At 35.1% G+C, this 72,089-nt stretch overlaps 2 protein-coding genes across 7 annotated transcripts in view; one reads left to right on the forward strand and one right to left on the reverse strand.

The window, feature by feature from the left end:
• Positions 1-2,639: 2,639 nt before the first annotated feature.
• On the forward strand, positions 2,640-52,241 carry LOC128243807 (uncharacterized). 6 transcript variants are annotated; one of them, XM_052961764.1, is made up of 14 exons: positions 2,640-2,770; positions 32,477-33,659; positions 34,537-34,719; positions 37,194-37,263; positions 37,877-37,964; positions 38,185-38,392; positions 38,823-38,939; positions 39,148-39,196; positions 39,483-39,612; positions 40,491-40,688; positions 41,193-41,274; positions 43,079-43,173; positions 47,806-47,934; positions 48,249-52,241. In XM_052961764.1, the coding sequence occupies exons 2-14, from the start codon at positions 32,477-32,479 to the stop codon at positions 50,697-50,699; spliced, it is 4,983 nt and encodes a 1,660-aa protein (XP_052817724.1). In that variant the 5' UTR covers positions 2,640-2,770; the 3' UTR covers positions 50,700-52,241. The 6 variants fall into 6 exon arrangements, with proteins under 6 accessions (XP_052817724.1, XP_052817721.1, XP_052817720.1 ...); XM_052961761.1 differs by lacking the exon at positions 2,640-2,770 and adding an exon at positions 12,057-12,881; XM_052961760.1 differs by lacking the exon at positions 2,640-2,770 and adding an exon at positions 17,558-17,865.
• Positions 52,242-57,335: 5,094 nt separating this feature from the next.
• LOC128244953 (uncharacterized) overlaps positions 57,336-72,089 on the reverse strand; it is a 16,130-nt gene continuing 1,376 nt past the window's right edge. Inside the window, exon 2 of the mRNA XM_052963125.1 lies at positions 57,336-58,293. Within this exon, the coding sequence (XP_052819085.1) occupies positions 57,390-58,293 (904 nt within the window). The 3' untranslated portion in view covers positions 57,336-57,389. The remainder of the gene's footprint in view (positions 58,294-72,089) is intronic.

Raw genomic sequence — 72,089 nt, forward strand, 5'->3', positions numbered from 1 at the left:
TCGTCTCAGAAGGTAGAAATACTGTGTTTTTTGCACTTTTCTGTCAAATTAAACACGGTTTCCTTTATCCGAGCTATTGTTTTCAATATTTATTCATCCTTTTCGGTAAATTAAAGCAATTGCATTAATTGTGATACATCTTCTTTGGTAGTAAGAGTGCATCTTTAAGACTTCATTCGTTTCTTCGTCATTTACCTGTGGAATTTAAATTATTGTTACTGCAAAACCTTATTATATAGTTATTTTTTTTTAAATATTGCACATCAAGTGAACACATTTTGATTAATTGTATTTAAAAAGGGTATTTACCTCTCATTTTGTACCGGTACCTAGCTGTATAATTATCAACGAATGTTTAGGACAATCTTTATCACTTAGGCCACTACTTTTATATAAATTGGTTTACAAAACCGGCGGGTCTAATTTTCCGAAAAGTACAAAAAAAATAAAAAAATGAATTTCACTATTTTTTTCAAAATTATTTTCCCGACCGTATTGATTTTGGTGCGAAACGAAAGAAAAACGCACAGATAAGAGTACGAATGCAGTAGATCTCGACTGGTTTGTTGTTCCGTGGCCGTATTTGCCAATTTATAGTGATAGCATGTGAGCCAGTCAACTGTTATGGCAGCGCTGATGGCAATGGCGGAATTGACGATAGCAGTCATTCTTTGTGTGAAATAATTAATTAAAATATGCGGGAGTTGTTAAAATAACAATAGCAATTAACATTGGCAAATTTAACAGCCGACACAAACAATAACTGTCACGTGGTTGTTGTTATTCCCCGCCAATTTAGGTCATGAAAATATTGTTGTTTATAGATAAAAAATAAAATTGTCAGCGGCTGCCATCGAATTAGTAGACACAAATATCTGTAAATTATGTGTGAGAAAAACATTTTATAACATTTTATGGTTAAATATCAAATAACAGTGCACTAAGTGTGAGTGGTGAAATCGAAAGTAAACTTTCTACGTTGACACCGGTGACCTAGTTTCACAAGTTCGGTCGATGGTGTTTATGGATTTGAAATCACAAAATGGTTTGGAAATACTTGTTATTGAGTCAATGTTAAGCTTGTGTTTATTCTAGATTACATGTTTATTCATGTTTGGGTTAATAGTAGAGTAAAAACAATGAAAGAGTTGAACACATGTCTCAATGACATTTTAATACTAATGCCAAGAGTTGTGTGCAAAACATTTAGATAAAATAACACGGAAAACTATTTTGAATAAGTCCATTTCAATTTGTAATGAACTTGACATTTCTCTATAAATGAGATTTGTTGTTGTAACCAAGGAATACTCTTAAAAATGAAAAATAAACAAGCATGAAGTATAGATGCTCTGTGAACTCGTGTAGACACAAAATGGCGGAGTTGGAAGAAGATGAAAATATCCGATACATAATTATGGATTTCTCTGTTACTATCATTGGTACATAAAGTTAAGTCACATACTAGATTTATTATTTTGTTATGTGATTTTTATGTACTGATGTGGTAATTTGCTGCAAGATTTGAATTTGAAATGGATTTGGTGAACATCCCATGGTAAATATCCCGGTCCGAAAATATCCGAACTTAGCATGGATCGAGTTACACACAACTAGGACCCACCATGGTAAAGGTTATTAAAACTCAAATCTAGGTCTAGTTTGGTTTTTAGTTTTTCAGGAATTGCTTTCACAAAGTTAAAACTCAAATGTCTTCATAAAATGTTACTTCCTTATTTACAAAATTGGTAATTATTTCACTTTATTGGCATTTTCCAATATTGAAATAACTGAAACAATGTTTAGAAAATAGTATGTATTGTTTTAATACAGTGCAATTTTTTGTATTTTAATGCGTAAAATTGCCTTCTCTTTTTTTCAATTTAATATTGTTCAGTTTAGTGTTCTGCATTCACTTTTGCTTTAACATACCCTTGAAGCTCAACAAATGTCTTGCTGAGTGATATTCAATGTATCTTTGATAAAAAGTGTAGTTTATACATGTAAACATGTTTTATAGTCAATTTCATTGATGTTTTATATGCACAGTATGTAAGATTTAAACTGTGTGTTTAATTAGAACTTTGAAACTTTGAGTGTATTAAAACATGCATTAATAGCAGTTTAAAAATTTAAAATGTCATGTAAATGATATAAATTTTCAATGTTTTTATGTTGTTCTCTGATTTTTACCCTTCAAGAGTATGTTTTGTGACTTTTTTCCTTTTTTTTTCTTTTTTTTTTTTCGACCGCCCGGTGGACATTTTTCCCAAAAATTCTTGTAAACCAAAAAATAAAAAAGGAGTGGCCTTAGTCATAATATGCAATATGGTGCAACCTTTTCTATTTCCCTTCTCATTAAAGTCCATAGAATTTCTTTTAAAAAGATAAGTATATCAGTTCGTCCCATTCTTATTTTTAGAAAAGATTCTCATTAATTCCACATGCCACATTTTCAAAGGATAATATCGGAAGTATTTAAATGCAATTAAAGTTTGACAGATATCGCTTAGGGAAAATTATCGTTAATAATATGTTCAATAATGTGTTAAGCTTTTTCAATTATTTCTGAACCGAACGAAAAGTCGTCTATATTTCGGCGACAGAGGACTACAATCGGCTGGATATGTCCTTACATTCCGGGGTAGAATGAGCGATAGGATCATGCATTTGCTACTTTTTGTATCTTAGCTAGATTTGATCAGTGCATGGTTTAAATTTAAATGATGAAAATCAGACCTGGATTTCGTCGGATGTGCGAATCTATTTGGTATGTCATTTCATCGTTTTACATTTATTTTTGAATCATAAAACTTAAAAAAGAACATGATCTTTTTTGCTGTTATTTGTTCTGATCTTTTTGGCTATTATAACTAATTTATGTTTAACAAATTCCATTACACATTATAATGATAATTCATTAACATAACAGGTTATATTCTGATAATCAATAGTGTGTTTCTGTATTGTTCTCTCTTATATTCGCCGATTATAGAATACATACTACTATAACATATACACTTATAGATATGCGTTAATATGCTGTTCCTCTTAAAGCTGTTTTGTTATATACAGATGTCAAAATTATTGTATTTGTTACGACGGAACAAAGGCGTCTTAATGTATTGAATACGATGTGTAACTTTGTTAATAGCCGTTTATTCACAAAACAGAACAAAAACACAAATTTGAGTCCGTGGGGTCAAGTGAGGTCAAGTGAACGTTTTAAATGGTCTTTCAACCCCGATGTCACCTATTTTAGGGTTATAAGACACGGATGGGGGCTTCATAATACCTAGGGGCGGTGCGCTGGGCTCCAACAAATCACCTACTATGACTCCTAGCTTGCAAACGACACCCAAAACTTTTAACAGCGTCTCGAGTTTTTTTGGGTTAACTTTTAAAACCTTTGTGACTGTGTTTTGTTAGTTTTTGTTTGTGTTCTCCCGTGAAAAGTTCTTTGTTGGATAGCTTGCATAATTGGACTACAATGGGTATGTTATTGCTTTAATACATTAAGCAAATTCGATCAAACTTTACGTTTTTAGAAAGGTATAGAAGCAAATATGTTCTAACAGTTATGTTAAACCAAACTTCGAGTCAGTATTAATTGTTACAGTGTAAGCTAAATTGGACATTGTAGAATTTGAAATTTGCTTAAATACCTGATATCATCCTGCTTGAAACCCAAATCTACTGAGTTATATTATGGAATAGCGGATATATGGAGAGGAACCTGCCATGCCCCACCTACTAATATCCAAAGAATGTTTTCTACCGATATCGGTTGGCAATATCATACACAAAAATTCACCATTTCAAACTTAAATTAGTCGCGGAGGGGGAGGGACCGAATCCCTCCACCCTCATATAAACCATATATATTTCGGTTCTGGGTAGGGTGAGGGGATGGCAAATGCTCTCTCTCTCTAAAACTGAAATGTGAACAGCTCTTGTAAGATACAAAGAACTTCTATTTATCCATCAACCCGTTAAAACTGTAGCCACTGTACGCAAGCAACCTGTTAAGGACGTGTGTATCACCGCCCAATGTTTAGGGTGATACCTCGTAAGTTTGTCAAATTTGTGCATATTTGCTACATTAAGCAAAGCTTAGATAAGACTGGTCACAGTATCACCCATTCTTTACTAATGACGGGCTACATTTCACACCCGTTATCGGCGGTATCCGTCGCATTCCTTTCATATGGGCGCTAGTGTTTTGATGGGCTATCTCAGCAAGGGTCTATCGGGGCTGATTAAAGGATATACTTTGGGCCCACAATGGAACAATTAAATGTAACCGTGATATTTATAGAGCCCCTGCGACCTTTGTTGCGTCGTCAACTATGGGGATCAATTGAACTCGCCGCAAACGCTTCGAAGTTCTTGTAATATGTCGGTAATACTCTTAACTTATCCTAAGATGCCTTCTTTTCTTCATCAATTCAGTAACACGAACATTCATGAAAAAAAATACTACCTCTTTAGCAAGACAAATGCATGCAAGAGTTCTCGTACCGAAACGGCTATTCTAAAATACACAACCTCGTTATTTTGAAGAGGGTTTTTTTTTTTTTTTTTTGGGGGGGGGGGGGGTCCGGTAAATTCGAGGTTAAAGGCCACTTAATAAATGTCCTATATTTTTTTTTATAGTGATTTGACCAATTTGCACGCGAAATTAAACTGATGTTAGTGAGTGCAAGTGTTTCCAACCACAAACTATTTAGCTTCAAAATCGACAAGAATGGAAAAAGCCAGTGGTCTGATATAATAACCGGGCTTTCATTCATTGTCATGTGTAAATAATTGAAAAAACAACGCATGTTACACTGAGTAGTCACTTCCTAAATGGTAATATTTGTCTTCTAGGCAACGGATTTAGACTGCACTTCATTTTTACCAAAATCGAATATAATCCATCCATATCTGATTAATTTTGATTGACCCTGCTGTATTCTTTAAATCTTATCGCGTTAGATGTGTTATGGTTCCGCTCAGTGGTAATAATATCAGGGTGGCGGTCTCTGACCAAGACATAATGAAGACCCGACTTATCACTGATGAGGTCACCATATCTTCCATAGTAGACAATAGGCGTATCTCCGAAATCTGTCAAACTGTAGCCGCTCTAGTTGCCACATCTAGCACTAGTTGAGATTAATCGGCTTATCGTTTCATAAGGTTATATCATAACTACAATCATGAAGAGATAGCGTCGATTAAGGTTTTAGGATTTTTTTATTATTCGTCTGCGTTTTAGAAATTGAAATATTCATTCTCTTCTATTTTGAGCAGTTGTATTGTTTGTTTGAAACAGGCAAAAACGGACGGTTTGTCTTCCAGATCAATGTTTCTACGGGTTCCTCATTTCTATGAATATGGATATAATTTACTACTTCACTGATTCAAGATTTGGTATGTGAACTAATTGCATTATATTTTGTTAGAATTGTTCTATTCTTTTCTGAATAGGTAACTGCTTAAAAGCCCTCGTGGAATCCCAACTAACGTTGGTCGTCTTTATAGATAATTCTGCATTGCACATTATAAACCTACATGCAAATGGGTCAACATTCAACTGATCACATTTAAAAGCAAATATATATGTGCTGACCATCTCGATGATTGCTGATTTTTTTTCTGTTTCTTTCATATACTTATATTTTCATAATAATACAGGTGATTAATTATATTCAGTTTGTCGTTTGCAACATATCATTGTTTATTCAACTGTTCCTTGAAATGGAATGGTCCCTCATGATCTTCTTATTTTAAACGTAATACATAACTTCACCTGTGTCACCCAAGCCTGCCATTATGTCACCTAATAATATGAGAATTACTCTTGATATGTATCAAAAGATTCATAACTATTTACTAACAAGCTCATGTTTTGAATGTTTATAGTCTGTGTGAAGAAGTTAACAAGTAGCTATACAATAGTTTTGTCGTGTGCCTTGAAAATACCACAACATCCCCTTCAATAGCATTCTGGTAAAGTCAGTTATGTTTCTTAAGAATACGTCCATTATCTCTTTTTAAAGATATGTCTTGCTTTTAATTCTTATATTTCATGTTTACAAGAGTTGAAAATACAGTCACGCATTAAGAAAATACCCATATAAGCACAACGCTATTTGAAGAATGCATTCTCATACATTTATAAGATGTACATTTATGTAACGATGTATGTCCGTCTTTATCCATCCATTCGTCGGTCCGTCTGTTTGTTCATATTCATTTTATTTTTATTTCATATATACACGTATATATATAGTATAAATGATTGTCACTAATTTTAGCAAACTTAATCTTTAAATTTAATTTGAACGATCTTAAATATAAAAAAAATATATGAAATATCCGTCCGTCTGTTCGTTCGTATACAAACTTAATCGTTTAATTTAATTTGAATGGTTGTAGATAGAACAAATATGTATGTAATAACCGTCCGTCTGGTCCGTTCATATGCATTATTTCACTTCAGAAATATATCATTAAAATGACCTTAACTGATAAGTACTTGTAATACCGATTTTATGTTCATTAATAGGACCAGTACTAATCACGTTAATTCCCTAATCTAATCGTATTAACTTAAAATTGTAACCAATTAATTTAAACGGACAATTAGACCTGGTAATCTGTGAATGTACTGCAATTGATTACTTTGATTCTAAATCTGATATTTACAACGACGCCTGTAAATCATGTTTTCCAGACTTGTATAGCTTTGTGGTCAGAAAATTTTGCATTTAAGTTCCCTTAAAAACTTTTGTTTCGATTTTCTAATGGGTTAAGTCTGGGACGATTATAGGGTTTTACGGAATACGGGCTAATTTCTGTGTGACAATGTTGTTTTCCGATCGTTATTCTGAACGCATTGGAAAGTTGGATTATGACAGAGGATGCAAGGATAGATTTGAACATAAGGTAATTAAAAGTACCGTTGTTGCTTATTAATAGATTCAACAAATATTTTGTTCAATATTTATTCATCTTCCACGTTATACATTTGATAACATACCATATCGTGGCTGGCTCAGGGTTTGATGCTCTGGTGAGTTTTATTTTAGAATATGCACCCCTCCATATCGGAAACCGAAAACAACCCGTATTATGCCGAGAAATAATTCCTTAAAATGTAATAGCTAGATAACATGAATTCAAATCTTAATGATTAAGAATAGGCGGAGTGAGCGTAGCGCAATAGCCCTTCTTAATCGTTCAGATTTTAATTCATGTTATCTTAATGACTGACGCATTGGCAATGTAAACTCTGACGCAGGCATTGTATATTGGATGAGTGGCAGTAGGCGGACCTTTAAACACCCGCGGAAGTTGAGGTTGAAATTCTTAATGATTAAGCCAAATACTTAATGATTGCCTATCTGCAATTTCATTGGCTGAAAATGTAGGTTTTATTCTAAGGACTTTTTTTGCCTTCCAGATGATATATGTAACAAGATGAGATAAAGGGTGGCTTAAAAAAAAATAGGTGTGTGTGTGGTGGTGGGGGGGGGGGGGGGGGCGTATTTTTAAATGCAAAAAGAGATAAGTGACGTTATCAAGAATAGCAAAACAACATCAGCAAAGATACAAGTAATCATTACTTGCAGTAGATTTTATGTGCAACAAAGATACCGAAACAACTCTTTTTTTAAGTTTCAATAACTTTAAATTTTGAAAAGATATACATCGCAAATATATAAATAATAATAAATCAGCGTCATGTCTAACGCATTTTATGTAATCTGAATACGTAACAAAATCCACCGAGTCCGTTGTTCATTCCGCAACATGTTACAGTTTCTTATTCAACTCAATCGCTTCAAAAACAATTAGTGCAATTATACTTGTAATAGTGTGGTCACATATTGAACCTCAGTGCAATAGGGGGACGCGGGGGCGGCTCCAGGATTTGACGAAGGAGTGAGCGTAGCTTAGGGGCGTATCCTTTTATCTAGTGCCCCTCCCTCCGAACCTAAATCTATTTTGCTGAAAGTGTTGGCAGGGTGTTTAGGGATTTTTTTTAACATTTTTGAGTTAAAAATGGCTTTTTAGGGAACTCCCCCGATTTTGTTTAACAATTTTTAGTCCAAAAAAAGTGCATTTGGGGTAGATTTTATAACTTTGTTCAACTATATTGAATTAAAAAGTAAACGTGGACTGTTTTTTTTTTTGGGGGGGGGGGCGGGTTGCGCCACCCCCACACTGGATCCGCTAGTGGGACGAAATGCAAAATCACTCAAATGATTCATTTTTTAGACCGCTTTAGAATCATGTATTCGTCACATTAAATAATCATTAAAGAGTAAAATTAGTAAATAGAATAATTGATTGATACTATATATAACTAAAGCTACATATGTTTTTTTACATAATGAAGTGTTTTGTTATTTTTACACAGGGACGATATGTGTAATCACTCCCATAACCGATAAGAAAGTAGCATCTTATCAATTAACAATATCGTTAAATAATAATGTGCATTCATATTAATGAAACATATTTTTGAATATGCACTGAGTACATCAGTTACAATTTATTTTATTATTTCGAAGCCATATGACAATGTTTGAACTGCTATTGATTCTGTCATACAATCGGGCTATCTTCATTGTCACCGCAAGGAACTCACAACCATAGGTTCATATTGTGGAATTGATTAACGTTTGCGTCTTAATATTTTGTGGCATTTCTTACAATTGATGTTTATGAAATGAGTAAAAGTCCGGCTTCATGTGAGAAGAACGTTCAAGGTAAGCTAATTTGTTAACTTTGTTAAAAATCAAATTGAAGCAATATTTAGAACTCATTTTTACGGCATTTGTTAGAAGTTTTTTGCACTAGTTCAACTGAAATTGTGGGTTTGATTCGAGCTAAACTGAATCACACTGGTTAATGCTGAAACATCGAGGTATTGATTGGACCTTGTGGCTTAAGGTGGAGTTGCACTTAGTGGCATAAGTTAGAGCTTAGCATGGTGACATTGGTTTAAGCGTAACTTTGTGACAATGGAAGACCTGAACAGTGTGGCATTGGTCATAGTTAAAACGTGGGACATTGTTTATTGGTCACGGACAAAAATGTACCACTGGTCATTTGGTCAGAGTTTAACTGTATGCCAATTGTGTTGAACTAATGTGTGACATTGGTCAGGGTTTAAATGTATGACATTGTTTAGAGTTTTAATGTGTGACTTTGGTCAGAGTTTAGCTATATGATATTGGTCAGAGTTTAACTATATGACATTAGTCAGAGTTTAACAGTGTTACATTGGTCAGAGTTGAACTGTGTTACAATGGTCAGAGTTTAACTGTGTTACATTGGTCAGCGTTTCAATGTGTGACATTGGTCAGAGTTTAAATGTATGACATTGCAGAGTTTTGAAATTCGCTAGAGTTGAATTGTGTCGCAATGGTTGAATTTAAACTGTGTGACATTGGTAGAGTTAAAATTAGTTCAAGTTCAATATTATGGCATTAGTAAGAGCATAACAATGTGACAATTGTTAGAGCTCAACTAAATTTAGAGGCTTAGGTATGTATAAACATTATGATATAACTTAGAGCTTAGGAATGTGGCAATGGTCGATGATTGTTTAAAATTGACTTAAAATGAACCGTGTGCCATCTATAAGAGCTAAACTTTGTGTCGATAGTAAAAGCTCAACATTGTATCAATAGTAAGAGCTCAAAAATGGGTCAATAGTAAGAGCTCAAAAATGGGTCAATAGTAAGAGCTCAACATTGTATCAATAGTAAGAGCTCAACATTGTATCAATAATAAAAGCTCAACAATGTGTCAATGGTGACAGCTAAACCATCATTGTGTCAATAGTGAGAGCTCAACAATGGGTCAATAGTAAGAGCTCAACAATGTGTTAAAGGGAAGAGGTCAACATTTTATTAATAATAAGAGCTCAACAATGGGTCAATAGTAACAGCTCAACATTATGTCAATAGTATAAACTCAACATTGTGTCAATAGTAAGAGCTCAGCAGTTTGTCAATAGTAAGAGGTCAACATTGTGTCAATAGTAAGAGGTCAACATTGTGTCAAAGGTAAGAGATCAACATTGTGTCAATAGTTAGAGCTCAACATTGTGTCAATAGTAATAGCTCAATAATGTGTAAATAGTAAGAGCTCAACCTTGTGCCAATAGTAAGCGCTCAACAAAGTGTCAATAGTAAGAGGTCATTAATGTGTCAATAGTAATAGCTCAACAATGTGTCAAAAGTAAGAGCTCAACATTGTGGCAACAGTTAGAGCTCAACATTGTGCCAATAGTAAAAGCTCAATAATGTGTCAATAGTAGGAGCTCAACATAATGCCAATAGTAAGATCTCATTAACGTGTTAATAATTAGAGCTCAACATTATGTCAATAGTAAGAGCTCAACATTGTATCAATAATTATAGCTCAACATTTTGTCAATTGGAAAAGCTCAACATTGTGTCAATAGTTAGAGCTCAACATTGTGCCAATAGTAAGCGCTCAGCAATGTGTCAATAGTAAGAGGTCATTGATGCGTCAATAGTAAGAGCTCAAGAATGTGTCAATAGTAAGAGCTCAACATTGTGCCAATAGTAAGAGCAAAATAATGTGTCAATTGTAAGAGCTCAACATTGTATCAATAGTAAGATCTGAGTATTGTGTCAATAGTAAGAGCTGGAGAGTGTTTTAATCTCATCGATATGACATTGGTAGAAATAAATCAGTTTGACATTAGATAAAGCTCAGTTAGAGGTCAAATGCATTGGTTGGAACTGAACTTATTTACTTTTCAATACCGATAGATTCAGCTTTAAAGTTGATGTTTTATGGAATTAGCTAGTTTAAGGCTAAAGTAACTCGCTCATGGTTTGTAAATGCACTTTTTTTAATAACGAAATAAAGTGTGGCAGATCACAAGGAGTGTTAAAACAGGAATATAAAAGCTGGAACCCTTCAGCAAATGTTGATATTTGCTCAAATATCGTCTTTGAAGGCCAAAATTTTTATAAGCGTTAATAACGCGATTGAAAATTAATTACAGCTGTGCTGTTGCGTGATTGGTTGATTGACAATATCACGTGATGTTATCAATGTATCCTTAACAGGTCAACATAACACATTCAATAAAGTATCGGTGGTCGTGTGGATAAGCAGGCTGTTTTCTTTTTTTTCTTGACTAAACCGGCGTGGGTTCGAACCCCACTAAAACCATAATATTTTTTATGCGAAAACTGTAGTTTTTTCTGCAATTTCGATATCATAGAGTAAAATAATGGTAACACCAAGTGTTTTAGATGCATTACCGGAAAAACTAATTTTGGTCCAAAAACATGAGCGAGTTACTTTAAGCCTTTGACAGCAATTTGTTTTTGCCTTGAATATTTAAGTGGTTATCAGTACGTTACTGCTTTGATCAATGATTATAGTGTAGCATGCAATCCTTTTTAAGTTTCTTTGTTTCAAAAGGATAATACTTGCGAACCTTATATTGATATCTTAAGCGTTGTCAGGGAGTTCAAAAGAATTTGAGACGTCTAGTTATGATTTAGATCGGTAATTCAAATCAAGGATGAATTTTGCACATAAGCTTTGATTTATTAGGGCTGAAAGCAGCTCACACACAAAGAAGTGCAGTACTCATTGTGTGTGGTTCGATTTTCTGGATTGTGCAAAAATGACGCTAATTAACATTGTACAATACGGAGGTTAATACGAGAATGTTATTCTAAAATCGTTAAGAACATCTTTGACATTTTCTGTGTGAGCATTAAAAAATATAATGTATATTGAAATGTAGCAGTTCGCATAAGTCACTGTGTGTATGTGTAGGCTAATGTGGATTGAGGATTATTAAAATGTTCACTTTCTGTTTTCTGTATAACGTTTAAATATACACTAATATAAATATACTTATACTTCAACTCCGCAAAACAGGACACACTTGTCGGAGTTTTAATGACCAGTGCCTTAATAGTCTTGAAGTACAGCTAGTTATTGAGGAACGTATTATATTTCTTTGTGCAAACAATTAAAACAAGACTGGAAGTGTTTAGCTCTAATACTCGATATTTCAACAAGAAAGTCAAATCACAGATTTAAGGTTGATAACCACTACCAAGGTAGAACTGTACACATTGGTATAAAACTGCTTACAAATGCAAACAAATTAAGGACACATTTTGCGGTTTCACGAGCTGTAGTAACCTTATCAGGTGAACATGTTCCCCAAAAGAAGAAAAACACATGAGTTTAAACAACTTTAAACGGCAGATCATTTTATACGTAACGATGGTTTTATTATGAATTCACTTCACAGTCTAATAGCGATTACATATTGATGGTTAATGCTGTTAGGATGTGGTTGGATCAATAGTGTGGACTCAAAATTCTATTTGTGGAGGAAATGCATCATAAAAGGAGTTAATACCATCTGAAAAGAAACACCGAAAATATCTAACAAAGTGCATGTTAAAGATATTTCAGCTTTGTGAACACATGAGATACATACATTATATTGCAACAATAGAAATAATAACAGAGGATAGAAAACTTGACAACTAAATACAGGGAAAAAAACTTATCGTGCATAATGGAATAAGAGAAGACCGTGAATAGAAAATTACTTTAACCAGGATGACTTTCTGAACGCTCGGGTGAACGGTAATACGGCTGTATGTTTCTAAATGATATACCGTACCAAACGATCTGCCAAGTGAGATGAACGAGCTGATTGCAAGATGTCTGGCAAACCCTTTAACGAATATAGCTATTATTGCAAACAAAATGAAACTGACTTGAAAACAAAAGTTGAAAACGAAACTACGAAACAGACACTGGCCAGTGTATAAGGGATCCGATTGACTTCATCAACCATAAAGGTGAGCTAGTACATTTATGCTTTGAGTATTTAAAACGTAACACATGTTACATGTTAAGTGTAAACAGAATAACAAAACATGATATTGATCATGGACGAGCCTTCCTGTCGTATTAATCAAAGTTTATGATGCATTGGAGACCATGTTAACCCTCATTGGCCCTGATGTCTGTTAAAGGGAGTCGTTCACAGGTTTTATGTTAGCAACGATTTTTTTAAATGATTTTTTTTTAATTTATGCACCAGTCAATTGTAACAACACCCCCCCCCCGATCCCCCGCACCCCAGGGACCATAGGTAAGGCCCATTCCCCGCTGTTTTTTACGTGCGAAGACACAAACCCTGCATTCACCCGGCACTGCGGGGCCACATCGAATGTACAATCACGGCCCATTTCCCCGGGTCTCTCCGGTATACCCCCGGGCCTTGGAGGGGCGTGGTTACATATGACTGGTGCATTAATGTTATGACCTAACACAAACAGCAACTGGAAAACACCACAGTAGTTTGAAGGAAATGAACTTATGCTTTGGTGTCATATGACCTGTCAAAGGTTTAGTGACATTTAACCTAAAATATTTATGTTTTTCATCAGATTTTTCAAAGGGGTCACTCGTATACCAACGATCTTGCACAGCATGACTATGAATTTCTGCAGTTTAACTATGTCAGAAAATCTCGACCCCTTGTGACCCTTTTGATAAATTTGAAAAAATGTATTAGGTTAAATGTCACTAAAACAATACACGACATAGGACACCAAAGGAGGAGTTAATTCCCATCAAACTACTGTGAAAATAACACTCGCTTGAACGGAATTGTGTAAATGCAAGCCTTAAATTATTTGACTTTCAATATCGTTACTAAAGCTTTTCGGCAAAAATATCATTTTCTGTCACATTTTTTCAATAAATATTGGCCATAGAGATCCACTTTGAGTTATTATATTTTTTATATGTTTTCATAATTGAATCAAACAGTTTTCTTACAACGATAGCACTAAGCATTCACGATATGAGTAGATGTGAATTCGACATTGAAAATCATTCAGCATTAAACTATATGTGCCTTTGCCAGCATTAGGCATCCAGCAAACATTATATGTGAGTTTGGCAATATTAGGCATTCATACTATAATTATATGTTACCATGACTGTATATGGCATTCAGCATAGAATTATATGTGGCTATGATCTATATAAGGCATTTAACATATATTTGTATTTGTATATGCCAATACAAGCAATTCAGCACAGAATTTTATGTGGATTTGACAGTGAAAGGCATTCAGCATAAATTCATATGTGTATATGCCAACAGAAGGCATTGTGCATAGACCTAAATGTGTATATACCTATATAAGCTATTCAGCATAGCATTATATGTGGATATGACAGTGAAAGGCGTTCAGCATAAATTCGTATGTGTATTTGCCAACATAAGGCATTGAGCATAGACCTAAATGTGAATATACCTATATAAGCTATTCAGAGTAGAATTGTAATTGTGTGGATATGACAGTGAAAGGCATTCAGCATAAATTCATATGTGTATATGCCAACATAAGGCATTGAGCATAGACCTAAATGTGTATATACCTATATAAGCAATTCAGCATAGAATTATATGTGGATATGACAGTGAAAGGCGTTCAGCATAAATTCGTATGTGTATATGCCAACATAAGGCATTGAGCATAGACCTAAATGTGAATATACCTATATAAGCAATTCAGCATAGAATTATATGTGGATATGACAGTGAAAGGCGTTCAGCATAAATTCGTATGTGTATATGCCAACATAAGGCATTGAGCATAGACCTAAATGTGAATATACCTATATAAGCAATTCAGCATAGAATTATATGTGGATATGACAGTGAAAGGCGTTCAGCATAAATTCGTATGTGTATATGCCAACATAAGGCATTGAGCATAGACCTAAATGTGTATATACCTATATAAGCTATTCAGCATAGAATTATATGTGGATATGACAGTGAAAGGCATTCAGCATAAATTCGTATGTGTATATGCCAACATAAGGCATTGAGCATAGACCTAAATGTGAATATACCTATATAAGCTATTCAGAGTAGAATTGTAATTATGTGGATATGACAGTGAAAGGCATTCAGCATAAATTCGTATGTGTATATGCCAACATAAGGCATTGAGCATAGATCTAAATGTGAATATACCTATATAAGCTATTCAGAATAGAATTGTAATTATGTGGATATGACAGTGAAAGGCATTCAGCATAAATTCGTATGTGTATATGCCAACATAAGGCATTGAGCATAGACCTAAATGTGTATATACCTATATAAGCTATTCAGAATAGAATTATATGTGGATATGACAGTGAAAGGCGTTCAGCATAAATTCATATGTGTATATGCCAACATAAGGCATTGAGCATAGATCTAAATGTGAATATACCTATATAAGCTATTCAGAGTAGAATTGTAATTATGTGGATATGACAGTGAAAGGCGTTCAGCATAAATTCGTATGTGTATATGCCAACATAAGGCATTGAGCATAGACCTAAATGTGAATATACCTATATAAGCTATTCAGAGTAGAATTATATGTGGATATGACAGTGAAAGGCATTCAGCATAAATTCGTATGTGTATATGCCAACATAAGGCATTGAGCATAGACCTAAATGTGAATATACCTATATAAGCTATTCAGAGTAGAATTATATGTGGATATGACAGTGAAAGGCGTTCAGCATAAATTCGTATGTGTATATGCCAACATAAGGCTTTGCGCATAGACCTAAATGTGAATATACCTATATAAGCTATTCAGAGTAGAATTGTAATTATGTGGATATGACAGTGAAAGGCATTCAGCATAAAGACATATTTCACTACGCCAATATAAGGCTTTGCGCATAAAATTATATGTGAAAATGCCAAAATAAGCCATTCAGAATATAATTATTTATGAAAATGACGTTATAGGCCATTCATCATAGTATTATATGTGATCGTGGAAGTACAAAAGGTATTCGCAATATAAATAAAAATGAAATATAAGTGGCAATGTTAGAATAAGGAAATTTGACATATAAATATAATCGAAGTTTCAAGTATATCAAATCATTCACTATATATTTATATGTGACTGTCGTATTCATATACACACCTGTGCATTAATTATTCTTAAAACTGCTTAAGATAAGAGGGTTACGTACTGTATTTCTTTTAAGTTTTCTTTTAAGTGTTCAACAAGCACTTGGCAAAAAAAGCTTGTGAAGAGATTTGTTTTCAAATATCTAAAGTTAACATTACTACCATACATATTCAATGCTGTTCGTGAATTTCAATTTCTTGTGGACTCCTCTGAAACAACCAAGTATTATTAATTAAAGTGACACTCTTATTCAAAATCAATAAATATATACACATGTATAACAAACATACATTTTGAGTGATAAACCTTTAACTACTTACTAAATAATGCTTTTATGGAAAACATCCGTTACTGATAACAAGATTGTAACCGTGTATTTAAAAGCTGAAAACGTAAAAATATTAAATGATTGGTGAGTGCTAAAATGTTTACTGTGATATACTATCGTCTACTATGGTATATTGAAACAACTGTATTAAGTGTGGTAAATCTTATTTGGGAGTTGAAGTGCATCTTTAAGTTTTCCAATTTTCGTATAGAAAACAATTTATACCGAAATAGGTATATACGTAAGCTAGAATTACATAATGTGAAAGCTTAACAAAAAACTACTGAGTACAGATATTTGCTTAAGATCACAGGTATTTATATTGATGACTTAACTTGTGCTTGAGTCACTCTGACACTCGTCAATAACTTTGGTTAAAATTTGAAATCCGAAAAGTGGGGGAATACCAATATCATAATTGCAGAAAAGAGTAAGATTTTCAATTCAGATTAATAAGAAAAAGCTATAATTGACTGCAATATATCAATTTATAGAAATATGTAGTTTTAAAAAGGAGTAAATTCATGTCTTTTTAACTCTAGAAACAACTGCAATAAACCAAACAACCCTTTACATTAATTTCATACTTTAATATGTTTTAGTTTTATATAGCATAAATAGCATTGCCAGGGGCATATCCAAGATTCGACGTTAGAGGGGGTGTAACTTAGGGTCGTATCCATTTGACTTGCGCCCCTCCCTCAGAACCGAAATTTAATTGGTTGAAAGTGTTGGCAGGGTTTTTGAGGATACTCCCCCGATTTTTAAAATTTCTACTCCGAAATAGTGCATTTGGGGCAGATTTTATTACTTGTTTTCTCTTTTATTGAAATAGAAAGTAAACTTGCAATATTTAAGGGGTGGGGACGCGCCGGGTACATCCCCTCCCCTCCCCCGATCCTCTAATGTTATTGAATAATATGCCACTGATATGCATAACCATTTTCAATGCTAAACGGTGCAATGTATGGACTAAATGGCTTTTCCGGACCAAAGAAAACTCTAAGCCTCATGAAACTGTATCTCTGTACTCAAATGTGTCATGGTTTCAATTTCCCATCTCCTGAGTGTATTAATCTTTGTGGTTACTTAACTGCTTTTTACAAAAAGCAGATACCATGCATAAATACTTGAAAGATGATGAATACGTCTATGTTATGATATATTATAGTCCGTGTCTATATAAACCATCTAAGCTTCAGTTGTGACGGATTAAGTGTTTTCTTTTTCGTAAAAAAATCATCCAACTGTACTCAAAATATGTTAATGTTAACTTTAAAAATGTGTACAATATGGACAGGCATTCAAATTGATAAAGACGTGTATTTTAAATTAAGTATCATACGTGATGTGTCCTTGTATGTTTTACAAACTGTTTGACATCGGCTAAACTATATCATTACATTAGACTAAACTACATGTTCTTTATGATTCGAATAAGAGGATATGGATGTAAGAAGTCAAATGGATATTTCAATCAAGAATAAAGAAAAGTTCATCAAGGTAATGCTATTTCATTGTCGTATCTATAAATATATATTTATTAATGCTTAAAGGTGGTTTATAAAGAAATGTCAGTGAAATGAAAATGATATTTCATTGTTTCAAACAGTGAAAACAGCACATTGAGATTTTTCACTGAATGAAATGTTTAGCTAGTTCTGCTATCCAAATCAAACATCAACGTCATTTCCAAAGTTACGTTACGTGCGCAGACAAATTAGCACGTTTTTTAAATAAAATGTTAGAAAATGCATTACCAGGTTTAGTCATATGATTAAAAGAAAAAAATGTTTCTTTCAGTGTAAGATGCAATTTATTTTTCCTCGTGGACACCAAAAGAAAATATTTGCCTCATGGCTACGTCACTCGTGAAATAACTTTCGAAGCTCACTCTGTGAAATATTTTGCAATCTTACACTGAAATCTTACTGAAACAAACAATTATATTCTATATATGATTTGTTCACGTTCTTTGTACACGAGGATCTACTACATACGATTGATGCATTATGAGAGATGATATTGACGCCAATTGACGCCAAAGTTTACACTTGTATTAATACTACTGCCAGCTAAAATAGTTCCACTTTTTTCAAAATGTGTCCGTTTTGTTCGATAATATAACCAATGTTTTGAAATAAGTCGATTCAAAAACATGTGAAAGGAAAAAACAAAACAATAATCGGTTTCTTCACAAGGCTCCATTAAATAACATTATAGACAACACTGTTAAAAAGTGAGTTACATTCATGCATTTAAAACAAAACAACATCAGCACTGTATTGTGTGTATAACAAACTAAAATGGAAATTTGAGTACAAAAGAATTAAGTTCAGTTCTTAATTCAGAGATTATTCAATTATATAATATATAAAACTTATTTTAGTTTTCTTTGATTAAACGCACATTTCTATTTACGTTACTTAATAAATATGTTTGAATCTTGAATCTAAGCCTAGCGTTTTACATTTTTACGCATTTGGTCCTTGCTAGGAGATTCAAAATAAAACAAAACCTAAGGTGTGATTAATCATATTACCCAGACAAACAATTATCCTCACGCGAATTGCTTTGGGCAAAGTGTTGATAATTGCATGGTGTTGGTTGCCTAAGTACTTTCAAAGTCAGTTCACGTGAGCATAATGAATTAATTATGATATGAGCATTAAACATTCATGTAGAGCTATCAAATGACAGTGTTTCGGAAAGCTCGTGGCATGTGGAAAGATGTTTATACTCACTGGAACGCAAAAGTTTAAATACGCGGTCTATTTATTCAAAGGCCTTAACAAAAATCAATAAATACAATTTTTTAAGTTCACAAAACTGTTCCGGAACGCTCTCGGCATGTGAAAAAATGTTTGAACTCATCGGAAAGCCAAAGTTTTATGACACGATCTATGTTGTCAAAGGCCTTTCAAAAATCAATAAACAGATGTTTATTAAATGCAACGTTCTGAGAGCTTACAAAACGGTTTCGATTATTATTTTTTGCATTTGTTTATAGACTCTTAATGTTTATAGATACTTCAGGCAGCAGTTATGTACATAGTTTAAACTTAAACGACCCTTAATCAGAATGATATATTTATGTCATTTTACCCCCCTGTGGAAACATTTCCTTCAATTGATGTTGACTCTTATCAGAGAAATTTACCGCAATGTTTGCTTTACATGTTTCAAAATTCTTTTTTCTACTTTATATCTAACACAGTTTGGACAAAATAGTTCCTACACTAAGGAAGTTGAGCCCTTTAATCATATCTTGTCTATGTATTGTCAACCCTTGCTACCGGAGTTAATCGGTTTTAATTTGATTGAGTGAGATTTTATACGAAATTGAGGCTAATTTGCATTCATTTTGCAGTTGAATCTAAATGGGTGTTGTAAACAGTTAAGTCAATTCAGTCTATTATCTTTATATGTTTATTAGCTTCTTTGTAATCAAGATGGTTAAATGGCCTTTTTAGTTTATATTTATAGTTTAGATTTTTAAAAACCGTGCATTACCTTCATTTGCAATCTCAAAACCTTGCTTGTATGCCTATACTTATCAAAATCTGCTTAGGATCACCTAAGGCGTATATTAAACCTGCCTTATATAGGCCTTCAATTTTGGAGAATACAATGTTTATTTGCCCATTCAAAAGAAGTTTTAGTCAGTAAACTGATGTCACTATGGAAGGTTATCGTATATACAGATAATGTGATTATGTTAACAAGTTTTAACTCGTCATGTCGCAATACTTAATGTCGACAAGTTCAGTTATTAACTAGATACGCCAATATTGTTATTGCGACATATCGCGTTCTAACTCCCAAATCGACATAACACAAGTTATAATTCACAACATCCACAACATTCTCTTCATTAGAAAAAATCGCGACATTCGCAATGTCCATGACATTCTCCGCATTTATCGTCAATGTTATGAATGTCGTGAATGTCGTTAATGATTTTCACGACATTTTACAACATTCGCGACATTCTCAATATTCATGACATTCGCGACAATGGTGACATTTAATTGACATGCCTATGCATATTAACCAAGAGATAACCTGTGGTTAAGTTATTCAGCTCCATGCAAACGATCCCTGGACGTTATTTTTTTATTTGATACTAACATGTTGACAATTTTCTAAGTACTGTAAATAACGTATAGATTAACTGCTTGTTTTTCATCTTAAAGCTGCACTCTCACAGATTGACCATTTTTACAACTTTTTTTATTTATTTTTTTGTCTTGGAAAGAGCCAAATTTTGCGAAAATCCTTGGAAACCAGTGATATAAGACTGCTTACAAAAAGTCAGACCACAGATTTTAAAAATTGATGTTTTATGCATTTTTCTTAAACCGTTACTGAGGGTTTAAGGCATAAAACATTAATTTTTAAACGAAAATATGAAAATCTACGATCCGATTTTTTGTCAATAATATTATTACGCAAAAATTTACTCTTTCCAAGACAAACAATAAAAAAAGTTGTATAAATGGTCAATATGTGAGAGTGCAGCTTTAAAGCTGCATTATTTAAATCCACAAGGACAGGTAATCCTTATTATACTATGGTATTTTACATTATTTTTATTCTCATAGTTGATACTTCAAGAATATTTTAGCGTTAAAATATCGACTGTTCGTGTTACAACACTTTAGACATTCTTATAGGAAATAAATATGAAATGTAATAAATTGCGCCATTGGAGCAATATGTCTGGCTTTTAATCTTTTTTTAAAAAAACCTGTGACGTGATTTACGACAATTAGGTGAACAAAATGGCCATTGTTGAGAAAAACATTATTGCAGATAAGAATTCAAAGGGTTTTTCATAAATTTGTGGGTAAAGAATTTAGATGGGCAATTCGGATATCTAATTTCTCATGGGTTTGTTATGTAACCAAATTGTTTTGGGCTCGGACGGGAAGTAGGCAATGTGACTGAGACTTAGGTCTCCTTTTGTAGGTGTTTTAATTACAAGGATGTTTTTGCGTGGGATAAAACTTCAGACAAAACCCGACGATTTTTTGTTTGTGTATCATCAAAGAACACGCTAATTTAGCCCTGAATTTGTAATATATGTTTTCTGTCCGGTTAGCGCACTCGCTTCTCACCAAAGCGTCCAAGGATCGATTCCCGGCCTGGGCGTTAGAAAGTTTTGCTCGGAGGTCACCAAGCTGGACAGGTGGGATTTCTCCGGGCACTCCAGTCCCCCCCCCCCCCCACACACGCAAAACAAGATCACACTCTCGCACAACATCGTGCCAACGAGAGTGTCTTAGCATACGATTATAACACTTCCATCATAATCATAATAGTGTATATTAAATAAAGATTAAAGGTACTCACTCATTTTTTGGACCAATATAAATAACGCATCTGAAAACACTCGTTTTATCATAATTGAACTCTATGATGTCGAAATTGCAGCAAAAATACTGCTATTGTATTAAAAAAGTGTTTTGATTTTGGTGGGTTGGATATTTTAAGCTCTTAACAATACATTGATAACATTACGTGATAATGTCAAACAATCACGTACCAACAAAGCCGTAATTAAGCGATCAATCGCGTTTTTAACGCTAATGAAAATTGTGTTCTTTTAAACGATATTTGAGCAAATATCATCAATTGCTGAAGGGTCACACTTTACTTCGTCATACCCCCCAAAAAGTGCATTTTACCAGAATCCTGAGCGGGTACCTTTAAATGAACGTATAAATTTCATGCAAAACACTACATACATTTCTTTAAATCTTTTAAAGGATTGAACATCAACTGTGTTTCAAGTGCCTTTTACATCATTTGTTATCTTTTTTATTAATTATCATCACTCATGATAATAAACCTTTAAATTTCTAATTTCCATGATAATAAACCATTTAAATTTCTAATTAATTTCCTTTTATCTTCTGACAAGATGACAAATGTCAATTATCTACAATTACCTACATTAAGTAAACAGATAAATGCTGACTGCATATTTACGTGTTATTTAAGATAAGAGATAGCTATCATATTCTCTGATTGTCTGCGAAGATAGAGAGACACAAAACACACAATAAGCAGTATTTAAGCGGTATTTGTGCCTTTTTCTTGAAATTCTATGTCTGATCGGTTATGACTCTTCACCCGATATTAGATAATGTTACCTGTTTTTAAATCGTTGAAAATGTTGGTCCATATATATGATATCGTTTTCGCATTTTGATACGGTAACGATTACATGTACAAACGACTTATTCGGTGACTATTAATACCTGGGGTTTCAATGAAATGTTTACATTAGTGAAAATCTTCCTGGATAAGAAAGATTATCTGAAGAAAAAATCGAGTTTAACGTAAATACAGACACCTCAGTTGAACAAATTGGATTTAGATATATCTGGAAAATATTAGCGTAAGTCGTGTGTTTTTGTTATTTTACCATAATATTTAAATGCTCAAAATAATGTTATAGCATGACTTACAATTATACTTTATTGAAATTAATTTTATTCAAAAATGCAAATGGTTTACGCGGTTCAATGCTTCAGTCAATAGATCAGCTGATTCATCGAATTACAAACGACGTGAACATTGAAAACAGTTTATGTCAATTTTCAATCATGAAATGGTCTATCATGTCTGAAGTCAGTTAATCATATCATATTAGCATTCATATAAAAGTAATGTCAAAACTTCAATCCACAGGTCCCGTTTGATTAGATCTGAATATTTAAGTTATGACAGAATGTTGACAGGAAACAAAAGTCAATTTTGAGTCCGACTTCTCAGGGCTATTACTTAAGCGAGTCAAAATTAATAAACCATATGATTTATAGTCCCATTTTTGTTTAATAAAATTTCTGCTTATTTGACTTTGCGGTATTTACTGGCTCAATTTGTCAATAATTCCACGTTATCTTTTAAATCTTATAAGCCATACACTTTATACAAGTGATTTAAAGATACACTCTTACTCCTAAATAAGATTTACCCCATTGTGACAATTAATACAATTGTTCAAATATACCAAAAAGAATGAATAAACGTCAAAAACAATGATTCTTATGAAGGATACAGAGTTTAATTTGAAAGAAAGGTACAGAAAACTCGGTATTTCTACCTTATGAGACGATAGTAGATCACAGAAATTTATATTTAGCACTCACCAGTCATTTAATAGTTTTGCATTTTAGCTATTAAATACACGGTTACAATCTTGTTATCAGTAGTTAATATTTTCCATAAATGCATTATAGTAAGTAGTTAAAGGTTTATTACCCAAAATGTATGTTTGTTATACATATGTATTATTGATTTTGAATAAGAGTCACTTTAAATAATGCTGCCTTTTTTAAACATGTACAAATGAGGTACAATGTATATAACGTTGGTTTTGACGATCACGTGATCGACGTAAGACCGACTACACCGTCATCAGAATCCGAGCTTTTCTTGACAAAAATGTAAATCGTAAATCGATGGATTTTCTGTTTTCTTTGGATACTTAATTGCAGGAATAATCAGGTATGTTCGCGGTAGATTCCAAACAGGCAAATTGATAGCATAATCGATATTCTTTTGGATAATTATACTTTTTGTCGATTTCAAACTCGTCGATTGCATGTGCTACAGTTTTTATCAGAAAATATTTTTTTTTTTATAAAAAATGAATTGTTTTGAATTGAATTAGCTATTGGTCTCTAATAGAAAACAAAAAAAAATATTTCTGTGAATTATACATTATATACATTATGCTCTACTGTTCATGGTAAATATAAATTATTTAGAATTCATATATTCTTATCTTAAGCAAGTAAATGATAGTCTGGCTGCCTGGCACTTGAAAAATAAAATATGTCTGCTTACATTGTACTATATTTTGGTACAGTTAGTTCCCTTCGAAGTTAAGTTGTCATGAAAATATGTTCTTCACTGAGGCGTGGAATTTTGGACGAAACAATTTCAATATCGACATTTCACACATTTAAAACTGTTTGAAGGCCTTGATAGATCAGACTTTTATTAATGTTGTTTTCAGTAAAAGAAAATGATAATGAAACATATATTCCTAAAAATGCGCTGGTCAGTTTAAACAACTCGGCCATCTCCGGCAAGCTTCGAGATAGTCAATTCTGTATGATACTGGCCGAGGACTGTTCCGATTGAAAAATGCCTTTTGAAGGCATTCGATATAAGGTTACACTGTACTGAATTTATTGCAACAAAAACTGTATCTTTTTATGGTGATTTATTTAAAGTCTTCGCAACTGTGTTTTATGGCCATATTGATAACACCCTAGCGACTTATTGCACCCATAAACAGTTTATCTTACTTTTTTTTCAAAGTGTAATTACACGTAAAGTTTCGATTTATTACCTCTTACGATAGGATTTTAACATATTGGAATAACTTGATAGACATATTTGTATTTAAATATTGGGGTATTTGCTCATGTTTTAATGGTTGAAGATTGTTATGTACTTTTAAAAATAAATGATTACATACTGACAATCTTTAAGCGATGTACAAAATATTGTGTTAACAACGCACTAACTAGGCCAGCCACAGTTTAAATCTACCGCTTTACCTGATAAATCAATAACGGTTGACTGCCGATTTACCGAAGTAAATGTATTGGATGACTTAAGAAATACTATGTTCCCTTTGGAAAAAATATGTTGTTGACCACGTATGTTATCTAAAAAAAAATATTTGACATTGCATTATCCTTCTTTTTGATTTCACCAAGTTAAAACGGTTCTTAAACAAAAAAAAAATCAAATTGTAATGCGAGCATATAAAGTTGAGGGAACATTTCCTTCGTTAATGCGTTTGACATAAGAATCTACTGTTTTCAAGCAAATATGTTGTTTGCACTAACTAGCGGTTAATTTGACCCCTTTTTCAAACATACAAAATGATCTAGCACGAAATGTCACGTTTCATCTTAAATTAACCGTATTGATGGTTAGAGATTGCAGAATGTCAACTTTTAAGACTCAAAAGAACGCTATTTTTGAAATCCATTCAGTCGTCTTTATAAATTATGTGCTTGATGAAATAATGTTATATCGATTGGTTTAAGATTATCCACGAACAAGGGAATATACATAAATATCAGTTTTATTAACTTCTTTATCAACTTTGTCTTCGGACGACCTTCTAGCGGTGGTAATGTGGTTAAATCAAACCAGGACAGACGGTTAGGCCTGAAAATAAATACATTTGGTTCGGGTTACCCGACCTTACGTACGAAATAGGCGCCGAACCTACCGTTTTAATAGTCAGTTGGTTAAAAATAAAGTAAGAAATAAAAATAAGTGTGAAAAAAATAAATGTGTGTTTCCAAATGTAGTTCAAAACCTTTCAAGCTTTATTCAGAATATAACTTTAACTCCATTCCAAAAAGATGACAATTACCTCCTTATATAAAGGCTTATAAATTAAAAGCCTTCCTACCTTACCTGTTTTTGAAATGGAGGTAACCCTAACCAAACCAATTGTTTGGCCTTAATATAAACCTGCTCGCCGCTTTAATATATTTGACATTCTTTTCCGATGAGGCCATCCAGCTAGATATTTACTCGTTTACCATTCAGGTAGTGTTTTTGCAATTGGAAAGTTCATTCCTTGTCATGGGAGCTTGGCTTTTTAAATTTACGCCGCTAAAAGGGCATCGCGGGGATAGTTTTAATGTTTAAATGGGGTTGTGACCCTCCAGTAAACTACTGCTACTTGAAATACTGCTGCAACTGAATATGTCTGCACAGGAATGCTTTTAAATGCACATTTATTGGAGATTGGATATTTGACGCGTGTGGTTTATGTGTGCATTATAAACCGTTCATCAAGTTGACCACTTTGACAAGTACGGCCACAATTACAGTGAATGGACGTTATAGTATTTACATAAATATTTATATTTGTTTGCATTCCTAGGGCACTTTAAACCGAAAAGCAAAAACAACCAACAATGCCCGAATGTGTCAATTTCTATAAAGACCTTATTAGTGTATGACTTGTCTGAAAAAGGGCAAATATACTTTTGATTCTGTGAAAGAAAGGACTACTTTAAATGTTCCCATTGTACATCTTACGAGTACGTAGACTCTTAAGTTGTTGTCTAACGTTATCAGTCTTTCAAGTGTTTGGATTCTCACTCAAGGATTACTTATTTAGGAAATTATTCTGGTTTTGACTACAAAGTCTTGTCTAGCATGGGTAAGTGATGATTTTATCTGGCTTTTTATCTTTTATCTTAATTTTCTCGTCTCTAATGACCATAGAACATGCGATTGAGATACCTTCAGGTGATAGGAGTTGATTATCTAATGTAGAACTGGCTGAATTTAAGCCATTCTGTTCAAGTGTTGCATGTAAACTTGTACGTAAATGTTCTCTTTTCATTTCTGTACAGTGTAATTTTGTTATATTTGGAGTTAAAAAGGACTGTATTAAAATTAGTTACTAGGTAGGTTTTTCATACCTTAATGTTAAATTATTTATCTAAATTTTTGAAAAATGATATGTATTTTATCAGCAAACTTATTTTATGGAAAGGATTTGTTTTCATAAAATAATAGTGTAAATAATTTTCCATAGCACAATGGTTTCATTATATGAGAAAAAAGCATCAACACATCAGCAACGGCAGCAACAACACCACTTACAAAAAAAACCCCAGCAAAACAAGCGTCAGTTAGCTGATTATATAATATCCAGCTATTACAGTTTTGAATGCTCATATTTCTGAAACGAATTCATGCTAAGTAAGGACTTTCTTTGTTACCAACTAACAACTCATTCAGCTTAAATAACATGCTCAAATAACATTCCATTCAAATCCTGTTTAAGCCTTTGTTAACTATTCAGCTTCAATTATCTTGTTCTCCCTGTTATATAACATATACAATGAAATGATTAACTCGACGATGTCTCTTATTGAGATATAACATGGCATGCTATAATCATTATTTTTTTCTCACGGTCGGGCTCGTTCTTGGTGCTTGTGTTGCATCTCTGTCATCTTTGTTTTGTTTTACCTACTTAATACTTGTATAGACTGTATTCAGACAGAGGTTACTAAATTCAGACAGAGATTGAATACTCGTATACCAAATTCAAACTCAGACCTGAACACTCGTAAACCAAATTCAGACTCAAAGGCTGAGTACACGTATACCAAATTCAGGCTCAGAGGCTAAATATTCGTACACTAAATTCAGACTCAGGGGCTGAATACTCGTATACCAAATTCAGGCTCAGAGGCTAAATATTCGTACACTAAATTCAGACACAAGCAGAATACTCGCATACTTAATTAAATTATTATATGTGACTGCCTCTGTTTCAGCGAAAAATAATTAAAACAACTTTGTCCGCTTGTTATTTGCATTTTTATTTTTATTTTTGGCTGCCAAATATACGAAATTCAACCATCGGTTTTATTGCAGAATAAAATAACATCAAATAACAGACGTTGCAAATTGGAGCCATTTGTGCTAAGGTCAAACTATTTTGCCATTCGTTTAGCATAAGCAAACGTTTGAATGAAACTTGAATTTTATTTGCAGACTTTGAACGGCTTTAACTATTTATAAATTGCACCATAACGTGCACGCTTTCTGCACATCAAAAGAAACATTTTGAACAGTTTAAAAAGTCATTAAAAAGCAATAAAGTATATTTTTTGCTTAATTTATGTTTTCTCAGATCCTAATCTCTTTGTTGAATAACTTTTTATTGGAAACCCCAGGATTGTATGAATTTAATGGCAGCCTCTTTAGTGAAATCAAATTTGAAATGCAATTTATGACAATATTGATCAATAATGGCTTAGGTATAATCAATAAAAGCGTTTAAATGGGTATACTTTAAACATTTTGCTCACGCTGAGCTGCGGTTGTCAAGTGTTTGCATTTTCAGGAGACTGTAATTTTCTTTTGTCGTGAGAATTGCTATCATGCAGTGGCACATTGCCCCCAGACCTTCACAAAATGGGACAGAGAACGCATTAAAGACAAATTCTAGTTTTTATCTATGAGGTAGGAGAGGATTGTGCAAACAGTAAATATATTTTAAATTGGTTGTTGCTAAATCATGATTACAGCTACCACTTACAAGTGGATGTCATTATTCATCACGAGTTGACTTGCATAAGCAAACTTGTTCAAAATGTAAATAAAGTCATAAAATGTTTTGAAAGACGGTTGAAAATTTGCCTTTAACCATTTAATTAAGCGACTGTCTATCTAGAAGGAAATTGCGTCAATGTTTAAAGTTGATACTGATGATGATGATGATGATGATGATGATGATGATGATGATGATGATGATGATGATGATGATGAGATGATGATGATGATGATGATGATGATGATGATGATGATGATGATGTTGATGATGATGATGATGATGATGATGATGATGATGATCATGTTGGTGATGGTGCTGCTGGTTGTGGTAGTGATAGTAGTAGTGGTGGCGGCGGTGATGATAATGAGTTGTAAAACGCCTAATTGAAAAATCAACATATTCACTTAATTTAGCATAACTCATCAATCATACCTACCATACACATGGCTAGCCTGAGCTATGAACGTCTCGGCCGTTGTAGGGAAAGGTGGTGACATTTGTGACTTTAACGTCCTAATATGACCGTGTTGATTAGAAATCTACATTTGCATATTTAAGCCCACTTTCTTTAATTATTGTATAGTAGCAACATGTACACAATTGATACATTTACTCTATACTAGTAATTGAATACATATTGTTAAAACTTCCAGTACGCCTAGAATCATGGAAATTACCTCGATATAGAAAACGATACATGAAATACAGTTAAAAATTATTTCACGAATTGATTATTGATATTGGACATGGATAAGCTGTTTTAAGTTCATAAGTTTCTCATAATTAGAAAATGGTTCGTATTTATGTCATCATTTATTCACACAAAAATCGTTTCCCTACAATATAAAATGTTAATATCTTTATACACAGTCTATTCTTATGATTTTTTTCCATTCCTTTATTGGATCTGAGAGCAATGTTTATCATTCATAATTCATAATAACATTCCTATAGCATACTTGTCGTTCATTATCTTCCCTAAGCGTGGGGTTATGTATATGGGCATGCATATTTTATCAATTTTTCCTGCCTTTGTAATGCTGTCATGCTTCTTTTCAAGGCGCTCGTTCTCCGTTCTCCTGTATGTCGGCAGGGAATAATTTTAAAACTTTGTTAAAACTTAGTTATTTTACTTATTTTTTATGAACAAACCGGCAGATTCTTATTTGAACATAATTTGCAATTTTCAAAAAAATCCAATTTTCAATCGCGTTGATTTAACCAGTTTTTATTTTAATAATATAATAAATTCAATACATATGTTATATCAAATAGACAGATAATCACAAAATAATCATAATAGTCAATATTTGTAAGTATAAGAAAGCAAGAATAATTCCTACTAACAAGTAAAGTACACATTTACAAAATTGAAAAGTCAGCATGAATGCTTTTTCTAAGTCTCTGATCTTCTGTACATCATCAAAAGAATTAACATGTGGTTTGAAGTACAAAAATTGACAATAGCGTTATTAAAGCGTTTCGGCAAAAATTCAATTTTTGTCACAGTTTTTTTATAATTATTAACAAAATAGATCCTTTGATTCTGTTTTATTACTGTTACAAGCATTTTGTTGACATTTCAAACGAGATTATTGTTTACAATGTTTGACCTAAACAAACGTGAAATAGTTCCTTTGACATAAGTTCTAAGATTGGTTTGTTTATGAACGAATATTCATAAAAAAATGTACTCACACCGTTAATGAGAGGGCATTTTTCATGAAATTTCTTTTTTGGGAGTCACTTATTTTCAATTATTACATTTTAATTTGGTACATTGGCTAGTGTAATTACAGGTAGGCTGTCGACACAGTAAACCACAAGGACTCGTAACGAGCACGGTGCACGAAATACCGAGCATTCAAACCCACATTTAACCATTATTTGATTGTATACCTTATAATGCATGGCACGTGTCAATTGCTCAGTGTTCATCACGTATCTGATAAGTCTTGAATGTGAGTTTTTTCCTCTAATATAAGACACGCACCTTGCGAACTTGTGCAGCGACAATTTAGTACACAATGTGTCATTTTTGTCTTTTGATTTATTTTCTCCACTAGAACACAAATCAATGAGAATCATTGTTAAATAACTCTAATATTTGCGATAGGGATATGTTTAATATTTGCCTGTCAAAAATACTAATTTCATATCACTTATGGCACCAATTAGTATGATGTTTATCTGTGACCAAAATCTCCAATATCTTCATACATCACCTCTTGTACACGCACGCGACACTGCGACCAGTTGTCGGATATAATCTGAGATTAAGGCCGCCCGCGGGTCTCCGATACCACTGCCGGTAAATTACAAAACCAAGCCGTGTGCTCCAAAGGATTTACGGTTGCCCACGACAGGTGCGCCATCAGCTTGACCGGGCCCGGACAAAACATTGTTACCGGTGTCTTAACACGATCACTGCTTCTTATGAGCAACGCGATATGCGGTGTCTAATGTTGATGTTCATATTGTTAATATCTTTATTATTAAAACTTTTGTTGATTCCCTGTTTTAGGAAGGGTTTAAAGCTGCACTCTCACATATTTTCCGTTTTTATAACTTTAAAAAAAATAATCTTCGAATGAGCAAACTTTTGCGTAAATATCTGCAATCCAGTGATAAAAGACTGCTGACAAAATATTAGATCGCAGATTTTCATATTACAGTTCGAAAACTAATATTTTATGGCTTAAAGCGTTACTAACGGTTTAAGAAAAAAAATGAACTTAAAAAGAAATTATGTGTATATGTTTTTGCCAGCTGTGTTACATGAATGGTTTACGTGCATTTTCACATAAACTGGCTCGTTCCATGACCAAAAAATAAAAGTTGTCAAAACGTTCAATCTGTGAGAGTCAGCTTTAAAATAGAGTATCGGGTTTCAGTTTTCATTTAGTTTTACCAGGTCATTTTCAAAGCTCGCTATACAGTCGTACAGATCTTGGTAAACTGTTTTAAGTCACGGTATCATTTCTATTAAAACACTTTTTTGTCTTAAATCTATACATGTCCCACGCTGTGAGAAAGATAAAATGGATGATAGTTTGAACAAAACAATGTTCAGTGGCTGTAAAGATGTGTTGAAATGATTTATGTAAATTGCAGTAAATGATAAAACCAATTTGCAAATGGAACGTTTTGAAGCTACCGGTAAATACAAGTAATCTGGCCATTTTATCTTGTTTGGTCATGGAAATTGACTCCGTTTAGTACGTTGTGTATCTAATGGATTCTCACATTCGGTGCAAAATAATACAAAAATATTGTTATTTCCATTGCTACGGTTATTCTTAACAGATGGTGACCTTTTCATTAAGATTTCAATTCGATAAATGACCATGAATCATTCATTCAGAAAGAGTCTCGGTCAGTAGTAGGTCTTATGACCATATATAAGCAGTTACACGGTCATCGAAAACTACTTGTACAAATAAAGAGCAATTTTTAATACAAATTATAAACAAACATGACTCGATCAACTCTTGCTGACAGTTTAAAACATGGTATTCAATGAATGTCAATATTACAACTCGGTAAACTGTGTATGTATTGCATTATGCAAGTAAAGACTCATCTTATTATCAATAGCCCCTAAAGCGGCAATTTTTATCAACTATCATGCTCGATCGTAAGATAAAGGTCGGGGTAAATGAACATTAATAAGTTCATATTTTGATAAATGGGCCTGGAGAACCACCTGAAGTATGTTCGTACAGTCAAAATATTGAAATTACATTGGCATACATATCAGTGCAAATATAAGTGATTTTCAATCTTTAAAATGCTGACAGTGCAAAAAATTAGATGTATCAGGTAGGAGGACGTTATTGCAGTGATATTAATGGACGAGTGTGTGTTTCATATATAGAACATTAAAAGCAAAATCGTGTAGGTCGGTACATTGTGCAATATATTTAATGGTCGTCGTCATTTAAAATACCAATTAATCACAACATAAACACTTTTTATCTTCAGATGAACTGGAGCCGATTGCGCACTAGCGGAACTGAGAACGTGTTTAAGGGATCCCAGCTGGTAACCAGCGTCCTCGAACGCCACAACCAACACTTCCGTAGCAGAGCAGCGGCGCTGAAATTCTGCCGACAGCTCTTTAACGACGGAGTTATACGCGGAGTATTTGGTGCTGGCAAATTTGAGGACTCCGTACAGCTTTACACCTGGTCGGCTCAACATGGTCCAAATATGACGTCACAACATGGTCCAAATATCACGTCACAACATGGTCCAAATATGACGTCACAACATGGTCTGAATATGACGTCACAGCATGGTCAAAATATGACGTCTCAACATGGTCCAAACATGACGTCACAACATGGTCAAAATATGACATCATTTCACTCCGATCTGACCACTAGCCCGTCGAAATCCTACGGTTATTCTAGTGCGGATATAACTCTGACTAAGCGTGAACTATATCAACAAAAGGAAACCATACGACCCATAGACCATTCAGTAGCTCGCGATTCGAGTAGAAATGTACCTTATACACATGACGTGAACAATTACTTTCGAGAAATGCAAAACGGTGTGGGAGAGAACCATGGTCATCGTGTCATGACGTCACATTCTCAAATACCAAGCTACCAAACATCCTGGAATTTACAGCGAGCAAGCACGGCATCTAGCGAAAGTTCAGTGGACATTTTGTCTCATGCATACGGAAAACACAAAGATAAGCCAACCGTGAAAACTTCATATACGTCACCCTCTAATTCGCATTCGCATTCGCATTCACGTGACCATGACGTCATACCGGAAGAAGGCCCAGAAGACCCACTTCCGGTCATGGAGAGAACTCAAACGAGCACAGAATATGATGGAACGTCGAGTTTTCCACGGAGCGTTAACACAGATACATCCGCAACTAATGACGTAGAAACTATGACGTCACCGAGACGGTGGCAGCAAGACTATCAGAGTTCATACTCAGATAATGAAAAACAATTAATAGAACAAATGCGTCGTATGAAAAAGGAACATTCGCATATTTTGAGAACCTATGAGGAAAGGATTAATAAATTAATGGCAAAAATGCACGAATTGCGAAGTATTGCTGAAATGCTCGAGAACTCGAGTACAAAGTCTTCGCCATATGCCATGATCAACAACAAAACTGGGGTCCTTAACTTCTTAAGTGAGTATGCTTTAACGTACTGTTTTGGCCAAAGAAAAAAGGGTACAGATTTCGATTTCAAATTTAAAAAGAAATTGTGCCCGATGCATCAATTTCGTTTTGTTTTTTTGCAAAACAAATTAACAAACAACAATTGGCTGGGATTTCAGACAGGGGCGGTGGGAATCACAATTTAAATATTTTCTTCGGCCTTAAAGGTTAAGTTCAAATGTGTCTGATAGCCTAGGCTGAATCCATTAAATACGGGGAGGTCAACATTTTCCACTTTTAACGAAAGGGCATTATCATTTTGTGATCTATTAATTACTCTAAGAGGCGGAGCCGTTATCTTCATAAAAGCCATAGCACGTGCGACAGATGCTGGTACCGGAAAACAATCAGCAGACTGGTCTTAGATAAATACCTGGGGTAGAATACGAATTATTACTATTGTCCGCTGTGAACCAGTCAAAATATTAATTTTACGGATTTTAGCATCCTTTTATTGGCTATCTTTAAAAGTCATAAATCAATATTTCAATATAATGGAAATTATATGGCGGTTAATAGGGTCGGCGACTGCAAAGCTGTTTATTAATTGAACTTAATTATTTTTCTAAGCTATCTTTCATTCCATTTTGATTGCAACTTGTACCAATATAAAATATTGACAAAATAACATTTTCAATAGAATAGTGCTCTTGGAGTCAGATGCTGTGAATTTAAGACGGAAAATCGGACAAGCGGTCAAAGACCCTATGACTATTAGAGACAACACATGCATACATAAAAAATATGTTTCTACTCATGTTAGCTATTTTGTTTTGAGTCCGGAATAATATTATCACAAATTATTTGCTGACGATGTTGAAATGTTGTCTTTACGTTCTGTGTCAAGGTTCTAAGACGGATCATGACCGGAAGTCGATTGGACCTGCGACCGGAAGTGACGGTGAGGCACCCCCGCCGCTTCCGCCCCGACCCGGCCGCGGGAGCCGACTTTATCCGAATAAGCCATATTTACAGACGGACGCCAAGATGACTTCTTTACCATGGACACGGATTATCCTGAAGGACGAAAGTAAGTAGTTAACTACCGAGAGGCAGTTTTTGAGTATGTGTTTCACCGACGGTTCGCAGAACCAAGATTTTTGATGACACATAAAAAAGGTATACTTTACGTCAACATTAGCGTCTGCGAAATTGTCTTCCTTTCTTGCGGTAGTCTTTACATTGAAGGGCATCTAACGCAATACACCATACAATTATACTTAAACTACTTAAGATATCAAGAATATTTCTATGTATCATGTTAAAGCTGCACTCTCTCAGATTGAACGTTTTTTACAACTTTTTTGTCTTGGAACGAGCCAATTTATGCGAAAATGCATGAAAGCCAGTGATATAAGACTGCTGAAAAAATGAGGATCGCAGATTTTCATATCTAAGTTAAAAAAAGAAGATGTTTTATGCATTTAACTTAAACCGTTAGTAACGCTTTTACCTACAAAATATTAATTTTCGAACGGAAATATGAAAATCTGCGATCTGATCGTTCGTCAGCAGTCTTATATCACTGGTTTGCAGATATTTACGCATAAATTGGTTCATTCCATGACAAAAAAATAAAAACGTTCTCAAAACGGTCAATCTGTGAGAGTGCAGCTTTAACGTTCTTAAAATTCTTACGGAATGCTTTACAACGTAGACATTGGCGTCCGCAAATTCATTAAAAGAAACATAACTGCAATTTACTTTAAAAAAACAACTGACAAGACATTTAATGTGACCTGACATGACAAACTCTTGCGTAAAATCTGTGATCATATTGCAATGAACACATGCTATCTGGCTGCACCCTAGACTCCATGTGAATAGAGCGACACGCAATACCCTTGTTTTTGACAGATAGAACAATCAAAATTAGATCGTTTTGACAAGCTTTGAAATAAGGAATGCCGTGATGAGTAGTAGGTCATGAAAAACACAGACAATTGCCATATAGAGCCCATTTTGAGGTTGCTTCATCTTCCTTAGGCCAAGGGAAAATTGGTTGGGGTTAAATTCTTTTAAAAAACAGGTAGGGTAGGTCGACTTTTTATTTTTTATTTTATTATTAAGCTTATGTAAGAACTCTATTGTCATCATTGGAGGATTGTGGTAATCTTCTGTATAAAGCTTTAAAGATTTTAAACTATTTTTTGACACACACAAAATGTACTAATACATACAAAAATAAAGAATTTTTTTACCAACAGACTATAAAAATGATAGGGTTGGCGCCTATTTTCGTAGGTAGAGTCGGGTAACCCGAACCAAATGTATTTTTAGGCCTTATAATAGTTATGTTATAAAGTTATGTTTTCAGTGCTACTGTACTTGAAGCTAGAATCATAACTAAGAGTTTAAGGGCGTTGCAATACACATGCAGTTTAACGTCAGTGATACATCATCTCCAGAATCTGTTTTATTCAAATGAGCGCAATCATTTTTTTTTCGTATTCTTTTAAATTGCGTATATCTGTCTTATTTGATATTTAAATAAAAAGAGCCATTTTTCTTTAATTACTAGGACATTTCCTTGTTAAAATGTGTTGCAAGATGTTCCTTGTTTTTCATGGGTGGCTTCTGAAATTACTGCTAGAAGAAAAGCGAAACTAATGTATTCCGAATTATTGTCAACGATAGTGTATTGTTGAGCAACTGAATGATACAATTCAAAATATTTTACGGCAAAAACTACAGAAATATGTCATGTTCTGGTTTCAATGCTTTCGACTGCGTATGCATACCCATGTCCGTTGCCTTTTTGTCATTAACTATTTTTGAAAGATTTAAGACAGTTATTTACTTCATAACAAGTTAACCAAATGTATATTTTGGAAAGTATGTGTTTGTTGTAGTAATTTATACGGTTAACGGTTTATGCGTTCATAATTTGTGAATTCTTTTTCGAAATTTGGCTTCTTCGAATTGCATGTAGACTATGTATGGGATACCGTTAGTTAATTCATTATTTGTAAGTAAATAATTTAAGGTATCACATACACAATATGGTAGGGAATTTTGGATGCCAGGCGACCCCATATTATTTGGTTTCCACATGCATGGTTAGTTTCTAACGAGAAAGAATATATGTTAACATTATACTAAAAAAATGTTCAAAGGGCACCTTTTTATGTACATGAATGCAAAGGATATTTCTGTTTCGACTTCATTTGTAATAATGAGCAAAATACAAGATAAAATAACTGCAAAAAATATTTCCGGCCATTTTTAACATATTAGTAGTATCAGCAAGTTATACCCATAATAATAATACCCAAATAATATGGGGCATTTAACATTTCGATCGTATTAGATACTTAGCTTATTTGTGGCTCTTACTGTTGTCATCCTGACATTAAACATGGTAGCTCGATACCTTAATTAACCGGAACTACGTGAGCAATAGTTGTGATGTCACTTCCTTTCGTTTACTGTTTCTGACGAAGAGTAAACCGGAAACTATTCATTTGGCAATATAAGAAAGGTGTATTATGTTTTCTCCGCAAGGTGGCGAGGAGCAGGCGACAATCTGGCACACGATGATCGAACCTAAACTGGACTCGGAGGAAATCGAACGGTCAGTTTATATAAAATTTATTCATATAAAATTGATGTAAATAAAGTAAAATCAGGGGCGGATCCAGCAATTGACGTTTAAGGGGGTGTAATTAGGCGTGCTTCCTCTTGATATACGCCCCTACATCATAACCGAAAGTATATGGCGCAAACTATTTGCATGGGAGTTTGAGGTTACTCCCCGGTCAAGGAAATTTTGATAATTTGTAGTCTGAAATGGTGATTTTGTAGCGTATTTTAATACCTTTTTCTCCCATATTGAAATAAAAAGTAAATTTGGACAATTTTTTTTTGGGTGTGGGGGGGCGTGAAAATGAATTGATATAATACGTTGTATTATAATTCGAGTGGCCATAACGCTGGTGTTGTAGTAATAACTACAATTTTATGGTTGTTGCTAGGTTTAGTACGCGAGTCAACTGTCAAGAGTCAACATGTTTCTGTGTAATTGTAATGACGTAGTTATACATCAGCAAAAACGGGGCATGGCTATTCTTTTGTAAAGAAAAGGTTCTATTTTGCTTCATCATTAACATCTCTCAACTATACATTTTTGCATGTGATTCTCTCCCCTGAACATACAGAAGTCTTCAACATTTACCTCCCTTGTTCAGGTTGTTCAGTGTACCGGTGGCCTCACAAACGGACGGGGCGACACTCTATGACGATCTCATCATACGTAGAGGGCGCTCAAGACAACAGGTATTAGACAGGACGATGTTTGCTAACTTGCCGAATTGTTCATAAAATAGCTTTAAGTTAGATAAATTGCCTAAATGGTTTTGCATAATCTGCTCAACAAGTTTTATAGCCACTCGAAAATCACATTCTTTAAACCACCATAAAATAGTGTGTTATGTGGAAAGTATTTTCAATAAAGATAAAAAGATCGTAAAAATGCATGTTTTTTTTTCCTTATTAGCTCGTCAGTATTTACGACACCGAACGCTCTCAACGGATTGTCGTCTGCATGAAGTGCTTGCGCGCGACCCTGAATGACGTCATTTCTTCTGTGTCGACGCTGGATACGTCACAGGTGAACCACGACGGACTTGCAGAGTTAATGGAGCTACTGTCTCCATCACAAGACATTGACAGAATCCTGTATCACGTGAGGAAGAAGGGCGCAGGTAAAATTGAAATTCATGTGTGTGTGTTTTTACTTGGTTAAATCCTCTCCTTAGACTTCCAAAAACCGTTTACATCGCATGGTCAAGCCATAATACAGCAAAAGGGCGCGGACTTGCCTTATATACTTTATTAATTTGTTTAATCAAGAAAACATTTTACTCGCTTTCGATACGAATCCTAGATCAAGTACTTTTTAAGTAACTATCTGACGCTAGGCTTGTTTGTGACGACACAACGTATCATCGGCATCCACGGTACACATTCTGTTTACACTGTTCAAGTATCCGACATTGGTCAAACCAGGACTTCAAAACTATTCACCAGAGGACATTGTAAAGAGTTATTGTATACATTGAAGTAAACAATCGTTTTTGTTTAGTCAAAAAATAAAATAAAAAAGCAACAATACCAAATTGCTTTCCCCTTCAGGCCATCTAGATCACCCCGAGTACCTTGTGTTCGAGCTATCCAAGGTTGACCACTTCCGGGACAGACTCGAGTTTATCCGCTTCCGGTTCCGGCTCCTCCTACACCTGTTCGAGATTGGTGAGACGTTTAAACCGATAGCTAAGCGTATATAGTCTTTTTAACCTTTTATATGATGTTTAGGTTGTCACATTTACCAAAAGTACAACAACAGTAAAACATAGCAAAAACAACTCCAGACTCAATGTTTGTTTATCGTTTGCACTTTTAAAAGTATGTGGTCGTAATTTCGCCTCTTTTACTTTGTTTTTTTATGTATGTTTTCCAGACCAACAGATGAGGGAATTAAATACTGCCTGTGATGAGATCACAAGCAGGTACAGTTACTGTTTCTGACAACATAACACAATGTGGCAAAACCGATTCCACCACTTACTTCTACACCATTTGCTAGACATGTATCACTACCAATACAAGTTGTTTTCTCATGAATGTTTTAAAACTGAAGATTGTTTAAATTATGCAAGGTTCTTTGTTAATAATTTCTTGTTTTGCGACGATTTCTGACCTAACATTTACCACGGATTTGATTAATTTGTGATATTAAAACATCGTAACCCTTTCAATGACCCTCTAACCACCTATGTTTCCGGTCATGCGCAGTACGCCCCTCAAACAGCTACTTGAGACGGTTCTTGCGGTGGGGAATTACCTGAACGGCGGCACGGAATGCGGACAGGCGGACGGTTATGGATTGGACGTTCTTAACAAAGTAAAGGAATTGTCGGACAGGGTACGTTGTCTAGTGTTTGGCACGTCGAAACGGTCACTGATGCATTTAGAGCTGCACTCTCACAGATTAAACGTTTTAACAACTTTTATATATTTTTGTCTTGGAAAGAGCCAATTTCTGCGAAAAGACATGAACACCAGTAATATGAGACTGCTGACAAAAAAATAGATAGCAGGTTTTCATATTTATGATATTTTTTATGTGTTATGCATTTTTCTTAAAGCGTTAATAACGCTATTACCCATAACTCATTTATTTTCGAACGTAAATAAGAAAAACAGCGATCTGATATATTGTCAGCAGTCGTATATCACTAGATATCAGATATTTACAAAAGATGTCTTATTCCAAGACACGAAAGAAAACAAGTTTTCAAAACGGTAAATCTGCCAGCGTGCAGTTTTAAAGTATTCATTGTACAATAACCCGGGGCAGTGATTACTAACAGTCTCTAGTCTGAGTTCAGACTCAAGACTCATTATGGCAAAAATTCATTTTATTGTAATTTTCCTTCTGTCAGAGCATTGATTGTAAACTTTGCGGAAATATATTACTATTTGAATGTTTTACTTGTATTTACATATTTTGTTAAAGAAATGGAATAAACATGTGCTTTTCTGAGTCTGGACTTGGACTTGAGACTGTTTGTCCCGTATCTTGAGACTGTTTGTCCCGTATCTTGAGACTGTTTGTCCCGTATCTTGAGACTAAGTTTGAGACTCGGACTCATAAAAGCAAAATCTATAATAATAATAATAATAAATATAAATAATAACAAGAAGGGGACAAAACTGGATTCTTTAACTGAAAATAAAAGGAACATAACATATCATATTTAACAGCATCTTTTATCCTTGTTCGTTTCCTTTATCGTACAGGACGGCAAGGGGACGTTACTCGAATTCGTCTTAAAGACGTACTGTGCCGTGTATGAGAGTGAGGTGGACATTGGCTGCCCGACGCGCTTCCGGTTACCGGAGCCGTCCAACATGCGGCACGCGGCTTCCGTCTCCTTTGAGGGGATCCAGGACGCCCTGTCCAACATACACGCCGATCTGAAACACGTGCGAGAAAAGGTGAGGGGAAGACACAAGGGCTATTAAAAGAAAATGGGGGCGTTTAAAATAAGGGCCTGTTCAATCATTTGCCCCCTATTAAACTAAGGAGCTGTTCGATACAGAGCGTATTGAATAGAAAGCTTACTGGATACGGTGCTCAATCATAGCTGCAGATATAATATACACTCAATGAATTAGCAAAATATTACGTATTGAGCGTATTAAATGAACGGAAATAAACATAAAAAATAAATCTCGAAAAAAATACATACATAAATATTTACTTGTCTTGAGTCCTCAGGTGAAACACAAGAAGATGATTTTTATCGTATTTGTAATAACGTTGGCTAGACTTGAAATCCGACTCGCATAATTTAAGCAAATGTATTAATAAAATGCCTTCATAACAAAGTTTTTCGTAAAACATGCTAAACCTCCCATGAAAACAAATTGTTGTACTAAGGCGGTGGTTTTCATAATATGGGTAATGGTGTGTGTGTTCAAACGTACTTTTTTTTCCAGCTGTTGGACCCAGCCATTAACAAGGATACCACCCGCCCCATGGATAGCTTCCGGGTCACTGCCGAGAATTTCTTCGCAGCAGGTACAGTAACAGCGCTATATTCCTATACTTACTTCATACAAGGGTAATGCTCCATCGTCCTCCATGATTGGCAGTTAAAATGTATATGGTGATCTGCTTGTCCTCCCGACCCATTGCGCGAGTATCGATAAGTCGTTTTTCTTACATATATCTTGCAGCCAAACTGTTTGAAGCATCACTTCCGAGTTCTTTAACAGTCTCCGCATGAACCGCAACTCGGTGCTTACTCTGTCCGTAATCTATGCGGCGGTATTTTCCCTTACAGTAATATGTAAGGTGCAGGTTCTACCACTCTGTAAGCACTTTGTCCGAAATGTTTGCAATGGTTATTCCCCTTACAGGAAATTCTACCATTGACTATAGACTACAACCAATTCATACACCGTCCTTTTATTTGAGCGACTTACTACATGTGTCTGTATGTATGTAATGGACATATTGTTTGGTTAAAATTAGACAGTTCAAAATGAAAATAGACAGATGAAGTAATGTATGTAAATAATGCTGGTATCCCGAACATGGGATAGAAGGGTAGAAAACATGGCCAAAAAAGATAATTGTTCAATATATTGGAATGAATATGTATTTAGTTTACAGAATGTGGGTTCGAGGAGACAATATTGCTGTAAATCAGGATCAGGTATCTGGTTATTGCAGTAGGCCACGTGACTTGGTCGGTTCATTTATTAGATCGTAAAATTCATAAATTCAAAAATGAACTATGGATATGTATGGTTCTTGTATTAACTATTAAACGAAATATTATTTCTGTTGTCGCTATAGCTCCCTTGGAATAAATGCGATTAATTTGTCTCACACAAATCTTACATTTGCCAGCGACATTGAGCACGAACGCGGTCCAAGGAAATGAGAACTCTAGCTGTCAACGTAATTTGTCCCATCTCTACATCTTGTCAAACATCAGCGGTTTTATTTCCCGGGAGAAAGTTACGGACGTGATCTATGGTGCAGATATTTGTCCCATTCGTTCAAGGTCTTTTCACAGGTCCTAGTCTCCAATTTAAGAGCTCATTCCAGTCCGTATTTCATATAAAGATTGTTTTGTGCACATTCTGATTGAGATTGTTTTGTGCACATTCTGATTGCGGCGATTCTGATTGTAGTTACGGTAAACAGGCTTTATCAGTTACGTCCCTGGCTTTATAAGTTAAGCCTCATGATTTTATTAGTTACGCCTCTGGTTACACTGCTTTGATATGAATATGAGTTATGCCCCCTCGGTATGTGAGTTATGCCCCCTCGGTGTGAGAGTAATGCCCTCTAGGTATGTGAGTTTCGCCCCCTTCGTATTCTGTTATGCCCCCTCGGCATGTGAATTATGCCCCCTCGGTATGTGAGTTATTCCCCCTCGGCATTTGAGTTATGCCTCCTCGGTATGTGAGTTATGCCCCCTCGGTATGTGAGTTATGCCCCTATGTATGTGAGTAATGCTCCCTCGGCATGTGAGTAACACCCCCTCGACATGTGAGTTACGCCCCCTCCGTATGTGAGTTTCGCCTCATATGTTTGTGAGCTACATCTCCTCGGTATGTGAGTTACGCCCCTTCATTATGTGAGTTACGACCCTCTCGGTATGTGAGGTACGCCTCTTATGTTTGTGAGCTACATTTCCTCGGTATATATGTGAGGTACGCCTCTTCGCTATGTAAGGTACGACCTCTCGGTGTTTGAGTTGCCCCCCCCCCCCCCCCCCCCCTGTGTCTGTATGGTAATTATTTCCCCTATTTATATGAAGAACGCCCACTGGGTAAATATGTAACGGTCATCGGTGTCTATTTTTCAGCTCTGGAAGTGATCGGTGAGCAAGAAAAGGTGCTACAGGACACTCGAGACGCATTCGACCGAACAACCACCTTCTTCTACGTCGACAAACAGCACGTGAGTACCAAACTTTAGCAAAACGTTGGAAGTGCCTTAACTACTCGGCCATCTCCTGCGAGCTTGGAAAGTGATGTTCCGATTGGCAATTTTATGTCACCTGTCCCATCCCAGTAGACTTACAACATGTACACGAAGTTATAAAAATAATGTGTTGTGTTATTTGCACATGTGCCTGCTAGTAAGAAGGTTAAAAGTACTGAATAATTCATAACAAAAAAGTGATAAATAAGGCAATTAAAAAATAAATTAGATGAACACGGCGTTTGCTTCTTTTCGTTTTGAAAAAAATAAATTGACTGGTCAACCAAGTAGTCTACTGACCATGATTATTAATAGTTTATAGTCAAACATGGCGTTGTTGTTAGTTTAAACATATTTTTTTCATTTCAAAGAAATATAAAGTATTATCCACAATGTACAAATGAATAACATATCAAATGTGTCTGATGTATTGGGAGACATTTGCTCAATTTAATGCTCAAATAACGTCCTTTTCATGTTGATTTATTCTGGATTGCAACAAGATCGATAATATAGCTTATAAGGTTATAAATTATATTGCATTAAGAAGTTACTAGCTAAGACTATAAAGTAACTTAACCGTGTTTAAATGATGCAATTAGGTTGAAGTCAATGTTATGCATATTTGTTGATTTGATTTAAAATGCTTAACTGAAGGAACATAACAAAAGAAAGGAGGTCAAACCGACCGATTGTTCAGAATTTTTGTTAAAGTTAACAACGTGATTGGCGACATGGTTGTTAACTTTTAAACGTGAACTATTTAATGATGTGCTTACATGTATAAATATAATAAAATAAAGGTGGAGCAATGGTCTTAAATCTTTTTAGAAATACAGTTGATCCTTAAGTTTCCAGAGCAGTAAAGATTTGAATGTTGACAATGATGACGATAACAGCGTTGTTAACTTTTACAAAGTTCTCAATCGACCCATTTGTTGTGAACATTGGTCAATGAAGCAACTTAAAGGGGCATAGTATAGTTTGATGCATTTTTATTGTTTTACCTTAATGCATTACCATTAGACTTAACTGATACCCCCCCCCACCTCCCTCCCCAAAGTAAACATGATTTAGGTATAAAGTGGCTTCTATAAATGGATTTTTTAAACTATTAGCCACGTGGTCATACATTCCCAATTTGAATAAGCTCCAAAAACATTTCTAATATCTTTTATATGTAGGTTAATGTACATTTTTTGTTTCGATCATTCAATCGAAATGAGTTAAACTGCCTTAAAATATTATTTCACATGAACCTATAGTGTGCGCCTTTAACACCACGCCGTCATGACAACATGAAATCAAATCAAGTGGTGTTCGATATTTTTCAGGAAATGTTATACAGCACTTTACATGTATGTGTCTCCGAATGTCCCTTTGTAATTCAATAAGCCTCTCGGAATTTCTGAGACAATACAGAGAATGATGTTAAAAAATAAATCAAGCCCTAGAAAGTCAATACAAGAACAGAGTCTGGTACCGGGGAAATGTCATTCTGTTGTTCTTTTCGACAATAGCATGAAATACAATATTTGTTATGCAAATACAATGTTAATGCATAATATATTGGAACATTGATTATATGGCTTGCCGATTAGGCATAGGAATCTCACCATATGTAAATAATGAATTAGTTATGAGCATCATTGGATCGTCTGAGAGCAACATTATGTTCATTTTGCTATTTGTATAATTGTTATACGTGAACGAAAAATCATATATATGAAACCGTCTTTCATATACACTATTTCCTACCATGTAACCTTGACCCTTCTTTCATATACACTATTTCCTACCATGTAACCTTGACCCTTCTTTCATATACACTATTTCCTACCATGTAACCTTGACCATTCTTTCATATACACTATTTCCTACCATGTAACCTTGACCATTCTTTCATATACACTATTTCCTACCATGTAACCTTGACCCTTCTTTCATATACACTATTTCCTACCATGTAACCTTGACCCTTCTTTCATATACACTATTTCCTACAATGAAACCTTGACCCTTCTTTCATATACACTATTTCCTACCATGTAACCTTGACCATTCTTTCATATACACTATTTCCTACCATGTAACCTTGACCCTTCTTTCATATACACTATTTCCTACCATGAAACCTTGACCCTTCTTTCATATACACTATTTCCTACCATGAAACCTTGACCCTTCTTTCATATACACTATGTCCTACCATGAAACCTTGACCCTTCTTTCATATACACTATTTCCTACCATGTAACCTTGACCATTCTTTCATATACACTATTTCCTACCATGTAACCTTGACCCTTCCTTCATATACCCTATTTCCTACCATGAAACCTTGATCCTTCTTTCATATACACTATTTCCTACAATGAAACCTTGACCCTTCTTTCATATACACTATTTCCTACCATGTAACCTTGACCCTTCTTTCATATACACTATTTCCTACCATGAAACCTTGACCCTTCTTTCATATACACTATTTCCTACCATGAAACCTTGACCCTTCTTTCATATACACTATTTCCTACAATGATACCTTGACCCTTCTTTTATATACACTATTTCCTACACTATAACTTTGACCCTTCTTTCCAATACACTATTTCCTACCATTTAACTTTGACCATTCATTCAAATACACTATTTCCTACCACGTAACCATGATCATTCTTTCATATACCATATTTCCTTCCATGTAACCTTGACACTTCTTTCAAATACACTATTTCCTACCATGTAACCTTGACCATTCTTTCATATACCATATTTCCTTCAATGTAACCTTGACCCTTCTTTCAAATACACTATTTCCTACCATGTAACCTTGACCATTCATTCAAATACACTATTTCCTACCACGTAACCATGACCATTCTTTCATATACCATATTTCCTTCAATGTAACCTTGACCCTTCTTTCAAATACACTATTTCCTACCATGTAACCTTGACCATTCTTTCAAATACACTATTTCCTACCATGTAACCTTGACCATTCATTCAAATACACTATTTCCTACCACGTAACCATGACCATTCTTTCATATACCATATTTCCTACCATGTAACCTTGACCATTCATTCAAATACACTATTTCCTACCATGTAACCTTGACCATTCATTCAAATACACTATTTCCTACCACGTAACCATGACCATTCTTTCATATACCATATTTCCTTCAATGTAACCTTGACCCTTCTTTCAAATACACTATTTCCTACCATGAAACCTTGACCATTCATTCAAATACACTATTTCCTACCATGTAACCTTGACCATTCATTCAAATACACTATTTCCTACCATGTAACCTTGACCATTCATTCAAATACACTATTTCCTACCATGTAACCTTGACCATTCTTTCATATACCATATTTTCTTCAATGTAACCTTGACCCTTCTTTCAAATACACTATTTCCTACCATGTAACCTTGACCATTCATTCAAATACACTATTTCCTACCATGTAACCTTGACCCTTCTTTCAAATACACTATTTCCTACCATGTAACCTTGACCATTCATTCAAATACACTATTTCCTAACACGTAACCATGACCATTCTTTCATATACCATATTTCCTTCAATGTAACCTTGACCCTTCTTTCAAATACACTATTTCCTACCATGTAACCTTGACCCTTCTTTCAAATACACTATTTCCTACCATGTAACCTTGACCATTCATTCAAATACACTATTTCCTACCATGTAACCTTGACCATTCTTTCAAATACACTATTTCCTACCATGTAACCTTGACCATTCATTCAAATACACTATTTCCTACCATGTAACCTTGACCATTCTTTCATATACACTATTTCCTACCATGTAACCTTGACCATTCTTTCAAATACACTATTTCCTACCATGTAACCTTGACCATTCTTTCATATACACTATTTCCTACCATGTAACCTTGACCATTCATTCAAATACACTATTTCCTACCATGGAACCTTGACCATTCTTTCATATACACTATTTCCTACCATGTAACCTTGACCATTCATTCAAATACACTATTTCCTACCATGTAACCTTGACCATTCTTTCATATACACTATTTCCTACCATGTAACCTTGACCCTTCTTTCATATACACTATTTCCTACCATGTAACCTTGACCATTCTTTCATATACACTATTTCCTTCAATGAAACCTTGACACTTCTTTTATATACACTATTTCCTACCACGTAACCTTGACCATTCTTTCATATACCATATTTCCTTCAATGTAACCTTGACACTTCTTTCATATACACTATTTCCTACCATGTAACCTTGACCATTCTTTCATATACACTATTTCCTACAATGTAACCTTGACCCTTCTTTCATATACACTATTTCCTTCAACGTAACCTTCACACTTATTTCATATACACTATTTCCTACAATGTAACCTTGACCCTTCTTTCATTTTCACTTTTTCCTACAATGTAACCTTGACCCATTTTCATTAAACACTATTTCATACAATGTAACCTTGACCATTCTTTCATTTACACTATTTCCTCCATTATAACCTTTGCCCTTTTTTCATTTACACTATTTCCTACAATATAACCTTGACCTTTCAGGTTACTCCCCAGCAGTTTTTCCACGTGTGGGCGGTGTTCCTGCACGACTGCAAGTACGTTTGGAAGCTGGCCCATAGACGACTCGCCCGCGAGAGGTTCGAGCTCGAGTTCAAATACAAAGGGCAACTGGTGAGCGATGTTATTATGTGAATTAAGCTCTGTAAAGTTAGATCGTTTGATAAACGAATGTTGACACTTGATGTTGTAGTCGGCGGCGTTTGAAAAGGGCAAATCAGACGGGCGTCAAGCACTCGTTTGCGATACGTTTGTTCAATATGATAACAAATAGTTACATACATAGTACACACTATCAAGCGATTTTGACTTCGGAATACTTCAAAGCTGGCTTAGTGCGTGTTTTAATTATCTAAGTATTAGTATTTAGAGGTTTGTGTCTTCGGAACACGTGTTTTTACTATTCAAATGTACCTTTTCATTTTCAGTCCGCGTGTTCGCTGCAAGGATATGGAATATTCCGAGCTGGGGTGATGAAAGGTGCAGACTCAATCATTACAACCGACCCCAAAACATCAACAGCACAGCGCAATAAAAACAATCGCTGGGCAGATGTCCCTGAAAATCAGACGAGACCAAATGTCCCGCCCAAACCGAACAGGTCCAAGAACCAGGACGAGACTTATAAGCCTTCTGGCGGCAGTGATAGATCGTCTTCTCCGAAACCCCTGACTTCAACTCCGCCCTCATCAGTGAGAAAACCACTGCCACAAAATCCAAACCAGAATGGTTCACCGCCGACTGGTTTCTCGTCGTTTGTTCCACCTAATTACGAAAACCAGTCAGAATTTGATCGTCTGCATCAAAATCATAGTCAATTTCATCATCAACATTCCATACCCGTAGTCTCAGGGATACTGAATCAGACACCTTCGTCAGTACACGAACACAGTCCTCCACCCGGAAGTGCCAACTACCGTAGTCCAGACATGACGTCATCAACAAATGCCACATCCAGGGATAAAAAGTCGCAATCTCAGTTTTCGCTCAAGACCTGGTTGAGACGCGAACGTGAGCAAGTCAGAAAAGAAGTAGAACATGATTCGATTGATCAAACTGATTCGAAACCGCAAAGTCCGTCCAGGTCATTTTCAAAGTTTAAAAACACAATGAAACAAAAGTTCTCGGGCGGAAGTTCAAAGAAAAACGAAGCATCTGATAGGAAATCAAAGGACCACAAGACACCAAATTCACTGTCAAATAGACATGCAACCGACAATCCTGTTTCACCATACGACATTCTAAGAACAAATCAACCAAGTACGTCTGCCGCATCTTATAAAGCAGACGACCAGCTTCAAAATGCTGAATCTGGTATACTAGCGAGTTTGGAGAGCGAGTTTGCAAATAAGCCTATCCCTGACACAATTATATCACCAATTGACGACCCAGATGCAGACGACATTTTGGTACAGGATCATAAACATGAACTCCAAAATGGCATCCCGCCGAAAATACGAAGAGATGAATTTTACAAAGATACCAGTGATATGAACAATAATGATAAGTTTGGTGTGAATTACAAACCAGAAACACTAAGAGAGGAATTTCCCTTGTATGGTCGTGTGCAAAAAGATCATACACATCGTGATTCATATTTGGCAAATTCTGAAAATACCTTTCTCACTCCGGTTGCAGAGTCTAAACGCATAGTTGGTATGGCAGCACCTATTTATAAAGCAAGAGTTATCAATAATTACGAAAACCAGGGTAAATTTGAAAATCCAAATATACCACGACAACAGGCTGAACCCGCGAAGCCCTTGCGGAATGGGAATTTAGACTATACACATACAAATAGCGATGTCCCAAATAACCATGACGTCATCACATACCCATATTCACGTCAAACCACAGAACATACAAGAAACCGTAGTTCTGATGAAGTTTTGAAGCCAAAGGCACAACAAAAACTGGTTGGAAGTAATCAACATTTTAATGGTGAGGTCTCTGCCTATGAACACCAGTCAAGATCTGTTGCCAGTAGAACGCCAGAAAAGAACGCGCCAGCAGCCGAAACACCACGAAAAAGAGCACTGTTAGGAAACAAGAACTACACTACACCAGGCAAAAGAGTACCAATGAACGTTCAGTCGATCGGTTCATTAATAGATAAGTTTGATAAAGCTGAAAATAATTCAAAAACGGGTGACAATAGTTCAAACAAGCCCGATGCTATGACGTCAACGCCTGTTGCTCACAGAAGGAATGGTTCAAACACGGACAGTAAAGACATGTCACCTCCATTACCACCGCGTGAAAGGAATCTAGCCCCACCAAGGTCGTCTGGCCAACAGTTTACACCCAATGAAAATGTGAATGATTCAAATATGACGTCACGATATACGTCACCAGATAATCGACAGCCTTTCTTTTCACCACAGTCAAGAACAGAAAATATATCGACCAACCAATTTTCACCACCTAGCGCTTATCCTGCACCTCAAGGTCAAACACCCGAATCACAAGGTCATTTCTCACGTCAGACGCCGAAAACTACACCAAACTCGCAGTCATATGGACAGTATACACCACAACTGTCGAATGGCTATCTACCAAACAGAGATACTCGTAACCAGTGTTCAAATTCTCGCGACCGTGTTATTCCCAATAGCAACGGTCTTAGCAACGGTTTCCATGACAATGGTGAACACGATCGATCTGATGACAAAGATGACGGCTACCGAGCAAAACTGCGGAAAGCGGCAAACTTTAACCAGTCGGCATTTGATAGAATGCCAAAAAATAGTCCTCAATACACTGGTAGAACGAGTTTTGGCTCTCCATATGAAGTCAGGGCCGGTTACTCTTATGGGTCAACGTCTGCAATGAAATCCCCTTTGAGCAATGATGAGGATATTTCTTACATGGCCATATAAAGTGTTTAAGGATGTCCAGACACTAAGCCTTGTTTTTATGTCAGAAGTTAATTTATTTTATGTATTATGCAATTATATTTTGTTTTGTTTTTCTAAAATTCTTGTTTACATATAGACGGATTTTTTTTTAAAGCAACACACTTGAAGAAATACATGAATATACAAGTATGCCAATGAGTGATTTGTAAGAACTGGTCATTAATCATTTATAGAAAGATGTGCTGATGGTGCGTGAAAATTAACTGCCTTTTAATGATTAGAACAAGTGATTATTTGGGTACATTTTATAAAAAAATGTTTGTCGAAATATAATGTTAAAGGAAATAATGTGTGTAGTATTTTAACAGTCTGTACCTGTTGGCACTTCTCTTTCATTTCGCTTCAATATTCATGGTGATTATAATTAGAATCATACAGATATTCGTTTGAATTGTTAGCTATCAAATTATATTAGCATATCTGTATTTACCTGAAAAGGGCTTTGTCTTTGCTATTAAATATTTGTATGATTCAATTGATCCACTGGAGTTATTGAGGGTTCTTTTCGTTCGGTTAATGATCAGTTCTATGGCGTAAATTCATTGCGTACATAAAATATCCGATGTTCAATTGTGTGAATCTCGGATACCTGATGACCGCGGATCATTTTGTATCATTTGAAAGGGTTTTATGAATAGTGAAAGAACATGTAAAACTACACCGACAAAAAAAAGATTTCAGGAAAGCTATTGGGCATTCGGAACTCCTCTGCCATTTTTATCGAAAACAACCTCGCATGTATATGAACGGTTTACATACTCAGAAATCGGTATGTTTAAGTCCGCCGCAAGTAGATCGCGTAGTAATTTAATTCAGCGGTTAAACTTAATGACTTAACTCTTGGGAATCTTAATTATGTTCGCAATAAAACACTTTACTGGCAATCAATTTAAACTTAGATCAATAAATACAAGCTTAAACACTACATTCTATTAATGATAAAAATTCAAAAAATTACGAAATACTTCTTTGTTTCGATAAAAATTACCGAGGAGTTCCGAATGGCTATTGAAATACAAATGTGAAATAGTCTATTCCTCGACAGATTTCATTTGAAAATAAGTAAAAAAATAATGTTCATATAAGTTATCAGTAAGAAAGAACCACTAATTATACCAAATTTTATGGGGTCACCAGCATCATTATTTAATATATCTGCTTATGGCTAGATACAACGAAAATCGTATTTATACAACAGATACCTATATACATTGTTTGGTCATAAGATCTGCGCTGTAGGTTTCTTTTCCAACATTTGCTTAAATATTGAAAAGCTTTTAATACTTATGACTTCAGCATTTTCACTCATGTTAGTTTATCCATTATAACAAGGCTAGGAAATAAGGTTTTATTTAACCAAATGGTGACTTAAGTTTGTAAGTAAATTAAATCGTTTTATGATTTATTTTCATGCCATATTCTGTATTTCATATTTTGATGATTTTTATTTCATGACAAGTTTATGACGAGTTTCATGACACTAATAAAATACACTTTACCTGTCGTTGATATTGTGTTTATACTTAACAAGGTAATGCACTGACTACGTTCACACTAAATCGGACCAACCATAGTAAAAAGCCATATTTATAATGTTTTATACCAACGCTCTGCTACTGAATATTCTACAGCTTATTTAGAAGCAGATTATAGGCCGTAAGTGCAAAACTTGCTGCTGCTGATTGAAACTGCTGATGATTTATTGATGATGACACTACTGTTGTTACTGCTGCTGATGTCGGTGGTGATGATGGTAATGCTGCTGATGGTGGTGGTGTTGATGATATGTTGTTGTTGTTGTTGTTGTTGTTGATGATGGTGATCGAAGAGGAGGAGGAGAGGGAGGAGGAGGATGGTGGTGGTGGTGGTGTTGGTGGTGATGGTGATGGTGATGATGATGATGATGATGATGATGATGAGCTCATGACTTGTAGGCAAAGTTTGTTGTGAAAACGTGACGCTGATCATCCTTTAATGCCTGTGCAAGAATGAGGTTTGTAGGTCGGTGTAGATATCTCGAACAAGTTTGAAACTAAACTACGGAGACACGTCAGGTGTAACTCGTCTAAGTATTGACTAAGGCAACTAATTAGAATTTGTCGCTTTCAAGCAGTTAAAGCGATATATTTCCAATGGCAAATTACAGAATGCTATCATCGTTGCTTACGGGGAAAATGTTTATGAATAATTGACAACTATTTGACACGGGATTAGGGGCTATTGATTTCAGATTTCGGAGGAAATAATTACAAATAACTTGAAGTATTTATCGAAATTATCCTGTCAAATAGTTAGCCATTAGTTCGTTGTCACCACGTTACCCTGTATTGAACACACGAACACCCGCTGGAAAGCTAGGATTAAGGTAATCTCATAACCCTCGCCTAGTGTTCCGCAAAAGGCAAACAGTAATATCAAGGTTATAAAAATGATGCCTTTCAAGAAAATAGCACACTGAAATAATCAAAGTAAGAACAGTTAAAACCATTTGTGGCAATATCCACTGAAGTTAAAACCTTAGGCGGCAATATAATCTGAAATCGAAGCATAGTCGGCAATGTTATATGTAGTTGGGACCATAAGTGACAATTTTAACTGTAGTCGAAGTCATAGGTGGCAATATCAACTGTAGTCGAAGTCATAGGTGGCAATATCAACTGTAGTAGAAACCATAGGTGGCAATATCAACTGTAGTTGAAACCATGGGTGGCAAAAACAACTGCAATTGAAACCATAGTCAGCAATATCAACTGTAGTTGAAACCATAGTCGGCAATATCAACTGTAATCGAAACCATAGGTGGCAATATCAACTGTAGTTGAAACCATGGTTGGCACAAACAACTGTAGTTGAAACCATAGTCAGCAATATCAACTGTAGTTGAAATTATAGACGACAATATCAATTGTAGTTAAAACCATGGGTGGCATATCACCTGTAGTTGAAACCATAGGTGGTAATACCAACTGAAGATGAAACTATAGGCGACAATATCAACTGTAGTTGAAATCATAGTCGGCAATATCAACTGTGGTTAAACCATAGGCGGCAATATCAACTGTGGTTAAACCATAGGCAACAATATCAATTGTGCTTGAAACCATAGGTGGCAATATCAATTGTAGTTGAAACCATCGGTGGCAATAACAGCTGTAGTTGAAACCATAGGCGAAATATCAGCTGTAGTTGAAACCATGTAAATTGCAAAGTTTCTAATTTAATTTGCCTTTTTCAAAGTATACAATTTTGTGAAATTAGTGTCATTGTTATTTAGTGAATTGTACGCTTTGTTTAAAAAGCAACAAACATAGTTGGTCTTCTCCGATAAAACAAAGAACGTTTTTAAGAAAACATCCGAGTTTGATTTCGATGAAAAATTGCCGAGAAGTTCCGAATGTGTGCTTTACGCTCGACTATAGTAAAAACTAGTTCACATCTGCAAATGTTGTTTTCACAAAATGAAAAGAAATGAACATTATGTTAGTAATATTATAAACAAAATCATTCAAAAAACGTGAGCTATTAATATTACTCCCAATATGACTTTAAGCACATATGAATAATTACAATCGCCTTGTCTTTTGTGTAGATAAAACTTGACGTCTATATTGTATAACACGCAAGGTATTATGACGTCATTGTATATTTCAATATTGCGATCAAATTAGATATGCGTGACGTATTTTAACCAGTAATAGCAATAACAACGTAAAAAAATAATTTAATGCGGTATATTAAAGTGATATATCATTTTAAAGGTTATGTCATTACAAACTAAAATATGCACATTTTTTCAAAATCCATCAATTTTTGACAGAATGATGGCCCTTTTAATTTTACATTTTTATCAATTTTTCTGCCAAAATAGGTCAAATTCAAAACTTCGGAATTTAAATGAAATGAATAATGTCAAACAACACATTTTGTTTATTTTCTATAAATTTAATACACATTCCTAAATATCAGAACCTAAACAAAGTTTTAAGCAATTTATTTTACTTTAAAAAAATGATGAAAAAACGTCCATTTTTAGGAAATTTTAAAATTGCTTAATATTTTGAAGAATGAGCTTGAAAAAGGTAAAAGACAAAGAACATTTACATTCTTCCATTCACTTTGTTGCATTTTTACAATGAATAGTATTATAAATAGGAAGATTAAAGGCAAACAAAAAATTAGTTGCCATGGTAACCATTCAATAAAAATACAAAAAATGCTTTAAACATCGCTTTTTGTTAAAAATGATAATTATGTACATCTTGCCATGAGTGCCTGACAGTTGTAATAAAGGTGAACTTCAACCCATCTAGCAATTCTGAATATTTCAATATAAGTATGAGATTGTCAGCAATTTTCAAGGTTAAATTATAAATATAATTCTATACAAAGTATGACCAAATGATTAACAAATAACAGAAATATTTCATTGACTGAAGCGGACATGCTAAAAAGTATCACATTGAAAATACAAAGGTTTTTAGACAACAATTACAGTTTCTTAAGAAAACTAGACTCTATAGTTACCATGGCAACTGTTGTTCTTGTTTTTGGGCACTCTCAGAAACGATGTGTTTATAAATAGCCCTTGCGGAAAAATGCGACAGATTACTGAATCAAATGGATAGTATCACTGTGTAGATAAATGAATGAATTTTCAGAAATTCGATGATGCATTGTTGTTCTCTTTCGATTTGGACCTATAATTCAGCATGTTTTATCCCCTGTTTCAGTTTTTGTCAAAATAAAAGCAGAAAATATACATAATAATTCATTAAAGTTATACTCACCGATGCAGGAGACGTCAATGTATCCTTGTAAAGTCATTGACAATCAAAACAATTCTTAAAATATCCGAAATCGAATGTATAAAATGACAGTCAAAACGTCCCAAGACCGGCAGAAAAACGACATATTACAAAAAATGCTTGTGAAACTTTTTGCTCGTTTTATTTTGTTTCACATAATTAGATAAAACCCGTACTACAGTTGATAGATAATTTATTCATGATTATTTTGGTACCATTTTCGGCAGTAAGTATAAATGTTTGCAGGAGTAATATCCATTGGAGTGAGGAGTGGTATTAGCATTGTGCAGAATAGGGAAGTGTAAAAAACGACGTTACGTTGTTATTGCTACCAGTAATATACGACGTTACAAAATCAGCTATTCTCTTTTACAAACGTATCTTCTCTGTTATACTTCTTTAAAAACAAATTCTCATTTGCAGAAGATACTGCTTATGGTAAATCACAACGAATATTTCTTTTAAAATGAAAATATAAGTAAAAAATATGGGGTTTAACCAGTGAAATAACAACAGTTAAAATATCAATTTGATATTTTCACTGCAAAATAAGGAGTGAAAATATCAACTTTCAGAACTACTTTAAATTCCTTTATTGTTACATGTACTTGCCTACTGGACTTCAATAAATTATATAAAAAAAATGTTAAAAAAATATAAAAGAAATGTTTTATAAATTTAGATAAATATATAATTGGAAATTAACAACTTACCGTTTATTACCGGTTATCCCGTTTATCAAACATTTTACTGATCTTTGAAGCTGAATGTTCGAACATTTGCTTTCATACCAAACAAATTACAGACAAAAACAACTGTTCGAACATAAATTAAACTTTATATCATTGTTCAAATGTATTTTGAACTGTTAACCGTTGTAGTACGTAAAATGAGCTTCCTGGAGAATTCACACAGCAATTTACAGATAGATCCGATATTTTTTACCCCACCCACACCTCAAAATGTGTCAACAAACTAGCGTGGCATTTACTCTTTATCTGGAAAACAAACATTTTAAAGCGAAACAGACTGGTCTCTGACAGTAAGATGACTGAATATTAACTTACTATAAAAACTTAAACTAAGAAGAATGGTTAAAATCCAATGAGTATCCACATTTGTTTTGCTAACACATTTGACCTTCAAAATTTTCATTCTTTAAATAGCGGCGTAGTAATTTGGTTATGTATTTATGCCCATCTTAAAATAAAAAGTGTTTTCATTATCTTTTGGAACATATGTGCACTAATAATACTTCATTGTTTATTGTTCAAAAAGCTTTGCAATAAAAAACGAGCGAATATTAAGCTATAAGAATGAATAGCAGAGAACTATTTCTCAGCAAACCGAAAGTAGAAAAGTTGACAGCTATAATTATGCATGAGGGGCGCCCCACGGGTAGCGGCGTACAGCCCACCCTTTTCAAAAAAGGGGGTAATTCAGAAATAATTAAAAAACAAATAAAACTCCGAAAATAAGCATAAAAGAAACAGAAAATTTGTTTATTTCAGTGTAAGATCGTATTTAATTTCACTCGTGAGCATAAAAAAACTACAAAATATGTTTTTCTTTGACACTCGTGAAATAAAATACGATCTTACACTGAAATAAACAAATATCCTCTATTTATTGCATTTTTTCCATGCGTTTATGCTGTATGAACGCAGTAGGGCAAGCGAGTAAATGACCAAGAAGCGCTAGCGCGCTTCAAGGAATTTGGTCGCGTGCCGTACTGCGTTCATCCAGCATTTACGCAAAAAATATGCGATCAATCATTAAGAGACCAAAACTATTTATAAGTTAAGTAATTTATTTTGTAAAGGGGTCAAATCATGTATGTGTTCTCTTAATTATCTAATGCCACCCCGGGAAGATTGTCCCAAGTAGCGGCGACATTCTTCAGCAGTTGTTTTCCGTATTTCTGCAACACTATGTCATCGTGTACTTTCTCCTGTGGTTTAAAGTTGGACCAGTTTCTATAGTGGTGGATCATTGCTATGCTCTGGTGGACGTTTTCAGTTTTCACACTCGGAACTTCATGAATCATCAGCGATTCCACGGTAGAGGTCCGAGCGAAGTATTTGGAACGCGCCTTATAGTTCCATAGTTTAGTTTCGTGACCAAATCTTAGAAGAGTTATTAATTTGTATTTTTCTGCTATTCTCTTTTCACTGAAATCAATTTCTGTATCTACCCATTCTTTCCTGAAAAATGTGCACCGAAAAATATATCCTGCTATGTCTTCACTTTTGTTTTTAACAAAGTCATGCCACGTCTTCAAAAGAAGGGGACGCGGGATAATAAATTCGTCCAGATCTTCGTTGACAATGAATTCTGATTCTTCTTTATTTCTATAGAGGCAATCTTGCAGCATTGCAACTTGCCCAAAGTAATGTATTTCCCTATTATCTAAAGGTATTGGCCATTGTATTACATCGACGATGTCCCGTTTTGCGTAATAGTTTAAAACTTTGTTTACATTTGGAGCTGATGACTCATTGTAAATCATGAACTTGTCAGCCCCGAGAAGTCTGTTGAGTTCAATCCATTCCACAAGTTCATAGGCACGACTGTAATTGAGGTTCAAAGGCATCAGGCAGACTGTGAATTGCCTGCCGTACGAACCAGCAGGTCGCGTGGGTTTGACAAGAAGAATTTTGGGAGGCACTGTACAGTTACTTTTCACAACGGACACAAATCGTGGCATTTTGCCGCCTGGAGGCGAACATTTGAACAGATACGCAGCATATCTGAAAAAGGAAAAGAAAGTATTATGAACACCATATTTCACAGATCTTGTCAGTCTTTCTGACTTTCGACAAAGAGGAATTTTATCGAAAACAACCTCGGATGTATATGGACGGTTTACAATGTCAGAAATCGGTACACTTTAACTACGCTGCAAGCAGATCGCAAAGTAATTTCAATTTAGCAGTTTTAGTATATACGTGAAGTTAGCGGTCTAGCGGCCTAGCGGCGTGAAGTTAGCGGCCTAGCAGCCTAGCGGCGTGAAGTTAGCGGCCTAGCGGCCTAGCGGCCTAGCGGCGTGAAGTTGGCGGCCTAGCGGCCTAGCGGTCTGGTGGCCTAATTACTTTTTCTATTTCCAAGCAATTGTTCATGCGTTTTTTGTTGTTGTTGTTTTTTAAAATGATAAATCAAAGTTTTTTATTCATACAGTTACATAGCGGCCTTAAATTGTTTTCTATTCAGAACATTTTTTCTTTACCTTTAATTCTAAAACAATTTTTAATTAACTGTTTCATGCACCAATTATCACTCTGAAGCGTTTTTCAACTTTTATTCAAAAAAGTCGATCAAACACTTCAGCTACCTAGCGGCGTGAAATTAGCGGCCTAGCGGCCTAAATTGAATCCTATTTCAAAGCATGTATACATGCATTTTCTTTGCCAAAAATGAGCACTATAACTTGCGTTCTTCAGAAAACAAGGATCTTTTTGTTGTAAAACCTAGAACAAACTATATCAAAAATACATTTGCCTATAATGCAATGAAAATTTGGAATTATCTACCTACATACATTAAATGTCAAGATAAGCTACAGCCTTTAAACATGCATTAAAGGCTACTTATTGGCAGAATAATTTAATCACATGAACAAAAAATCTTGACTATTTACTTCACATTATAATAAATAGTTCATTGTTTACATGAATTGTGTTAATGTACGTATATGACATTCTTGCAACAACTTGTAATGGATACTACCAAATATGTAAATATATTGATTGAATGTGGTTTTACTGAATATATCTACATTATTTACAGTATGAAATTATTGTAATTTATAATCATCATATTAAACTGAGTTGTGTTTGTCGAAGAAATGTATGATAATGATAGTGTGATTGTATGTTTTGTATGTTGCTTAATATGTAACTTAGTACATGTGTTTTTGTAATACTTTTTGTGTGAAGGCCATGCTGGAAATAAATAGTATGTCTGTAATGATTGTACACTTAAAGTATGTAACCTTCGTTAAATAAAGTTGTTATTATTATTATTATTATTATTATTGTTATTATTATTATTATTATTATTATTTATTATTATTATTATTATTATTATTATTATTATTATTATTATTATTATTATTATTAATTATTATTATTATTATTATTATTATTATTATTATTAATAATTATTATTATTATTATTATTATTATTATTATTATTATTATTATTATTATTATTATTATTAATTATTATTATTATTATTATTAATTATTATTATTATTATTAATTATTATTATTATTATTATTATTATTATTATTATTATTATTATTATTATTATTATAATTAATTATTATTATTATTATTATTTTTATTATTATTATTATTATTATTATTATTATTATTATTATTATCATTATTTATTTTAATTATTATTATTTGTTATTATTATTATTATTATTATTATTATTATTATTATTATTATTATTATTATTATTATTAATTATTATTATTATTATTATTATTAATTATTATTATTATTATTATTATTATTATTATTATTATTATTATTATTATTATTATTATTATTATTATTATTATTAATTATTATTATTATTATTATTATTATTATTATTATTATTAATATTATTATTATTATTATTATTATTAATTATTATTATTATTATTATTATTATTATTATTATTATTATTATTATTATTATTATTATTATTATTATTATTATATAATTCAACTTTGAGAACTACTTCTGCTGATGTACCGGCATACATCCGAGGCTGTTTTCGATAAAAATGGTCGAGAACCTCCGAATAAGAGAATTGTGTTGTAAGACTATTTACTACGGGCGAACATAGCAAGTCTAACCTTGTCTTTTAATGGGAAGACATTTGCCTTGTGTGAACCTGTGTCTACTGAGACATAATTGCCTTGTCTGATATACCATATGTCCACCTTTACACGAATGCCGTGTCTTGGAAATACAAATTTTAAGTGCATTCACTCATAGATTGAGGTGTTAACGGATTGACACAGGAAGGTAAAAATCTAAGACAAGTCGATTGTATCTCTGTGATAGCATGTTTAGACAAGGCAATAGTGTCTCAGTGACAAAATGTTAAGACAAGGCAATTGTGTCTCTGTGACAACAGGTTAAGACAAGGCAATAGTGTCTCTGTGACAACATGTTAAGACAAGGCAATAGTGTCTCTGTGACAGCATGTTAAGACAAGGCAAAAGTGTCTCTGTGACAGCATGTTAAGACAAGGCAATAGTGGCTCTGTGACAGCATGTTAAGACAAGGCAATAGTGTCTCTGTGACAGCATGTTAAGACAAGGCAATAGTGTCTTTGTGACAACATGTTAAGACAAGGAAATAGTGTCTCTGTGACAACATGTTAAGAAAAGGCAATAGTGTCTCTGTGACAACATGTTAAGACAAGGCATTCGTGTCTCTGTGACAACATTTAAAGACAAGGCAATAGTGTCTCTGTGACAACATGTAAAGACAAGGCAATAGTTTCTCTGTGACAACATGTAAAGACAAGGCAATAGTGTCTCTGTGACAGCATTTTAAGAAAATACAATTGTCAAGGCAATAGTGTCTCTGTGACAACATGTTAAGACAAGGCAATAGTGTCTCTGTGACAGCATGTTAAGACAAGGCAATAGTGTCTCTGTGACAGCATGTTAAGACAAGGCAATAGTGTCTCTGTGACAGCATGTTAAGACAAGGCAATAGTGTCTCTGTGACAGCATGTTAAGACAAGGCAATAGTGTCTTTGTGACAACATGTTAAGACAAGGAAATAGTGTCTCTGTGACAACATATTAAGACAAGGCAATAGTGTCTCTGTGACAACATGTTAAGACAAGGCATTCGTGTCTCTGTGACAACATTTAAAGACAAGGCAATAGTGTCTCTGTGACAACATGTAAAGACAAGGCAATAGTTTCTCTGTGACAACATGTAAAGACAAGGCAATAGTGTCTCTGTGACAGCATTTTAAGAAAATACAATTGTCAAGGCAATTGTGTCTCTGTGACAGCATGTTAAGACAATACAATAGTGTCTCTGTGACAGCATGTTAAGACAAGGCAATAGTGTCTCTGTGACAGCATGTTAAGACAAGGCAATAGTGGCTCTGTGACAGCATGTTAAGACAAGGCAATAGTGTCTCTGTGACAGCATGTTAAGACAAGGCAATAGTGTCTTTGTGACAACATGTTAAGACAAGGAAATAGTGTCTCTGTGACAACATATTAAGACAAGGCAATAGTGTCTCTGTGACAACATGTTAAGACAAGGCATTTGTGTCTCTGTGACAACATTTAAAGACAAGGCAATAGTGTCTCTGTGACAACATGTAAAGACAAGGCAATAGTTTCTCTGTGACAACATGTAAAGACAAGGCAATAGTGTCTCTGTGACAGCATTTTAAGAAAATACAATTGTCAAGGCAATTGTGTCTCTGTGACAGCATGTTAAGACAATAAAATAGTGTCTCTGTGACAGCATGTTAAGACAAGGCAATAGTGTCTCTGTGACAGCATGTTAAGACAAGGCAATAGTGGCTCTATGACAACATGTTAAGACAAGGCAATAGTGTCTCTGTGACAGCATGTTAAGACAAGGCAATAGTGTCTTTGTGACAACATGTTAAGACAAGGAAATAGTGTCTCTGTGACAACATATTAAGACAAGGCAATAGTGTCTCTGTGACAACATGTTAAGACAAGCCATTCGTGTCTCTGTGACAACATTTAAAGACAAGGCAATAGTTTCTCTGTGACAACATGTAAAGACAAGGCAATAGTTTCTCTGTGACAACATGTAAAGACAAGGCAATAGTGTCTCTGTGACAGCATTTTAAGAAAATACAATTGTCAAGGCAATTGTGTCTCTGTGACAGCATGTTAAGACAATAAAATAGTGTCTCTGTGACAGCATGTTACGAAAAGGCAATAGTGTCTCTGTGACAGCATGTTAAGACAAGGCAATTGTGTCTCTGTGACAGCATGTAAAGAAAAGGCAATATTGTCTCTGTGACAGCATGTTAAGACAAGGCAATAGTGTCTCTGTGACAGCATTTTAGGAAATTACAATTGTCAAGGCAATTGTGTCTCTGTGACAACATGTTAAGACAAGACAATAGTGTCTCTGTAACAACATGTTAAGACAATGCAACAGTGTCTCTGTGACAGCATGTTAAGACAATAAAATAGTGTCTCTGTGACAGCATGTTAAGACAAGGCAATAGTGTCTCTGTGACAACATGTTAAGACAAGGCAATAGTGGCTCTGTGACAGCATGTTAAGACAAGGCAATAGTGTCTCTGTGACAGCATGTTAAAACAAGGCAAAAGTGTCTTTGTGACAACATGTTAAGACAAGGAAATAGTGTCTCTGTGACAACATATTAAGACAAGGCAATAGTGTCTCTGTGACAACATGTTAAGACAAGCCATTCGTGTCTCTGTGACAACATTTTAAGACAAGGCAATAGTTTCTCTGTGACAACATGTAAAGACAAGGCAATAGTTTCTCTGTGACAACATGTAAAGACATGGCAATAGTGTCTCTGTGACAGCATTTTAAGAAAATACAATTGTCAAGGCAATTGTGTCTCTGTGACAGCATGTTAAGACAATAAAATAGTGTCTCTGTGACAGCATGTTACGAAAAGGCAATAGTGTCTCTGTGACAGCATGTTAAGACAAGGCCATTGTGTCTCTGTGACAGCATGTAAAGAAAAGGCAATAGTGTCTCTGTGACAGCATTTTAGGAAATTACAATTGTCAAGGCAATTGTGTCTTTGTGACAACATGTTAAGACAAGACAATAGTGTCTCTGTAACAACATGTTAAGACAATGCAACAGTGTCTCTGTGACAACATGTTAAGACAATGCAATAGTGTCTCTGTGACAACATGTTAAGACAAGGCAATAGTGGCTCTGTGACAGCATGTTTAGACAAGGCAATAGTGTCTCTGTGACAGCATGTTAAGACAAGGCAATAGTGTCTCTGTGACAGCATGTTAAGACAAGGCAATTGTGTCTCTGTGACAGCATGTTAAGACAAGGCAATTGTTTCTCTGTGACAGCATGTTAAAACAAGGCAATAGTGGCTCTGTGACAGCATATTAAGACAAGGCAAAAGTGTCTCTGTGACAGCATGTTAAGACAAGGCAAAAGTGTCTCTGTGACAACATGTTAAGACAAGGCAATAGTGTCTCTGTGACAAGATGTTAAGACAATGCAATAGTGTCTCTGTGACAGCATGTTAAGACAAGGCAATAGTGTCTCTGTGACAGCATGTTAAGACAAGGCAATAGTGTCTCTGTGACAGCATGTTAAGACAAGGCAATAGTGTCTCTGTGACAGCATGTAAAGACAAGGCAATAGTGTCTCGGTGACAGCATGTTAAGACAAGGCAATAGTGTCTTTGTGACAACATGTTAAGACGAGGCAATAGTGTCTCTGTGACAACATGTTAAGACAAGGCATTCGTGTCTCTGTGACAACATGTTTAGACAAGGCAATAGTGTCTCTGTGACAACATGTAAAGACAAGGTATTCGTGTCTCTGTGACAACATTTAAAGACAAGGCAATAGTGTCTCTGTGACAACATGTAAAGACAAGGCAATAGTGTCTCTGTGACAGCATTTTAAGAAAATACAATTGTCAAGGCTATTGTGCCTCTGAGACAACATGTTAAGACAAGGCAATAGTGTCTCTGTGACAACATGTTAAGACAAGGCAATAGTGTCTCTGTGACAACATGTTAAGACAAGGCAATAGTGTCTCTGTGACAGCATGTTAAGACAAGGCAATAGTGTCTCTGTGACAACATGTTAAGACAAGGCAATTGTGTCTCTGTGGCAACATGTTAAGACAATACAATAGTGTCTCTGTGACAGCATGTTAAGACAAGGCAATTGTGTCTCTGTGACAGCATGTTAAGACAAGGCAATAATGTCTCTGTGACAGCATGTTAAGAGAAGGCAATAGTGTCTCTGTGACAGCATTTTAAGAAAATACAATTGTCAAGGCAATTGTGTCTCTGTTACAACATGTTAAGACAAGGCAATAGTGTCTCTGTGACAACATGTTAAGACAATGCAATAGTGTCTCTGTGACAACATGTTAAGACAATGCAATTGTGTCTCTGTGACAACATGTTAAGAGAATGTAACAGTGTCTCTGTGACAGCATGTTAAGACAATGCAATAGTGTCTCTGTGACAACATGTTAAGACAATGCAATAGTGTCTCTGTGACAACATGTTAAGACAATGTAACAGTGTCTCTGTGACAGCATGTTAAGACAAGGCAATTGTGTCTCTGTGACAGCATGTTAAGACAAGGCAATAGTGTCTCTGTGACAGCATGTAGCGACAAGGCAATAGTGTCTCTGTGACAGCATTTTAAGAAAATACAATTGTCAAGGCAATTGTGTCTCTGTGACAACATGTTAAGACAAGGCAATAGTGTCTCTGTGACAACATGTTAAGACAATGCAATAGTGTCTCTGTGACAACATGTTAAGACAAGGCAATAGTGTCTCTGTGACAGCATGTTAAGACAAGGCAATAGTGTATCTGTGACAACATGTTAAGACAAGGCAATTGTGTCTCTGTGACAGCATGTTAAGACAAGACAATAGTGGCTCTTTGACAGCATGTTAAGACAAGGCAATAGTGTCTCTGTGACATCATGTTAAGACAATGCTATAGTGTCTCTGTGACAACATGTTAATACAAGGCAATAGTGTCTCTGTGACAGCATGTTAAGACAAGGCAATAGTGTCTCTGTGACAACATGTTAAGACATGGCAATAGTGTCTCTATGACAGCATGTTAAGACAAGGCAATAGTGTCTCTGTGACAACATGTTTAGACAATGTAATAGTGTCTCTGTGACAGCATGTTAAGACAAGGCAATTGTGTCTCTGTGACAGCATGTTAAGACAAGGCAATAGTGTCTCTGTGACAGCATGTAAAGACAAGGCAAAAGTTTCTTTGTGACAGCATTTTAAGAAAATACAATTGTCCAGGCAATTGTGTCTCTGTGACAACATGTTAAGACAAGGCAATAGTGTCTCTGTGACAACATGTTAAGACAATGCAATAGTGTCTCTGTGACAACATGTTAAGACAAGGCAATAGTGTCTCTGTGACAGCATGTTAAGACAAGGCAATAGTGTATCTGTGACAACATGTTAAGACAAGGCAATTGTGTCTCTGTGACAGCATGTTAAGACAAGACAATACTGGCTCTGTGACAGCATGTTAAGACAAGGCAAAAGTGTCTCTGTGACAACATGTTAAGACAATGCAATAGTGTCTCTGACAACATGTTAAGACAAGGCAATAGTGTCTCTGTGACAGCATGTTAAGACAAGGCAATAGTGTCTCTGTGACAACATGTTAAGACAAGGCAATTGTGTCTCTGTGACAACATGTTAAGACAAGGCAATAGTGTCTCTGTGACAGCATGTTAAGACAAGGCAATTGTGTCTCTATGACAGCATGTTAAGACAAGGCAATAGTGTCTCTGTGACAGCATGTTAAGAGAAGGCAATAGTGTCTCTGTGACAGCATTTTAAGATAATACAGTTGTCAAGGCAATTGTGTCTCTGTGACAACATGTTAAGACAATGTAATAGTGTCTCTGTGACAGCATGTTAAGACAAGGCAATTGTGTCTCTGTGACAGCATGTTAAGACAAGGCAATAGTTTCTCTGTGACAGCATGTAAAGACAAGGCAATAGTGTCTCTGTGACAGCATTTTAAGAAAATACAATTGTCCAGGCAATTGTGTCTCTGTGACAACATGTTAAGACAAGGCAATAGTGTCTCTGTGACAACATGTTAAGACAATGCAATAGTGTCTCTGTGACAGCATGTTAAGACAAGGCAATAATGTCTCTGTGACAGCATGTTAAGACAAGGCAATAGTGTCTCTGTAACAACATGTTAAGACAATGCAACAGTGTCTCTGTGACAGCATGTTAAGACAATAAAATAGTGTCTCTGTGACAGCATGTTAAGACAAGGCAATAGTGTCTCTGTGACAACATGTTAAGACAAGGCAATAGTGGCTCTGTGACAGCATGTTAAGACAAGGCAATAGTGTCTCTGTGACAGCATGTTAAAACAAGGCAATAGTGTCTTTGTGACAACATGTTAAGACAAGGAAATAGTGTCTCTGTGACAACATATTAAGACAAGGCAATAGTGTCTCTGTGACAACATGTTAAGACAAGCCATTCGTGTCTCTGTGACAACATTTAAAGACAAGGCAATAGTTTCTCTGTGACAACATGTAAAGACAAGGCAATAGTTTCTCTGTGACAACATGTAAAGACAAGGCAATAGTGTCTCTGTGACAGCATTTTAAGAAAATACAATTGTCAAGGCTATTGTGCCTCTGTGACAACATGTTAAGACAAGGCAATAGTGTCTCTGTGACAACATGTTAAGACAATGCAATAGTGTCTCTATGACAACATGTTAAGACAAGGCAATAGTGTCTCTGTGACAGCATGTTAAGACAAGGCAATAGTGTTTCTGTGACAACATGTTAAGACAAGGCAATTGTGTCTCTGTGGCAACATGTTAAGACAATACAATAGTGTCTCTGTGACAGCATGTTAAGACAAGGCAATTGTGTCTCTGTGACAGCATGTTAAGACAAGGCAATAATGTCTCTGTGACAGCATGTTAAGAGAAGGCAATAGTGTCTCTGTGACAGCATTTTAAGAAAATACAATTGTCAAGGCAATTGTGTCTCTGTTACAACATGTTAAGACAAGGCAATAGTGTCTCTGTGACAACATGTTAAGACAATGCAATAGTGTCTCGGTGACAACATGTTAAGACAATGCAATTGTGTCTCTGTGACAACATGTTAAGACAATGTAACAGTGTCTCTGTGACAGCATGTTAAGACAATGCAATAGTGTCTCTGTGACAACATGTTAAGACAATGCAATAGTGTCTCTGTGACAACATGTTAAGACAATGTAACAGTGTCTCTGTGACAGCATCTTAAGACAAGGCAATTGTGTCTCTGTGACAGCATGTTAAGACAAGGCAATAGTGTCTCTGTGACAGCATGTAGCGACAAGGCAATAGTGTCTCTGTGACAGCATTTTAAGAAAATACAATTGTCCAGGCAATTGTGTCTCTGTGACAACATGTTAAGACAAGGCAATAGTGTCTCTGTGACAACATGTTAAGACAATGCAATAGTGTCTTTGTGACAACATGTTAAGACAAGGCAATAATGTCTCTGTGACAGCATGTTAAGACAAGGCAATAGTGTCTCTGTAACAACATGTTAAGACAATGCAACAGTGTCTCTGTGACAGCATGTTAAGACAATAAAATAGTGTCTCTGTGACAGCATGTTAAGACAAGGCAATAGTGTCTCTGTGACAACATGTTAAGACAAGGCAATAGTGGCTCTGTGACAGCATGTTAAGACAAGGCAATAGTGTCTCTGTGACAGCATGTTAAAACAAGGCAATAGTGTCTTTGTGACAACATGTTAAGACAAGGAAATAGTGTCTCTGTGACAACATATTAAGACAAGGCAATAGTGTCTCTGTGACAACATGTTAAGACAAGCCATTCGTGTCTCTGTGACAACATTTAAAGACAAGGCAATAGTTTCTCTGTGACAACATGTAAAGACAAGGCAATAGTTTCTCTGTGACAACATGTAAAGACAAGGCAATAGTGTCTCTGTGACAGCATTTTAAGAAAATACAATTGTCAAGGCTATTGTGCCTCTGTGACAACATGTTAAGACAAGGCAATAGTGTCTCTGTGACAACATGTTAAGACAATGCAATAGTGTCTCTATGACAACATGTTAAGACAAGGCAATAGTGTCTCTGTGACAGCATGTTAAGACAAGGCAATAGTGTTTCTGTGACAACATGTTAAGACAAGGCAATTGTGTCTCTGTGGCAACATGTTAAGACAATACAATAGTGTCTCTGTGACAGCATGTTAAGACAAGGCAATTGTGTCTCTGTGACAGCATGTTAAGACAAGGCAATAATGTCTCTGTGACAGCATGTTAAGAGAAGGCAATAGTGTCTCTGTGACAGCATTTTAAGAAAATACAATTGTCAAGGCAATTGTGTCTCTGTTACAACATGTTAAGACAAGGCAATAGTGTCTCTGTGACAACATGTTAAGACAATGCAATAGTGTCTCTGTGACAACATGTTAAGACAATGCAATTGTGTCTCTGTGACAACATGTTAAGACAATGTAACAGTGTCTCTGTGACAGCATGTTAAGACAATGCAATAGTGTCTCTGTGACAACATGTTAAGACAATGCAATAGTGTCTCTGTGACAACATGTTAAGACAATGTAACAGTGTCTCTGTGACAGCATGTTAAGACAAGGCAATTGTGTCTCTGTGACAGCATGTTAAGACAAGGCAATAGTGTCTCTGTGACAGCATGTAGCGACAAGGCAATAGTGTCTCTGTGACAGCATTTTAAGAAAATACAATTGTCAAGGCAATTGTGTCTCTGTGACAACATGTTAAGACAAGGCAATAGTGTCTCTGTGACAACATGTTAAGACAATGCAATAGTGTCTCTGTGACAACATGTTAAGACAAGGCAATAGTGTCTCTGTGACAGCATGTTAAGACAAGGCAATAGTGTATCTGTGACAACATGTTAAGACAAGGCAATTGTGTCTCTGTGACAGCATGTTAAGACAAGACAATAGTGGCTCTTTGACAGCATGTTAAGACAAGGCAATAGTGTCTCTGTGACATCATGTTAAGACAATGCTATAGTGTCTCTGTGACAACATGTTAATACAAGGCAATAGTGTCTCTGTGACAGCATGTTAAGACAAGGCAATAGTGTCTCTGTGACAGCATGTTAAGACATGGCAATAGTGTCTCTATGACAGCATGTTAAGACAAGGCAATAGTGTCTCTGTGACAACATGTTAAGACAATGTAATAGTGTCTCTGTGACAGCATGTTAAGACAAGGCAATTGTGTCTCTGTGACAGCATGTTAAGACAAGGCAATAGTGTCTCTGTGACAGCATGTAAAGACAAGGCAAAAGTGTCTTTGTGACAGCATTTTAAGAAAATACAATTGTCAAGGCAATTGTGTCTCTGTGACAACATGTTAAGACAAGGCAATAGTGTCTCTGTGACAACATGTTAAGACAATGCAATAGTGTCTCTGTGACAACATGTTAAGACAAGGCAATAGTGTCTCTGTGACAGCATGTTAAGACAAGGCAATAGTGTATCTGTGACAACATGTTAAGACAAGGCAATTGTGTCTCTGTGACAGCATGTTAAGACAAGACAATACTGGCTCTGTGACAGCATGTTAAGACAAGGCAAAAGTGTCTCTGTGACAACATGTTAAGACAATGCAATAGTGTCTCTGACAACATGTTAAGACAAGGCAATAGTGTCTCTGTGACAGCATGTTAAGACAAGGCAATAGTGTCTCTGTGACAACATGTTAAGACAAGGCAATTGTGTCTCTGTGACAACATGTTAAGACAAGGCAATAGTGTCTCTGTGACAGCATGTTAAGACAAGGCAATTGTGTCTCTATGACAGCATGTTAAGACAAGGCAATAGTGTCTCTGTGACAGCATGTTAAGAGAAGGCAATAGTGTCTCTGTGACAGCATTTTAAGATAATACAGTTGTCAAGGCAATTGTGTCTCTGTGACAACATGTTAAGACAATGTAATAGTGTCTCTGTGACAGCATGTTAAGACAAGGCAATTGTGTCTCTGTGACAGCATGTTAAGACAAGGCAATAGTTTCTCTGTGACAGCATGTAAAGACAAGGCAAAAGTGTCTCTGTGACAGCATTTTAAGAAAATACAATTGTCCAGGCAATTGTGTCTCTGTGACAACATGTTACGACAAGGCAATAGTGTCTCTGTGACAACATGTTAAGACAATGCAATAGTGTCTTTGTGACAACATGTTAAGACAAGGCAATAATGTCTCTGTGACAGCATGTTAAGACAAGGCAATAGTGTATCTGTGACAACATGTTAAGACAAGGCAAATGTGTCTCTGTGACAGCATGTTAAGACAAGACAATACTGGCTCTGTGACAGCATGTTAAGACAAGGCAATAGTGTCTCTGTGACAACATGTTAAGACAATGCAATAATGTCTCTGACAACATGTTAAGACAAGGCAATAGTGTCTCTGTGACAGCATGTTAAGACAAGGCAATAGTGTCTCTGTGACAACATGTTAAGACAAGGCAATTTTGTCTCTGTGACAACATGTTAAGACAAGGCAATAGTGTCTCTGTGACAGCATGTTAAGACAAGGCAATTGTGTTTCTATGACAGCATGTTAAGACAAGGCAATAGTGTCTCTGTGACAGCATGTTAAGAGAAGGCAATAGTGTCTCTGTGATAGCATTTTAAGAAAATACAATTGTCAAGGCAATTGTGTCTCTGTGACAACATGTTAAGACAAGGCAATAGTGTCTCTGTGACAGCATGTTAAGACAAGGCAAAAGTGTCTCTGTGACAACATGTTAAGACAAGGCAATAGTGTCTCTGTGACAAGATGTTAAGACAATGCAATAGTGTCTCTGTGACAGTATGTTAAGACAAGGCAATAGTGTCTCTGTGACAGCATGTTAAGACAAGGCAATAGTGTCTCTTTGACAGCATGTTAAGACAAGGCAAAAGTGTCTCTGTGACAGCATGTAAAGACAAGGCAATAGTGTCTCGGTGACAGCATGTTAAGACAAGGCAATAGTGTCTGTGTGACAACATGTTAAGACGAAGCAATAGTGTCTCTGTGACAACATGTTTAGACAAGGCATTCGTGTCTCTGTGACAACATGTTTAGACAAGGCAATAGTGTCTCTGTGACAACATGTAAAGACAAGGTATTCGTGTCTCTGTGACAACATTTAAAGACAAGGCAATAGTGTCTCTGTGACAACATGTAAAGACAAGGCAATAGTGTCTCTGTGACAGCATTTTAAGAAAATACAATTGTCAAGGCAATTGTGCCTCTGTGACAACATGTTAAGACAAGGCAATAGTGTCTCTGTGACAACATGTTAAGACAATGCAATAGTGTCTCTATGACAACATGTTAAGACAAGGCAATAGTGTCTCTGTGACAGCATGTTAAGACAAGGCAATTGTGTCTCTGTGACAGCATGTTAAGACAAGGCAATAGTGTCTCTGTGACAGCATGTAAAGACAAGGCAATAGTGTCTCTGTGACAGCATTTTAAGAAAATACAATTGTCAAGGCAATTGTGTCTTGACAATTGTGTCTCTGTGACAACATGTTAAGACAATGCAATAGTGTCTCTGTGACAACATGTTAAGACAATGCAATAGTGTCTCTGTGACAACATATTAAGACAAGGCAATAGTGTCTCTGTGACAGCATGTTAAGACAAGGCAATAGTGTATCTGTGACAACATGTTAAGACAAGGCAATTGTGTCTCTGTGACAGCATGTTAAGACAAGACAATAGTGGCTCTGTGACAGCATGTT

This window comes from Mya arenaria, chromosome 8 (assembly GCF_026914265.1).
Source record: "Mya arenaria isolate MELC-2E11 chromosome 8, ASM2691426v1".
Lineage (NCBI taxonomy): Eukaryota > Metazoa > Mollusca > Bivalvia > Myida > Myidae > Mya > Mya arenaria.

Bases quoted from the DNA above. Each gene is read 5' to 3' on its own strand.
- LOC128243807 (XM_052961760.1), top strand. From the start codon at position 17,809: ATGGATGTAAGAAGTCAAATGGATATTTCAATCAAGAATAAAGAAAAG. The intron at 39,197-39,482 runs GTACAGTTACTG...GGTCATGCGCAG, and splicing joins TGTGATGAGATCACAAGCAG to TACGCCCCTCAAACAGCTAC. The intron at 40,689-41,192 runs GTGAGGGGAAGA...TTTTTTTTCCAG, and splicing joins TGAAACACGTGCGAGAAAAG to CTGTTGGACCCAGCCATTAA.